General features: G+C 40.4%; 1 protein-coding gene and 1 long non-coding RNA gene across 3 annotated transcripts; both read right to left on the bottom strand.

The window, feature by feature from the left end:
• Window positions 1–29350: 29350 nt before the first annotated feature.
• On the bottom strand, window positions 29351–47197 carry LOC136884393 (toll-like receptor 2 type-2). 2 transcript variants are annotated; one of them, XM_067156531.2, is made up of 5 exons: window positions 46789–47197; window positions 39958–40286; window positions 36173–37280; window positions 31669–31822; window positions 29351–29651 (listed from the first exon to the last, which is right to left on the bottom strand). In XM_067156531.2, exons 1-5 carry the CDS (start codon window positions 46944–46946, stop codon window positions 29370–29372), a joined length of 2031 nt encoding a protein of 676 aa, XP_067012632.2. In that variant the 5' UTR covers window positions 46947–47197; the 3' UTR covers window positions 29351–29369. The 2 variants fall into 2 exon arrangements, with proteins under 2 accessions (XP_067012632.2, XP_067012631.2); XM_067156530.2 differs by having other exon boundaries at window positions 31633–31822; window positions 46789–47190.
• A 4121-nt stretch (window positions 47198–51318) lies between these two features.
• Window positions 51319–60631, bottom strand: LOC137502817 (uncharacterized). The gene is made up of 3 exons (XR_011018860.1): window positions 60490–60631; window positions 52768–52875; window positions 51319–51492 (listed from the first exon to the last, which is right to left on the bottom strand). It is a non-coding gene; the product is annotated as an uncharacterized lncRNA (long non-coding RNA).
• Between the last annotated feature and the right edge of the window lie 11458 nt (window positions 60632–72089).

Genomic DNA, 72089 nt, shown 5'->3' with positions numbered 1-72089 from the left:
TTTATAAATGCAAATTTTAACGTCTTTAAACTGTTAAGTTTGTGAGAGATAGATATACTGATTTTAAAAATTCACTCACTTTTCAGCCGTTTATCGACGGTATATCTAAAAATCCTTCCTTAGTGAGCGCCTGCACTGTAATATGATTTATATTTATGTCCAGTTGTTTTGGCTCATTATTATATATATATATATATATATATAATAATTCGGAGGGGCAGCTCTTTCGATCTGGCGCGTCTGTGAGAATGAGTCTCTCCCTATGATGAATTCCAATGTTGATGACGGCACACACACTCAGCCTCCAAGGTATAAGAATTAACCAATGAAGGTTCAAATCCCAGATCCGGCGGGAATAGAAGCAGGGTCCCATTGACGAAAGGCCATTACGCTGACCATTTAATCATGGATCCGGACTGTTTGCAGGTCAAAATCTGCAAGACTGGTATGATTTTTCTAATTCGTAAGCTGGGATAAATTGCTCAGACGGTAGAGAGTATGCCTTCTGACTTCAGTGGTGGGAAAGATCAAGTTGCTGAAGATGAATGACCGCTAAAATTCTCTAAATATAACACGTTGCTCTCAGAAGAGAGAAAGGGTAAGCCAAAAATTGTGGTATAGGAAAGATGACAGGAGTACTCTAGCAAAAGTATGTGGAAAGACTTTCGGATTTGAGTCGGGCCCCTAGAAGCTATCCATATCTACAGAGCAGTAGAACTGCTATCTATTTCAACTCGTGTTTTCCCCATTTTCTGACACATACAAATGAATAAATTCATCACAGTCGAGTGAACTCTCTAGTCCCCTTTACTATCATTCATCACGACATTCACCTCAGTGTTATGGAATTCTATCGGCAGTGAACGCCGATAAGCTGTATACATTCCCCATCCTAACACGAAACGTCACATTCATACTCCTATCTCATTTTCTATTGTTATCTCGATATTTTTCTAATATTACGTTGCACTTTATGCCGAGTGAAAATATCACCTGTCATACATTTGCAAACAAATATGACTGATATTCTTCAGATACAACAAAACGCGAATGTTTGACGGTCCCTGTTTTTTTATAGTGTGCGTCTCTTTATTTTAACTGAAATGGAGGAGATATATACATAATGGGCAACATGAAATGTTTCAGTACGATATCTCCGAAGTTTATCAATAGAACTTGGGCTTGAATATTTCATTTTTTCGTACTGAAAGTAGTCATTCAGAGTGCGTAAACAAAACACACACTATGGCAATGCAACTCTGATTGGCCTTGGCTAAATTAATTGACCGCTGCTCAGCCCGAAGGCCTGCAGATTACGAGATGACGTGTGGTCAGCGCGATGATTCCTCTCGGCATTGTTCTTAGTTTTCTAGGCCGCGTCCACTAACTCACCACCAGAGAGCTCCACGATTTTCTTTCATAAGCTGAGTCGACGAAACAGCCTCAGACCCAAGAAAATATTCCTAACTTGGTCGAGAATCGAATCCTCAGCTTCCGGGCACTGATACGCAGGCTAAGTCTAGACCGGTGTCTTTCATAAGGCCTATTAGGCAAAACATTTAATCGAGTACTAATCTTAGAAGATAACTGTAGATTTTGAATTTAAAATTTTCCTTTATTTCAAATTATATAAGGCATCTGTCAGAAACATTAAATAAGAATTGAAATGCACTGTCAAATGTGCAACGCTAAATAAAAATTTCATATCCTGTCACGTCACTTGACTTTGCTAAGCGTTCAGATATAACATCATATTGATTTACGAAAGTTGGGGCATGCCCCGTCCGCTTTTCTGACGTAAATATGTATTATGGCTGGAGGGAATGGGGCGGGGGGGGGGGTATGAAAAACTCCGTGCAACGTGACGTGACGAAATGTGTGACGGAAGTGTAACCGTAACAACCGTGCAGGCTGTGATGTAAAGTAGAGATGGATGGCCACACTATGTTACCTAGCAACCGTGCAGGCTGTGATGTAAAGTACAGTTGGATGGCCACACAGTGTTACCTATCAACCCAGCAGGCTGTGATATAAAGTACAGTTAGATGGCCACACAATGTTTCCTAGCAACCGTGCAGGCTGTGATGTAAAGTAGAGATGGATGGCCACACAATGTTTCCTAGCAACCGTGCAGGCTGTGATGTAAAGTAGAGATGGGTGGCCACACAATGTTTCCTAGCAACCGTGCAGGCTGTGATGGAAAGTAGAGATGGATGGCCACACAATGTTTCCTAGCAACCGTGCAGGCTGTGATGTAAAGTAGAGATGGGTGGCCACACAATGTTTCCTAGCAACCGTGCAGGCTGTGATGTAAAGTAGAGATGGATGGCCACACAATGTTTCCTAGCAACCGTGCAGACTGTGATGTAAAGTACAGTTGGATGGCCACACAGTGTTACCTAGCAACCGAGCAGGCTGTGATGTAAAGTACAGTTGGATGGCCAGACAGTGTTACCTAGCAACCGAGCAGGCTGTTATGTAAAGTACAGTTGGATGGCCACACAGTGTTACCTAGCAACCGTGCAGGCTGTGATGTAAAGTACAGATGGGTGGCCACACAATGTTTCCTAGCAACCGTGCAGGCTGTGATGTAAAGTAGAGATATGTGGCCACACAATGTTACCTAGCAACAATGCGGGCTATGATTTAAAGTACAGATGGATGGCCAGACACTTTTACCTGGCAACTGTGCAGGCTGTGCTTAAAGTACAAATGAATGGCCACACAGTCTTACCTAGCAACCGTGCAGGCTGTGATATAAAGTACAGATGGATGGCCACACAATGTTACCTAGCAACCGAGCAGGCTGTGATGTAAAGTACAGTTGGATGGCCACACAGTGTTACCTAGCAAGCGTGCAGGCTGTGATGTAAAGTACAGTACAGATGGATGGGCACACAATGTTACTTAGCAACCGTGAATGATGTGAAGTAAGGTACAGTTGGATGGCCACACAGTGTTACCTAGCAACCGTGCAGGCTGTGATGTAAAGTACAGTACAGATGGATGGGCACACAATGTTACTTAGCAACCGTGCATGATGTGATGTAAGGTACAGTTGGATGGCCACACAGTGTTACCTAGCAACCGCCGTTTATTGATCGTCATGAGTGCGAGATATATTTAAGATCATTTCATTTTTTAAATATATTCATTACCTCCATTTTATTATGTTAAAGACTGTATACATGGAATGCAAGGAAGAGAATCCCTAAGTTTTCCTCACATTTTCACAATGGTCATTTGTCATGGAAGCTATCACACTGGTAATATACGCACACAGCACGAATTCCGGCACCTCGGTGTCTCCGAAAACCATAAAAGTTAATAGTGGGGCGTACCGGTTGAAATGAAATCTGAACACAAGTACATTTAGATCGTTCTGTCCGAAGATCCTAAGTTTTCTGATTTAAAGTCAGTACCGTACATTGCGTCTTTAACTGCAAGCGAATCAAACATACAAACAGATAATGGGAAAAGGCCATTTTATAATCACTACGTTCCTTCAATGTGTAGAGAATCAATGAAACACTTGTCCTGATCAGCGGAACGAGCTTCTATTGGTAATCCAGTGTTAAGATGTTCTTCTACAGACAGTATTATAGAATGGATTTACTACCTTGATATGGTAATTGAAACTTTCAGATAAAACTATCGTACTTCAGGAAGAAAGATTTATTATTATTCACTTACTTTTCTAAGTGTAATGGTAATCCTCACAAATGCACAGAGTTCGAATTATCGATGTCGCCTCTTTTTTTATTTTTCGATCCGTGTTTCATTTGTCCGGGAGAATCTATACAGTTCTGTCCTCTAGATCGTTTCCTTCAAGCTGAGCAAAAAATCTAAATCCGAGAGGATAAAGCTTAAAATAAATTATCTGATTTTGATATCATTTAAGGGAATAGCGGATGTTGTTGAAGATTGTCTCTCCTAGAGTGAGCTGCCAAACAATTGAATAATACATAGGAAGGGGCGTATTGGCAGTTCGCTCTGCGGTAACAATTAAAGAGGTGGTTTAAAAGAAGTTCCTTTATGTATGTTTATTAAGTTTTGATAGCCTCTGTGGGTCAGGCTGCAGCTCGCCTGTCTCACATCACTGGGTTTCATGGTTTCAAATCCCGGTCATTCCATGTGAGATGTATTCTGGATAAAGCTGAGGCGGGTCAAGTATTTACCGGGGTATTCCGTTTTGTTCTGCCATCCTTCATTCAATCAACACTCCCCAATATCAACTCACTTCATCTGTCAGTCATTAATCGTTGCCCTGAGGAGTGCGACAGGCTTCCGCAGACGCCACAGTTCTTATCCTCATTCCTTCATTCATTCCATTCCTAACCCGGTCCAATGACTGGAAACAGGTTATAGATTTTCATTGTCATTAAGTTTTGACAGGTTCACGTCGTCTTACGCGATATTTTTAGCTCTATTTCTTGATGATATCCAGTACATTATACGAGGTAATTTGGTTAATGAATTTAATTCAGAAAAATAATTTTGCGATTGGTTTCAGTTTTAATTGTGATATGAGTAATGATCTAGTTGGAATCAATATTGTTCACTTCATAACTTTAACGTGTATTGCTCTTTGTAACTTATTCACATTATCGATTAACGAATAGGCAATTCTGGGTTGGATTGGAACAGAAGATATTTTTTATTTAAATGTAAGGTAATATAAGAAAGATTCCAATAACCACATCATCCTCACCTAATAAAAATGCAAAAGAGTTAAAGCTGGTTATGATATTCAAAATCCCGACGGAAACTGTTCAATATTTAATAAAGAAAGTACAGCCTAATTTCAATCTAAAATTTATAACGTGATTAGCCATACATCTACTGAGGCTGATGAATCCAATTCTGAGGGAAGAAGAAGAAGAATAAACCGGTTACCTTTGAAAGTACCTCGACTGAAGATTACTTCACAACAGAAACTGGAAAACTGACAAATATACAAATAATAAAACCTAATTACATCAGAAACGCAACTTTCCAGAGGGAGTTCGAGGTTTTGAAGAAATGTATTGCTGAAGAATATATCATATTGGCTGTGTATCTGTTGTCGTGTCGGGCTCCGCGTGGCCTCTACATTTTTGTTAATAAGTGGCATTGCATCTTGGAAAATATCCACAGGAAAGTATCACGATTTATTCTGGATGATTTCCGAGGAAAAAGTCGCAATCTTTGGCCTGGGAAGACTTACGAGTAAGGAGATGAGATGCTCGACTGTGTGATACGTTTCGAGCTGTGAGCGGAGAGATGGCGTGTAGTGACATTAATAGACGAAGCGGAGCTTTCAAAAGTAGGAAAACTCATAATATGGGGATAAAGTTTATATTCAAGGGAACGAATTGGGGAAAATATTCGTTTATATGAAGATAAATAAGGGATTGCAATAAATTATCACGGGAAATGTTCCATTTCCAAGCTCTTGAAAACGTTAAATGAAAGTCTAGGTAATCAATTGGTAGGGAATCTGTCACCTGGGCGATAGCGCTAAATGTAAACCTTTGATGATTACATGTTTTCCGTCATTTGTAAATATAGACCAGATGGCCCCCGTGGCTCAGTCTGCAATGTTACACAAGTTGATATTTTCCGTCCGACGTCCATAAGTCAATTATTATTATCATCCGACCCCAGCGGTTTGCAAGGCCTACGAAAAATGAAATTCTTCCACCCTTCATGACCCTTACTCTTATTTTCCGTATACCTTCGTTCTTTAAGGGAAGGATATCTTCTTTCTTCTCGCCTCACCTCACCTTCAGTGCTGTCTGTCAATACTCTTTCTTCCATCTTAAACGATACGTTGCAGTTATTGTTGAGATAACTGATGACATGTAACCCAAAAGTTAGGTGTGTACTTAATGACTGAAGTCCCGATATCTAGGCAGTAATAGGTTAGAATGCAAACTTATTAAAATGGGTAACAAATTAATGAGCCCTAATCAACGGTTATGTTATGAGCATTGCATAAATAAAGGGACAATCAGAACCCCAAGTATTTATATTCCTCTGGATAGATCACGGAAGAACGGGCCAGTAAACACTTCCTATTGTTAAGCAAATTACTTCGTATTCTAACCTATTTCTGCCTAAAAATCTGGAGACTCTTCATGACATTAAACAGAGGAAAACGATATTTATGAACTCTGAATGTTGAGAAATGAAATCTTAAATTCCGTCGGGCTTTAGAAGAAAGGCCACTTATCATAAGTGGTGATGCCGGGCTGCGTGGCTCAGACGGTTAAGGCGCTGGCCTTCTGACCCCAACTTGGCAGGTTCGATCCTGGCTCATTCCGGTGGTATTTGACGGTGCTGAAAAACGTCAGCCTCGTGTCGGTAGATTTACTGGCACGTAAAAGAACTCCTACGGGACTAAATTCGTGGCACCTGGGCGTCTCCGAAAACCGTAAAATAGTAGTTAGTGGGACGTAAAACAAATAACATTATTATTATCATAAGAGGAGATGAAACGATCGACAGGAGCCGAGCAAAAGTGAGTGGGATAGATTATATTTAAGCTTCTCTCTCATGATTGCCACAAGCTGCCACACAGATCGCGTGAAGCTGGAGAAATTTCAGGTCTGTTTCCAGCGATTTGTCGGAAACATCTCAGAACCTCAGAACCATGGACTTGGTACAGGTCAGCTCCCGCTGTGGAGCAGGGGTAGAGTGTTGTCCTTCGGATCTCAAGATAGCGGGTTCAAACCCGGCAGGGGGAAGTCGGAATTTTCAAGGGTGGAAAAAGTCTATTCCACATTCCATGTCGTACGATGTCTGCATCTATGGTGACTCATTTGATGTTTACCCCACAGTGTTCCTTAATACTCAGCCATAGACTCCGAAGAGGCATTCGGTTTTCTCTGACATGTAGTGGGTCTGGAGTAAACCGTGACATAGAATCTGGCGAGGAGACAACCAGATGGCGTCAAGTTAATATGTCTGCACACGATAGCTGAGGACATTCGATATTATTATAAAAGAGCAGTTTTCTCTTTAATTAACCCCGTACGTAAAGGCATGCTCAATTCACTTGGAAGGACGTGGTGTTCGATTCCCCGTCAGTAAAATTGAAAATTAATAAAAGAGACTTCCACTTCTGGAGGTGCTCATGGCCCCGAGGTTCACTCAGTCTACACCGAAATACTGGTTCATTTCGGGGGCAAAGAAGGTGGGACGTAGTGATAAATAACCCACTCCTGGAAAGGCTTGATGCCCTTTGCGGAGATGACTTTTCTTTGCCTTTTTGAACGCAATAATTAGCCCGCCTCGTAGCCATGATTATTGAGGGGTCAAGTCTTAATGGTCTGACGTCGTGGTAAGCTGGTTCGAGACACGTTGGTGGAAACAGATTTCACCATCAGATTGTTGCTTGTCTTGGTAGGAGAGGTGTTGGTATTCAATTTATAATCACTAAATTGTGTGCCAAAAGTCTGGGTTCAAATCCAAAACTCTCCCCAGTTCTGGTATGGAGTAAGGGCATATGACACTGTTGATGGCGATTCATCCATCATATGAGGACTTTGAGACTGTAGCAGACACCTTGGTGGTATTCGACAGGGGTACGTTCTGTGCCGGCATCAGGTTCCTCCCATTTTCAACCCCTGTACCATTACCACACACCAAGGCGCGTAGGTTGCGAATGGGACTCAGTTATAAAGACCTACATCAGGCCTCTCCAGAGGACCCACAACATCATTTATTTTTATTTTCCAAATCCGTCGAATGTCGCTCAGTTATGATCACTTCCCCTGTAACGTCAGCAACCTACAGTACATCTAACTGTCGTCATGAGGGCCTGAATGTTTAGACAGTAATAGGCCAGAGTGCAAACTAGGTTACCGATTAGGAGTTATAGAATAGCCCGTTCTTCTGTAATGTAATTCATGGGATTGACATACATTTCAGGGTTCTAAGAGGCAGGGCCCCTAATGTTTATCCAAATCTTATGCCAAAACTGTTGTCGGGCTAATATACACTGACTGACAGAGCAAATGCCACACCAAGAAGGAGTGGTCAGAACTTTATGCCAATTGCAGGGTAGACTGACGTCACTGAGGTATGCTCATGATGTGAAATGCGCCGCTGTGCTGCGCATGTAGCGAACGATAAATGGGACACGGCGTTGGCGAATGGCCCACTTCGTACCGTGATTTCTCAGCCGACAGTCATTGTAGAACGTGTTGTCGTATGCCACATGACACGTGTATAGCTAAGAATGCCAGGCCGCCGTCAACGGAGGCATTTCCAGCAGACAGACGACTTTACGGGGGGTATGGTGATCGGGCTGAGAAGGGCAGGTTGGTCGCTTCGTCAAATCGCAGTCGATACCCATAGGGATGTGTCCACGGTGCAGCGCCTGTGGCGAAGATGGTTGGCGCAGGGACATGTGGCACGTGCGAGGGGTCCAGGCGCAGCCCGAGTGACGTCAGCACGCGAGGATCGGCGCATCCGCCGCCAAGCGGTGGCAGCCCCGCACGCCACGTCAACCGCCATTCTTCAGCATGTGCAAGACACCCTGGCTGTTCCAATATCGACCAGAACAATTTCCCGTCGATTGGTTGAAGGAGGCCTGCACTCCCGGCGTCCGCTCAGAAGACTACCATTGACTCCACAGCATAGACGCGCACGCCTGGCATGGTGCCGGGCTAGAGCGACTTGGATGAGGGAATGGCGGAACGTCGTGTTCTCCGATGAGTCACGCTTCTGTTCTGTCAGTGATAGTCACCGCAGACGAGTGTGGCGTCGGCGTGGAGAAAGGTCAAATCCGGCAGTAACTGTGGAGCGCCCTACCGCTAGACAACGCGGCATCATGGTTTGGGGCGCTATTGCATATGATTCCACGTCACCTCTAGTGCGTATTCAAGGCACGTTAAATGCCCACCGCTACGTGCAGCATGTGCTGCGGCCGGTGGCACTCCCGTACCTTCAGGGGCTGCCCAATGCTCTGTTTCAGGAGGATAATGCCCGCCCACACACTGCTTGCATCTCCCAACAGGCTCTACGAGGTGTACAGATGCTTCCGTGGCCAGCGTACGCTCCGAATCTCTCACCAATCGAACACGTGTGGGATCTCATTGGACGCCGTTTGCAAACTCTGCCCCAGCCTCGTACGGACGACCAACTGTGGTAAATGGTTGACAGAGAATGGAAACCATCCCTCAGGACACCATCCGCACTCTTATTGACTCTGTACCTCGACGTGTTTCTGCGTGCATCGCCGCTCGCGGTGGTCCTACATCCTACTGAGTCGATGCCGTGCGCATTGTGTAACCTGCATATCGGTTTGAAATAAACATCAATTATTCGTCCGTGCCGTCTCTGTTTTCTCCCCAACTTTCGTCCCTTTCGAACCACTCCTTCTTGGTGTTGCATTTGCTCTGTCAGTCAGTGTATACGTGTTACTTGCTTCAGCATATTTTTAAAAACGAAATCCTGTAGCCATCAGGTTCAATGTACGGTGGATGCCACCACCGCCTTTCCTCATCTTTAGTGTTCTTTTTCGACGTCAATCAAGTATTTAAAAATGGATTGCTTGAAGGGGATTGGACTTCTTGCAGGTAAGCTTTCAGCCAGCCGAGGGTTAAATACTTCCCCTTTCTTCAAAGTTGGAAGTCGAGAGAAGGCGAATAAATGCCGATGAGATCAATTGAAACGTCAGACTGTGAGGGGATTTTAGTAAGAATAAGAAAAGGGAAATGAATTATAACTTCCGGAGCCCTCGGAAATGTGAGCGATGTAATTAGTAAAGTTGTGCCAAAGACTGAGGGCACGTACAGTACCGGCTGTTCGCGAGGAGGAACAGGTGCAGAGGTTGCTCTAAGCAAGTTGAAAGGCGAAACGGAATTACAGTGAGGTAAGCTGTGAAAAGCGAACATCTCTCTCTCTGTCTCTCTCTCTCTTTCTGCGTGTCTAGTTTGGCCTTTCTCCCTCACTGCAATGTCTATAATTCACTTCCAAGTTTGTACTTATCATTCCAGGTCGGTTGAGGATTTTTTTACTGTCTTTTCATCCAGATTAAGAGTGGTGCTTCTTCAGAAAAAAAGGAGGATAATCACTAATTGAAATATGTATCTAAAGTATTAAACAAGTGAGTTTACAATTGATATGATGAAGTATATATTTTGGAATTAACCTAGAAGTATTCTAGAAATTGTGTTTGCGATGTATATTGTTTTCATAATAAATCAAAGCATACAAAACTTCCGATGGGGACAATGTTGAGTTTCGTAAGTTTTGGAATTTTCATTCGTAATTGGAAATATTTTGTGAGTTCATTAACGATGCCATAGTTAAGGTTATCATAAAATTTGGAACATTTTGGTAACATAGCTCCAGGGGTATAACGCATTTTATAAACATACATACATACATACATTATCATTATAGACTGTTATGCCTTTCAGCGTTCAGTCTGCAAGCCTCTGAGAATTTACTAAACGTCGCCACAATCCTCGATTTGCAACTAGTGTTGTGGCCTCATTTAGTTCTATACCTCTTATCTTTAAATCGTTAGAAACCGAGTCTAACCATCGTCGTCTTGGTCTCCCTCTACTTCTCTTACCCTCCATAACAGAGTCCATTGTTCTCCTAGGTAACCTATCCTCCTCCATTCGCCTCACATGACCCCACCACCGAAGCCGGTTTATGCGTACAGCTTCATCCATCGAGTTCATTCCTAAATTAGCCTTTATCTCCCCATTCCGAGTACCCTCCTGCCATTGTTCGCACCTGTTTTTACCCGCAATCATTCTCGCTACATTCATGTCTGTTGATTCTAACTTATGAATAAGATATCGTGAGTCCACCCATCCTTCGATCCCGTAAAGCAAATTTGGTCTGAAAACAGACCTATGTGAAGATAGTTTTGTCTGGGAGCTGACTTCCTTCTTACAGAATACTGCTGATCGCAACTGCGAGCTCACTGCATTAGCTTTACTACACCTTGATTCAATCTCACTTACTATATTACCATCCTGGGAAAACACACAACCTAAATACTTGAAATTATCGACCTGTTCTAGCTTTGTATCACCAATCTGACATTCAATTCGGTTGGATTTCTTACCTACTGACATCAATTTAGTCTTCGAGAGGCTAATTTTCATACGATACTCATTGCACCTATTTTCAAGTTCCAAGATATTAGACTGCAGGCTTTCGGCACAGTCTGCCATTAAGACCAAGTCGTCAGCATACGCCAAACTGCTTACTACATTTCCACTTAACTGAATCCCTCCCTGCCATTTTATACCTTTCAGCATATGATCCATGTAAACTACAAACAGCAAAGGTGAAAGATTACAGCCTTGTCTAACTCCTGTAAGTACCCTGAACCAAGAACTCATTCTACCATCAATTCTCACTGAAGCCCAATTGTCAACATAAATGCCTTTGATTGATTTTAATAATCTACCTTTAATTCCATAGTCCCCCAGTATAGCGAACATCTTTTCCCTCGGTACCCTGTCATATGCTTTCTCTAGATCTACGAAACATAAACACAACTGCCTATTCCTCTCGTAACATTTTTCAATTACCTGGCGCATACTGAAAATCTGATCCTGACAGCCTCTCTGTGGTCTGAAACCACACTGGTTTTCATCCAACTTCCTCTCAACGACTGATCGCACCCTCCCTTCCAAGATGCCTGTGAATACTTTGCCTGGTATACTAATCAATGAGATACCTCGATAGTTGTTGCAATCCTTCCTGTTCCCTTGCTTATAGGTAGGTGCAATTACTGCTTTTGTCCAATCTGAAGGTACCTTACCAACACTCCATGCTAATTTAACTACTCTATGAAGCCATTTCATCCCTGCCTTCCCACTATACTTCACCATTTCAGGTCTAATTTCACCTATTCCTGCTGCCTTATGACAATGGAGTTTATTTACTATCCTTTCCATTTCCTCAAGCGTAATTTCACCAACATCATTTTCCTCCTCCCCATGAGCTTGACTGTTTGCAACACCACCATGATGATTTCCTTTTACACTGAGAAGATGTTCAAAATATTCCCTCCACCTCTCCAGTGATTCCCTGGGATCTGTTATGAGTTCACCTGAATTACTCAAAACACTGTTCATTTACTTTTCCCCTCCCTTCCTAAGATTCTTTATTACTGTCCAGAAAGGTTTCCCTGCTGCTTGACCTAGCCTTTCCAGGTTATTACCAAAATCTTCCCATGACTTCTTTTTGGATTCAACAACTATTTGTTTCGCTCTCTTTCTTTCATCTACGTACCAATCCCTGTCTGCCTCGGCCCTTGTTTGGAGCCATTTCTGATAAGCCTTCTTTTTACGTTTACAGGCTGCTCTCACTTCATCATTCCACCAAGATGTTCGCCTTTTCCCATCTTTACACACAGTTGTTCCTAGGCATTCCCTTGCTGTTTCTACTACAGCATCCCTGTATGCCACCCATTCACTTTCTATATCCTGAAAATGCTTACTGTCTACTGTTCGAAATTTCTCACTAATCATACCCATGTACTTCTGTCTAATTTCCTCATCCTGGAGATTTTCTACCCTTATTCGTTTGCAGACAGATTTCACTTTCTCTACCCTAGGCCTAGAGATACTTAGTTCACTACAGATCAGATAATGGTCTGTATCATCGAAAAATCCCCGAAAAACTCGTACATTCCTAAAAGATTTCCTGAATTCAAAGTCTGTTAAGATATAGTCTATTATGGATCTGGTACCCCTAGCCTCCCATGTGTAGCGGTGAATAGCCTTATGCTGGAAGAATGTATTTGTAACAGCTAAACCCATACTAGCACAGAAGTCCAGCAAACGCTTCCCATTCCCATTAGCTTCCATATCTTCCCCACATTTACCAATCACCCTTTCGTATCCTTCAGTTCTATTCCCAACTCTCGCATTGAAATCGCCCATTAGCACTATTCTATCCTTGCTGTTGACCCTGACCACGATGTCACTCAATGCTTCATAAAACTTGTCAACTTCATCCTCATCTGCACCCTCACATGGTGAATACACGGACACAATTCTTGTCCTAATTCCTCCCACTGACAAATCTACCGACATCATTCGCTCCCTTACGTGCCTAACAGAAACTATGTTGCGTGCAATGGTATTCCTGATAAAGAGCCCTACCCCAGACTCTGCCCTTCCCTTTCTAACACCCGTCAAGTACACTTTATAATCTCCTATCTCTTCCTCCTTATCTCCCCTTACCCGAATATCACTTACTCCTACCACATCCAGATGCATCCTTTTTGCTGACTCAGCAAGTTCTACCTTCTTTCTTCCATAAGCCCCATTAATATTGATAGCTCCCCATCGAATTCCATTTCGTTCGCCAAGTTGTTTCCAAGGAGTCCCTCGCCTGTCAAATGGGAGTGGGACTCCATTACTCCCATTGGTCCGAGGCTTGCTTAAAGTGTTCTGAGCTCGGTAAATTCATGAAGCAGGATGCTGCCCTACTTGCACATAGTCCAAGTGAGGATCTCTCCTCTAACGGGTTATGGACCACCGGTGAATTGTGTAGTCCTGGCCGCCTGAGCACAAGGAGGGCCACGACTCAGAATATGTCCGAGATGCCCACTCCCATTCCATAGCAACTGGTATCCCGACTCTCAGGACCACTTACTAGGCCACTCAGCTGTTGCCCATGGTTCACGAACTAGGACGTGACTACAGTAACCCACAAACATGAACCATGCATTTATAAACATAATTTAAAATTGTCCAAAACATCCCAAATGTACCATTCTTTGAGGTTTACCTTGAAAATATTTTTGCGAGAGTTCTTAGGATTATATGAATAATTGTTCGTATTATTATTTAAAAATAAATTATTGATGTTATTAGAGTATTATTTCTCTCACACTCTTGCATTCTTGTTATAAATTCTCAATTTTTTTATTTGAGTGAGGTCTGTCAGATACAAACGTTTATACATCTCACGTGGCACTATCAGAAAACCAGGTTTGAGAAAATTATCAGGAAAAATCTCTTGCACGTACAACACATTTAGTACTGGAAGTAAAATTTTGAGAAAAAACTTTGTACAAAATTACAGCAGCTGCGTCAGAACTTTCCAGCATCGGATTTTTCTCTGCCCTAGGCCCTTTTTTCCTTCAGGAACAGTTTGTAGCATTATACTCTACTTATTAAGCCCTTACATATAAAAATACGTACTGCTAGCAGTAATTCTCGATAATGGAATGTTGACAGATTAGAATAGTTTCTGCTAGGAATTGCTCGTATATTCCATTATGACAAGACACAAGTGTTAATGTACTATTTCCAGTTAATAATTATTGGTAAATCTCTGAACTCAGGATGAACAATGAAATATTCCTCAGAAACACGAACAAAAGTACAAGGCATCTGCGGTGGTCGTTCTCTTCTCTACACGATTTGTCGTTCATAACGAGAACGGGTTAATTTGACTGTTTCTAATGTTCTCCTGCGTACAGAACAACGTAAACTGTCCACATAACAGCACGCCAGGAATCGAAAGAAATTCAAAAGAGGAAATATGAAGTACAATGAAATTCTGAAGATATTCTTCGAGAAAGTGGGCGTGGCTTTTCGAAGGGATTTTTGAAATACACCAGTGGGACATTTAAATATAGCCATAAACGAAAATAATTATTTCACCATGAGCGTCAAGGAGTTGGGTAACTTTTAAGACGAAAAGCTTAATTTTTTTGTTTGGACGGTTTTCACTTTAAAACTCAGTAGGGCCTCTCCCTTAAGTACAAGGTCGATATTTTACTTACCCGTATAACATTGTTTCCTTTTCATATACACTTTACTAGTGTATGTTCCGTGCTCTCAGGGGAGAGATGGTGTAAATAAGCGTGAGTGGAGGTTTTAAAAGAAGGAGAGACCATGGTATGGAGTCATAATGCAATTAAAGAGAAAAAATAAGGCTAATATTCAGTTATAGGGGAAGGAATATTCGAATAATTTCCGATTTCTTTGAAAACAATTTAGAGAATTCTAGGTAAAATCTTCATAGGGAATATGCCAACTTGGCGCAGCCCTATATTAAGATCGTTGATGAATGATTTTGATTCATAAATTCCACAAACCGACTCCAGGCTAAACAAACGGAGCGTAAAACTAAGAAAACACACAGATATTATACCGTATTTCAATTATTAATCATTACTTTACGTAAATGCATATACTCGAAAATATCAAAGTCGATTTACAGTAAGCGTGTTTTTGTTTTTATATTGGACCCTCGTCTTACAGGTAAAGTGTTTTAGCCATGGTCACTCGAAAGTTCCTAATCTTAGATTATCAGGTTCGATTTAGCTTCGTGCTAGCAGATTTACTGGCAAGATAAATAACTCCTCCAAGACGAAATTCCGGCAACGTGGCGTCTACGAAAACTGTTAAATTACTGGAACATAAAACCAATAACATTACTATTACAGTCAGGATATTTAGCGATTTATAGATTATAATGCAAATGTATTGAAGTCAATAAGAAGTATAGCCTAGCCGGGATGACAGCTCTGCTATAAGATTTGCATAAACATAAGGGGTTTGTTCTAGTAGAACGACTGGATGTTATGTCCATTAAAGAAAATTTCACCACTGAAGGAAGTAGTGTGTTTTACTATTCACTAAATTTATTAAACTAGCATTTATTTTTCCGTTGTTAAAATTTTCATTCCATTTGATTTTCCAGACAACAGAGCTTTTCACTAGCGCGCACTCGAACACTGAGCTCGGTGGTGCGTCGAATTTCTGATCTCCAGCACGGCCTCTCACATCGCAGTGTCGTTCCGTAACAGTTCATTTGACAACTAACACCACAGACTGAGCTCCATGTACCGTCTGACGTATTCACTCCTTGCTGAAAAGACGGACCACAAATTTGCGACTGTATGTGTTCACTCGTGACTGAATCTTGACAGTTTCTTTCTTTATATATCCGGGGGAATAGTCTTCTGCTTTCCATTTCCAGATCGTTCTGGGTGCCTCGGTGCCAATCCCCATTTTCCAGCATTGTTACCTCTGGCTTGTGCCTACAATCTGTCTTCATTGTCGTATTAGGCAGCCCTCTATACATAACTGTCATGCAGACCAGAGGACGCTCAGAGTTCGATAAACATGAATGATGTATTACGGAATATCAATCCGTCCCTACCATCAGTTTTTCCTGTTTATTTTGGTTTAAATAAATAATGAAGTTCCCGTTATAACCCCAATCAAATGTGTGTTAATCTACGATTGTGGCAAAATATAGAAAGTATTAAAATACCACCGTGTTTACAGATTCAATAATCCCATAATGTGGTAAATAATAAATCTCATTGATTCCTGACCACAATGTTAATCGGTCGAGTTATTTCTCACTGAGATAAACTGATTAATATTAAGCTCTTCTCGGGTACTCACACACGATGAGAATTGCTATCAGACTGTGAGTTTGAGGAATCACGACGAAATTCAGTATCCAACTTTTTGTCATTATCCTGGAGATAATCTACCTTCTTGAGGTGAAATGACAGCGAGAAACGCATTCCACTTCTAGGTCGGAAAAATTGTGATGGAAGCCTCACACAAAATCACTTTCACATGTGCTGTAAAATCTGAGCTGGCAATGAACAAATTATGGGTGAGCACAAAAGAATGATTTCTTGACAACATCGTGGGATGTTAGTCTGGCAGGTGAAATGAAAGGTATGTTAATAAATTTAAAATATAATATTACTAGCAGAAGTACCCGTTCTTCGTACGGGTTATCAGAAACTGGCTTTAGTTACTCATACTATCGGTGTGACTGACTTCATTAGATATTTATATCACTGGTGTATTTACACGTACTTAATTACGTAGAAATTATTTGTCATGTTTGGAATTATAGTGTACCTTCTTCTCCTTTTCATCATGGGGGCCTCTAAATATTAGTTCCTAATTAGCGTCGACCTCTAAGACCTTTTGCTACCATACGTTTCATTCATTCCCACCTAGATATATCTGCTCCCTTCACAAATCTGCAGGTTTAGTGTTAGTATACTTTAGCCAGGTAGTACCACAAATATAAATATTATTGAATGTATTTGTTTGATCCGACATTTCATAACTATTAAAAATATGATAAAGGAACTACGCGACGCTTAAAAGAAACTACTATAATTATCGATAATTATAATTCTCAGGGCTTGTCACTCATGTCGCAAATGATATAATGAATCTGAGTATAAATGTTGAGAAATTTTTTCAAGTAAGGGGCGCACCATCTTGACAATTGTGTACAGTATATAGATTGTTTTCATGGTTACAATGATCGTAAAAGTGGACTAAATTATCGGCACTAATAACATCAGTGATACTACTACTCCATGATTTGATAGAAAATAGTTTAAACTATAGGTAGCAGACTCCGCAAAATGCTGAAACCTACTTCACTCCCTTTCCATCCCCGCCCAAAGGAGTGTTATGAGCGTCTTGCACAACAGTTTATTTTTTCCAGATAGTAAGTCATATGTGTATCAATTTTGGTTGGCAGCTATGCCCAAACGTACATGCATAATCTAGCTGCTGAAGAATCCTGGAGCGGACGTTGCCATGGTTACGGCCGTTCGTTTCTTTATCCGATTCCCAGAGCAGGGGTAGTGTGATTCCAATATCTCCATAACGGTTGGTATTAAAGCCTTCAAACATGGTTTTCGGGCCAGAAGGTTTTACCGAGTTTTGTTCTTTGCGTCAAGGGGCTTAAAATGAGCTTTGTCTCGTTCTTGTATGACAAATTCGATTACGCCTATATTAGCCTATTATTTTAATATTTTTATATCTCCCCCCGTCGCCCCCCCCCTCAAATTGTTTTGAAAATAAAATACAACCCATGTTACTCACTGGCAATGTAACTTTCTACAGGTGAAGTAATTTTTAAAATCGGTTCAGTAGTGTTTGAGTCTATCCGTTACAAATAAATATACAAATATTTCCTCTTTATAATATTAGTAGACAAGTATAAATTACATCCCTACAGATACGGTTTCCGTCAGGAAGGGCTTACATGTGCGACAAAGTTCGCACCCGCAACCTCACAGGTGTGGGTAAAGCGATAGAAGAAGAAGAAGATACTCAATTTTAAAAAAATCACCCGCTTTTTTATTCTTTTCACTCCCTTAAGTGGATTTGCAAAACGGGTGTGTTCATTTTTAAAGGAGATTCCAAGTTCCAATTTTAAAGTCTGTAACATCTTCTTTTTTGAGATATATGTATACTCATATAAATAATTCAACTCCTTCCTCACTTCCTTTCACACACACCCCCCCGCCCCCTTAAGTGGATTTTCTGAAAACGAATATTAGCGTTCTTTTATTTTTAAAGGAGATTTCAAATATCAATTTTCATGCCTGTAACATGTTAAGTTTTTGTGATATGGTAGATAATTTCCTGGAGCAGACGTTGCCATGGTTACGGCAGTTCATTACCTTATCTGATTCCTAGAGCAGGGGTAGTGTGGTGCCAATATCTCCGGAACGGTTAGTTTTAGGGTCTTAAAACATGGTTTTCGGGCCCGTAGGGCTTACCGAGTTTTGTTCTTTGCGTCAAGAGGATTAAATTGAGCTTTGTCTCGTCCTTATACGACAAATTCGATATTTTGCCTATATTAGCCTATTATGTTTAGATCTCTCCCCCGTGCTCCCCACCTCGAATTGTTTTGAAAATAAAATACAGCCCGTGTTACTCACTTCCAATGTAGCTTTCTATAGATAAAGAAATTTTTAAAATCGGTTCAGTAGTTTTTGAGTCTATTCGTTACAAAGGAACAAATTTTTCCTCTTTATAATATTTAGTATAGATGCAATATTATTACCGAGCGAGTTAGCTTGCGGTTAGGGGCGAGCAGTAGTGAGATTGAATTCGAGAGATACCAGTAGTGTGTTCGAGTCCCAATGTCGGCAGCCCTGAATATGGTTTTCCATGGTTTCCCATTTCCACACCAGGAAAATACTGTGCCTGGAGATGTACTTTAAGGCGGCTCCCTTCCCACTCCGAGCCCTTTGCTACCCAATCGTAAAATAAGACACATGTGTCGCTGTGAGGTAAAACCTAGTGATGAGCAATTTAACACGGGGTCTCGAGGTTACTCGAGACTAGCGCCAACACTGTTTCTCCCGAGCAATTTCAAAAGATCACGAGAGCGTTGTCCTTGCATTGTATGGCGGGCAGCCTGTTGACGAGGGCGTTCATTTCTGCAGAGGTCCATTTGACGCAGTATAATGTAATTATAAAGGATACGCTTTCTGGCATTGTATGCAGCAGAAAGTACACGAATGAGTAGGCTAAATACAGAAACTGACGACTACTGTACGTACACCTACCTGGAGACTGGGCAAAATGAACCTTGCTGTATATGCAACCACCATTACGTACGAGTGAAACGTGTAATCTATAAATGCCTGAGTTTGTTCCAATTCTTTCGACAGGTAGGTGTACATCATTATCAGACCCACATTCAATATGCATTTGACCAGTACTTGTGTTCATCGACATAACAGTGACGAAAAAATAATTCCTTAGTTTTCTAGAGTATTGGCCTCACAATTAGATACTTCGGTACATGACGGTGCAATATGTAAGTGTGTCTAATTATACGTGGCAACTTTATGACTATGTCCGAAAAATAACGTAAGTCGTGGACATGAGATTATTTTGGATCACAGTCCGTTTTGCTGTTTGTTCAAAAGAAGTAAAATACGTCAGCAGAAATACTTCAAGGGATGATCCTGCACTTAGAAAGACATAATATTACTGGTGGGGAATCACAGGGAAAACCTCCGGCCCGGTTTGCATCACAAGAAGCTACCCAGTCGACAGCAATTGCGAGGTGTCCAGGTAGGTGTACATCCGTTCATTAGTTTTTAACACATTATAGGGGCCATTCTGCTAAGAAGAAAATGGAAACCTACAACCTGTTTTCCAGTCAGTGACCGGGTCGGGGATGGAATGAAGGAAGCCACCATCTTGCGGTGAGGACAGGAATTGTATCGGCTGCGGAAGCCTGTCCCACTCCTTTGGCGAAATGATTAATGACTGACAGATGTAACGAAGTGATATTGGAGAGTGTTGCTGGAATGAATGATGACAGGGAAAACCGGAGTACCCGGAGAAAAACCTGTCCCTCCTCCTCCTTGCCCAGCACGAATCACACGTTGAGCGACCGGGATTTGAACCACGGAACCCAGTGGTGAGAGGCAGACGTGCTGCCGCCTGCACTACGGAGGCACTTATTCTGCTATGATGTCTATATCAAATAACTCGCGAGCCGTTCAAGATACTGAAATTCTGTTTTTATTTTCGTTAATGGTGTTAAGGCTCTCATAGTTAAACATGCAGTACTTTTCCAGGATTTTGCAAAATAGTATCGGCACGCAAATTCCCACATGAGAACGTCATTTCACGCAAAAACTGTCGATAATAAAATATCAAGCTTACGCTCGTACTTCCTGGGACATCACACAGATCGTAGCACAGAGGAAACCGTCTCGGGATTCTCGCGAGATTCTCGAGAGTCTGGAGCGTGAGCATTGCTCATCACTACACCTAATTATAAGAAAATAGCATTTATTAAGAAGCGAGTGTAGTATTATAATTCTTATAAGAGTATTTTCAAGTACGATTAGTGGCAAAATACGTATGGCTGTTGTTGTTCGACAGAATTAAATGTCTAAGTTTTTGCAATATTTCTCACGTTGTTCTCAACTATTGCAGCAGATGGCATGCACAGAGCAAAACTGTGGTTTGGAGATCTTAACCACAAAGCAAAGCACATTAAAAGAAGGGAAGTGAACTTCCGTGACTTTTGCGGCAATAAATTATCTGTAACCTTCAACGCTTCTGACGCAATTTCCGGTTCTTGTTAGTGATTCGAAATCAGTGCCACTATCAAAACTGAACCTTGCCCTTTTGGACTGCTGTTTTCAAGGCTTGAAATTTGTTCTGGGTACGATATAAATTGGCACCTTATGTGGTTGTAAAACCAGCATTTGGAATAAATACTTACATTACATACATTATCATTAAAGACTGTTATGCCTTTCAGCGTTCAGTCTGCAAGCCTCTGTGAATTTATTAAAAGTCGCCACAATCCTCTATTTGCAACTAGTGCCGTGGCCTCATTTAGTTCTATACCTCTTATCTTTAAATCGTTAGAAACTGAGTCTAACCATCGTGGCCTTGGTCTCCCTCTACTTCTCTTACCCTCCATAACAGAATCCATTATTCTCCGAGCTAACCTATTCTCCTCCGTCCGCCTCACATGACCCTACCACCGAAGCCAGTTTATGCGTACAGCTTCATCCATCGAGTTCATTCTTAATTTAGCCTTTATCTCCCCATTCCGAGTACCCTCCTGCCATTGTTCGCACCTGTTTTTACCCGCAATCATTCTCGCTACATTCATGTCTGTTGATTCTAACTTATGAATAAGATATCGTGAGTCCACCCATCCTTCGATCCCGTAAAGCAAATTTGGTCTGAAAACAGACCGATGTAAAGATAGTTTCGTCTGGGAGCTGATTTCAGTCGTACAGAATACCGTTTAGCGCAACTGCGACCTCACTGCGTTAGCTTTACTACACCTAGATTATATTTCACTTATAATATTACCATCCTGGGAGAACACACAACCTAAATACTTGAAATTATAGACCTGCTCTAGCTTTGTATGACTAATCTGACATTCAATTCTGTTGAATTTCTTACCTACTGACATCAATTTAGTCTTCCAGAGGCTAATTTTCATACCATACTCATTGCGCCTATTTTCAAGTTCCAGGATATTAGACTGCAGGCTTTCGGCACAATCTGCCATTAAGACCAAGTCGTCAGCAAAGTCCAGACTGCTTACTATATTTTCACCTAACTGAATCCCTCCCTGCCATTTTATACCTTTCAACAGATGATCCATGTAAACTATGAACAGCAAAGGTGAAAGATTACAGCCTTGTCTAACCCCTGTAAGTACACTGAACCAAGAACTCATTCTACCATCAATTCTCACTGAAGCCCATTTGTCAACATAAATGCCTTTGATTGATTTTAATAATCTACCTATAATATTTTAACCGATGCCAGTACTGTAATGTGTGTTATCAGGATACACTCGTATCGCATGTAATTAGTATAATATACACTGCAGGCCACTAAAATTGCTGCGTAGGCTGATCAACAAAGGCTGAGACTGATTTTTCCCCGTAGCTTCCGTGATATTTTTCTATCCGCAACATAAATATTTGAAAAGAGCGCGTTTTCATGTATAATGTCCGTAGGCGGCATTACTCTCGTATTGGTAGGTTGGTAGTAATGCTCCATTGTGTAGACACTAAGTGCATTTCGCATACCAAACAATGGAGCTGACGCGAGAAGAGCTGTTTTCGTTTATTGGCTACACTGAGGAATAACATTGCGAAGAAATGAACAGAGCTTTCTCGGACGCAGTGGCAACTTCATCATGACAATGCACGGCCTCAATTCGCAAATCAAGTCCTGTAGTTTCTAGCTCACTTCAATATTACCTGAGCACGGCATCCACCTTATAGCCCTGAACTTGTGCCCTGTGATTTTTTATTCCCATCACTAAAGGCAAAACTTAGGGGCATTCGGTTTCAGAAATCTGAAGCAGTGCTCAAGAAAAATGAGGCGATTCTCAAGGACCTGACAAAGAATGGCTTGCAGTATGTGTTCAAGGACTGACAGAGACGCTATAATAAGTTTATTGAAGTAGGAGGGAACTACTCTGAAAAAGATCAAGTAAAAATTGAAATGGAGTGAAAAAATCAGTCTCAATATTTGTTGATCAGCCCTCGTATACCAGGAAAGTAAGCAGAGAGTAGAATTATATTTAGGGAAAGGATTCTTTGACATTAAAAGGTTAGAATGTAAAAGTATTTGAACAAGGCGCAAGTATCATCTAGCCACTCTACACTTTGTTGGTGATTTGCATAAAATTGAGGGGTCCTGATAGTCCAGATCACTAATGCGAATCTCAGAGTAGAACCGTTGTGTGGGTAGAAGGCACTTTCGGGGTTCTGATAGTTCAGATCGCTAATATTTATGCAAATCTCATTGCAGAACCGTTGTGTGGGTAGAAGACGCTTTAGGGCTTCTGATGATTCAGATCGCTAATATTTATGCAAATCTCATTGCAGAACAACCGTCGTGCGGGTAGAAGACACTTTAGGGGTTCCGATAGTTCAGATCGCTAATATTTATGCAAATCTCATTGCAGAACCGTTGCATGCGTAGAAGGCACTTTCGGGGTTCTGATAGTTCAGATCGCTAATATTTATGCAAATCTCATTGCAGAACCGTTGTGTGGGTAGAAGACGCTTTAGGGCTTCTGATAATTCAGATCGCTAATATTTATGCAAATCTCATTGCAGAACAACCGTCGTGCGGGTAGAAGACACTTTCGGGGTTCTGAGAGTTCAGATCGCTAATATTTATGCAAATCTCATTGCAGAACCGTTGCACGGGTAGAAGGCACTTTCGGGGTTCTGATAGTTCAGATCGCTAATATTTATGCAAAATATCATTGCAGAACCGTTGTGTGGGTAGAAGACGCTTTAGGGCTTCTGATAATTCAGATCGCTAATATTTATGCAAATCTCATTGCAGAACAACCGTCGTGCGGGTGGAAGATACTTTAGGGGTTCTGATAGTTCAGGTCGATAATATTTATGCAAATCTCTTTGCAGAACAACCGTCGTGCGGGTAGAAGATACTTTAGGGGTTCTGATAGTTCAGGTCGATAATATTTATGCAAATCTCTTTGCAGAACAACCGTCTTGCGGGTAGAAGATACTTTAGGTGTTCTGATAGTTCAGGTCGATAATATTTATGCAAATCTCATTGCAGAAAAACCGTCGTGCGGGTAGAAGATACTTTAGGGGTTCTGATAGTTCAGGTCGATAATATTTATGCAAATCTCTTTGCAGAACCGTTGCACGCGTAGAAGGCACTTGTGGGGTTCTGATAGTTCAGATTACTAATATGTATGCAAATCTCTTTGCAGAACAACCGTCGTGCGGGTAGAAGCCACTTTAGGGGTTCTGATAGTTCAGGTCGATAATATTTATGCAAATCTCATTGCAGAACAACCGTCGTGCGGGTAGAAGGCACGTTCGGGGTTCTGATAGTTCAGATCGCTAATATGTATGCAAATTTCATTGCAGAACCGTTGTGTGGGTAAAAGACACTTGCGCTTGTTTTATGAATACGCTTGCATTTAACTTATTCGCGTCTAAAAATCACTTCCCTAAATATATTAATTTATTGTACACACACACTTGGATGGCCGGAAGGCATGATTCAATTTACAGGTAATTTTGAGGTACAGAGCATGCACAAATCAGTACCCAGAACTGCCAGCTCTGCCAATAATAACAGTAGTAAACCGGCTGGGTATCGAGTCGAACTGAGCTTGGATAAGAGTTAGGAGTATATCATTGCGCGCGGCTTCAACCCTATGCCAGAGTTCATTAATCGCAACGGCTGCCGAATTATGCCCTGTCAGTCTGTCGGCAACCCGTGACCGGATGTTCTCAGTGGATTGTAGATCTGGAAAACGTGCTGTCCTGAGTAACATTCAAACACCTTCTATGTCGAGGAAGGTCAGAGGACAGCACGGGCACCATGCGATAGTGCATTGTCCTGTTGAAGGTCAGCCCCGCAGAGGCCTCGAATATAGGGCACAGCCAAAGGCCTTAACATATTCAAAAATATGACGGTGGCTGTCCAAATTTCAGGTTTTGCGAACAAGAGGTTACCGGGATGTGTACACAATAGCATCCCCATACCCTCACTCTAGGTATTAGTCCTGTATGACATTGACGAATGCAAGCTGCTAATGTTCGTTATTCTCGCTGCCTCCACACATGGGTACGTCCATAATGATTCTGTAGGCAGAACTGGGATTCATCTAATAAGAAGTCGTGAGGCGACTTCTGTGTCTATAGTCGTCCTTCAGCGCACAACTGTAGGCGCAGCCGTCTCTGTTGCGGCATCAGGGGAAGTCGCAACAATGGTCACCGTACCGACGTTGCTACATTTGCTATCCTGGAAACGAGCCAGGTTCCTGACGAAGGGTACGTGACAGGGCTGTACAATCCAGCAAAACCGCGCGCACAAAATGTCTGGCCGGAGGCAGCTGACATTCTGGATGACCCTCAATATTCGCAGGACCCCAACCAACGTGAGCTGCAATATCACTCAACGATAAACCGCGGTCACGGTACGGCACGCACAATCCGGCCACCGTCGAATTCAGGCACGTGCTGGAAAGCATTCCTCTTTCTCACACTCACGAACTTGACACAAACAACCAACGTTCGAATACGACTTCCGACTGAGAAACCCAATATGTCTTCTTTGTAGACTCCATATAGCGTTAATCCTACCTGGTTTGTGCGCATGCGCTGAAATGCTAATTGCTGGCATGTACTAGCATGTTCTATCTTCCTTGAAAATTTGACGTTTATTGCATTCCACCTTCGTCAGGTGTGATGTATGAATAAATGAGCGAGTAGTGCCCATGAAGGACAAAGGCCTACCTCGAGAATGGTAGCTCTGTTCGATTCATCTCCAGTGGTGATCTAGTCACGTAAGATGGTTGTGTATATCATGTTTAGTCTTTAATCTCAACATTTTGCCTTCCGTCGAGTGAGATATTTAATCCACATTTCTATATTAAGTACATATTTCAACACTTATCACTAAAATTATGTAAGTTTTCTGTCTATAAATCAATTTCATAACTCTTATTTTACCGCATTTCACATTTATCCTTTTACTTGAAATACCATCCTTCCATCCCCTTCCAATCAGTTCTGGATCGCGCTGTCCTGGTCCAGTGTGGTCCTAGCAGCCGCTCTTAGTCTGCTGCGGCTTTTCTTGCCTGTTTAGAGATCTCCCTTGGTTGTCCTCTGTGCCCATCTGTCCTGGTGTAGTCTTGCTACGTGTCCTACACCATTCTACTTTGCATTTGTTGCCTGTTGCGCGAAGTTCTGTGAAGGCGTTATTTCTTGGAGTCTTTGTTTGGAAATCTGTCTCTCAGTGATAAGACCACTATTTCCCTTCGACGTACTTAGATACTCTCCTTTGACTGTTAAGTAACAAGTCTGACAGGCACAAATCAATACGGAAATGATGCATGAGTCAAGTGCTTGCAGTCTGAGTTTCCTGTAATATGGTCCAACAAAAATAATATTTATTTATTTATTTATTTATCGGAAAGAGCTCACCCCTCAGTCATCAGCACTAAGGATGGTTTTCCTTGGTTTCCCATTTTCACACCAGGCAAATGCTGGAGCTGTACCTTAATTAAGGCCACGGCCGATTCCTCCCCACTCCTAGGCCTTTCGTATCCCATCGTCCCCATAGGACTTATCTGTACCGGTCCGACGTAAAGAAAGTTGTAAAATATATCCTAGACCTTTCTTATCCTTCAGTCGCCAAAACCTTCGATGTTTTAGCTTGACTAGCAAGAAAGTGTTACAGATCGTGAAGTTGCTCTCCATTTCATTACTTTCCTGAGGATTTTGCTGTCGCTCACAGTTGTGTAACTTATTTTTTACTCTATCTGTGAATCCAGTTCTTTACTCATATCATTTATATACGTAGTAGAGTCATTAAGTTCGTGAACTGGCCGCAGGATGGTGCTGTGATAGTGTAACCTGCTCCTGCCATAACCCTTTGATCTACGTTCAACAAGCTTCTCGAAACATCGTCGCATCTACGTCTCCATATACTCTGCAATATCTACATTTCTACCGGATTATATGCTTTCTACTGTTATTATTATCTATGTATTAATGGTTTAATCATATTTGGTACTCACCCGTCTCTTCCTTACCGTGTCTCACTACATACTGACTGCCATTCTGTGTTTACATTCTACGGTCTACGTCATCTGCTACGTCACCCAAAACTTCTCGAAGTTACTGAGCTTCCTTTCTTGGCGTATATATACTGCACTGCCGTGCACGTCTCACCAGCCTGGCATCGAATTCTATTCAGTGTGTGTGTGTGTGTCGAGGGGGCCACCACTGTCCTTGTGCAGCTTACTGTATTCATGCGCAAGTCTTTTCCGTCCAACAGGAAACACCGTATCGTCGGGACACTGGGTGAGCTAACATTTCACTTCTAATTCTGCAAAGACTAAATTCGCCCTTTCAGGCACTTGTCTGTTTATTCATTCTGCTTATTGAAGGCCGTATTCTGTGCCTAATCTGTTTCGATGTTCTCTGGACTTAAAATTTTCACGTCATAAAGTGAAGATGAAAATCTTTAATTTGGACTAAGAGAGACTATCGTCGATATGATATGATATGTTCAAATCTTTTAAATAGCACAGTAGCCGGCGAAAGAACTCTCTCTAGGTATTGCGCAGCCGGATTCCTGTTTTTCTTTTATCCTTGTTATTTTTTAGCTTCCTCCTTTCCCTCCCGTCTCTCCTTCGCCTGCATTCTTAAAGTTTTGTAAAACACCCTGGAGATGTTCGTTTTTTTTAATTGTAGCCAATAATTATGGTTGTCATGCCAGAATGTTGCTTTATGAAAAGTTTATCCTTGTTATCCTAAAAGGGAATGTTATGAGTCTACGGTATGTGTAAATCGTTCAAAGTTTGTGAGAAGATTTTGGGTAGTAGTTTTCTTCCTTTGGTTTGATTGTTTAGCAATCTGTGGTCTTTAATGAAAGTGAGAAAACGCATTACTGGACTTCATCTACAGTATATTGTCTCTTGAATTTTTTCAAATCCCATGTTAATCGGTGTATGTAATTTAACAAGGTCAATTGTCTAATATATTTCATTATCCGAATTGTCGAAAGATGGTTCCTTGTTCATTTCTGATGTCTACCACGGAAAAACTCTCCTATCCCAGTGTTGCTTCCTATCACTCTGCTTGTTACTGTTTATTTTACGCAGAATCTTGGACTCATCAAACTTGTTAGGAGAGTTGGTGACATATTCTCGCCATTGCTTTGGAATCACCTTGTTTTTCAAACAGCGCCGATACGAATATACTATGCCAAAATAATTTATGTTGCACTACTGCGTTACAATAGTTCTCCGTCAGACACAGCAAGATGAATTTACCTGTTCAGTATAAGCAGAAGTATGGTCTCCGTTGTGAAGGGTAGTTGAACGTTCGCGGTGAAACTTGAGAATGTCGTAGTTCGAACAACGGGCAAATTTCAAGTTCTGACAAAAATTAGGCAAATCTGCTAGAAAAAAGTTTGAGATGATGTAGTTGAAATCACCCGAAACACCACGACGGGAACACGTCGCGAAATGCTAGGTCAAAATACAATGTGATCCTTGAAATAGCACCAGTCCACGTAAATATTGACTGTGGTACACTGGTGTATACTGTGTTGCCTACATTGTTGGCGCCAGTCCACGAACGTATTGACTGAAGTACATGAGAGTTGCTGTGTTGCCTACACCGTAGGCTCTATTACACGAACTTTTGTCTGTAGTAGTATAAGAAAACATGAAGGTACTACGATATGCCTTGAGGAATTCTCGTCTTAATGATTAGAAGCTTTAATACTTAACTCGCTATAATTCTCTGAGTTCTATTTTCTAGAAATACAGCCATCCATTCAGGAAGAGCTTCCTTACGCTATCTGGAACACAATTTTAACTACTATACATCACACTGCTCTTTAGGGAGACACTGTGCGTCAAGATGTAGGTTTTCACTTCAAAGAAAACCCTGCCCATGGTCGTCACCTCGCTTTCTCCGTCTTTAAAGCCCTGTACTACCTAAAAAGTAGGTTTCCAAAATACAGAAGTAGTGTGGTATATTGAGGTTTTACTTCTAATGTAAAATGTGACTGTTGGGAAGTGCAAATCCAGAGCAATCGCATGAGTGCCCTGTGAGGAGTCTCAAATGCAATTAGAGCAGAAGAATTGTGGAAAAGAGAAATCTGATTAAAAATTTACGGGATAATGAAGATAAAGAGCAAGAACGATAAAAATCTTGACTACCGGACCAACACCTCTGGTGATAACGACCATCGCTTTGGAGGATCCAACTTACGGCTTCAAAGGAAACCTGGTTCTAGAAAACCGAGGAAGCTCTGACAATTATTGACTTCACATTCTTAGCCAACAATCGCAAGGAATGAAATCATATATTGCACTTTGCCTGGAGTTCTCTGCCATATTCAGCAGTGAACTGAACACATAACTTGTTTCTGCTGTACGTCAGCAGTCACAGATAATGTAAAAAATATTTTACACCCCATGGGTAAATCCTGAACACTTTTTCTCTCTAGCATGAATGGGAAAAATACCATTGCATTTATAAATATAAATCTTAAGACAATTGGATTTTTGACGTAATTTTATTCATAACTCTCCATGACATCGTATAGTGATGGAGGAGGTTCCTGGGTTTGTTGAAAGATACTCGGTCCCATCGATTTCTTCAGTCTAACAAACAATTGTTCTTCCTCGCTCTTTTCACCTTGATCAGGCCACTCTAAGTAGGTCCTCGTGTCCATCAGGAACTGAAGATGCCGAGGGAGCTTTTCTCGGACCAATTTGCCCAATTGGATTAGGATCAAGAAATGTTCGTCTTCGTTGAACATCTTGTGATTGGCCATCTCAAGTTCCCAGTTGCACCACTGGAAACAAAATATGGAACATATATAGGAAACAAAATATTGATTTACACATTTATTTTTCTGACGTATTAAGTCGGGTTACACAACAGCTGATAGCTTCACTGCCTGAACATAATCTCCCTTTAACTGAACACACTTTTGTCTTTTGTATGTCAGCCTCGCAATATTTTAGGAGTAGAAAAAAATATAACGGATGATTATGAGTTTGGTATCACAATGTCTTAGGTTTGTGTAAATGATTGTATAGAAAGTATTCATAACAATTATTTCGCATGATATATTTGTTGTTTGTCATTTGCAATACTAAAGAGAGGAAAAAAAGCACTAGGAGTTATTTTCTGATCCCTGTACCACTAAAGTGTGGAGCGCACTATGAGTTTGTTTCGGGAAACTTTTACTTTATATTCAATTATTTCGGAATTTCGTGAGAGTTGTGCCTTACAATTAGAACAGGTAAAATTTATCGCTATGACATGCACGTATTTTGAAAATTGAAAATTGATTAAGTCCGTGGAGTCATGATGAAAAGGTTTCCTTGTTAGCCAGAAAAAGAGGTAACATCTTTCTCTAATTTTCATTTTGTAGACAGGTTTACTTTTGAATGGAATTACGACCAAGTAAGGAACGCAGTTGCAAAAACTCAGAGCCTTCATTGTTTGTTAATTTCGAATATGCAGAGGTTTCGAAGAATGCTTGTCGAAATGCTTTTAGTTTAATGTACCGTAGAATGAGATGAGTTCGGGCAGTCCAGAAATACTTTGAATATCATCTTATAAAGGACACACACATTGTTTGAAATGTGATTCTTTATATTATTAGGTAGATTTGATGGTAGCATTAACAATTTTCGTATACCAGGTCGCCCGCCAGCGCCACTTTCGAGTGTCCTGCATGCACTAGTGATGAGTGGGATGCCTAATAACTGATTTCCACATTGGTATTTCTGCCTGCAGGTTAGATACGTTGGAATAAGGAGAGATAACAACCAGACGACCGTTCGGTGCAAGTTCCTCAGCACTACCCGTCATATGCGCTCCCTAGTGTTTGTAAGCCTCGTTTTTCGAACGCTCAGAAGTAGGCTGGTGTTTGGTACAGTTTCTGTCACATATCGAGAATGGCTGGTGTGTTCTACAATGATGATACATCGACATCATTTTAATTTAAGGAGAACCTGATCGGAATGCAGCCGAAGTTCGCAGACAGTATGCGCACGAGTTTACATATAGCCGCCTGGCTTCTATACATGTATTTCACCGAACAAAGATGCAATTAGGAGCTTACGATTCGTTCCAGGGACGTACCACATACAAGCAAATATATATATATTTTTTGCTAGTGGCTTTACGTCGCACCGACACAGATATGTCTTATGGCGACGATGGGACAGGAAATGGCTAGGAGAGGGAAGGAACCGGCCGTGGCCTTTATTAAGGTACAGCCCCACCATTTGCCTGGTGTGAAAATGGGAAACCACGGAAAACCATTTTTAGGGCTGCCGATAGTGGGGTTCGAACCCACTATCTCCCGTATACTGGATATTGGCCGCACTTAAGCGGCTGAAGCTATCGAGCAAATTTTTGGTAGTGTGTATGTAAGTATATACATTAATGAGTTATTACACTTCATTGTGATAATCTTTGACGTATTTTTAAATGCACCCTTTCAAAGGACATGATATTTGTTTCACATCCAAAATACAACACGTTGTAGCGCCCCTTTGTAAACCAGTGATTAGGCAACCCATTCATCATTAGTGCAAGCTGGTCACCTACAAGTAGAAAGTGCGGGGCTCGGGGGCAAACTGATATGAACAAGAGCAAATTTTCTAGAAGTCATCTAACTTCTGGGTTAACCTACGACACGTACAAGAATTATTCTATTGTCCGAAGTACCGTATCTGTAAACATGCTTAAGATCTCCCTATCATTTACGTCTGTACCTTCAAAATAATTTCCATATTATGACTGATTTGAAAACTTACCTTGCTCTGAATGAAATATTGAGACAGGACGATTACCGTCTTGCGACTATGCTGAATGGATCCCACGATGTTCTCGACAATATGAGAACCCAAAGGGAAGTCCCGTTCATGAAGGCACAGTGTATAGCGCTCCTCGCCTTTTTCTAGGAATGGGGCTAGACGAGTGAGAACGAACCTTCTGTCATGCGAACTGAAAAATAAGAAAATAAAACAGTAATTAGTTTTCAACATGGTTACGGTTTTGGACTGGGGTCTATCTGAAATTAACACTATCGTAACCATAGCAACGATTGTTCGTCTATGTACACTCGGTCAGTAGCGGCATCTTCTCACTGTGCGCTTTCTTCATGTAACTAACAGCCTGAGAGAATCTCGTATCAAGTGAACCACGTTCTGCTCGTCACTGCAGAATTAAAATCCTTGAAGAGGCCGAGAAACGAATCTGGTTTTTTTTCTAGTTTCTTTAGGTCGCACCGGCACAGATAGGCCTTATAGCGACGATGGGACAGGGAAGGGCTAGGAGTGGGAAGGAAGTGGCCGTGGCCTTAATTAAGGTGCAGTCCCGGCATTTGCCTGGTGTGAAAATAGGAAACCACGGGAAACCATCTTCAGGTCTGCCGACAGTGGGATTCGAACCTACTATCTCCCGAATACTGGATACCGACCGCACTTAAGCGACTGCAGCCATCGAGCTCGGTAGAAACGAATCTAGGGCCATGGAATAAGAGACAGGCACGCTACCGCTATACCACACGGCTCTCAAATTATTAGATTAGTATAATACCTTTGAGGCCTACAATGTCTTCCATTTCCTCACATATCATGAGCCTTAACACCCTTTCGCGGATACAGCCATCCTTTTTCGATTTATCGGACCACTTTATCTCCTCTGTAAGCGAGGTTCAAGGTTGCATTACCTATACCCCTTTACATCGTAAAAGGCTACTAAGAGGGGAAGAACTACAGAATATGTACTCTATTTCCCTTTTTCGGAGCCCTAAATTATATCCCCATACTACGAAAAATATAAAATAAAGCAGTTTCCTCAATTTTCTCGAAAGTTGAAGGGCTAAAGGGCCCAGAAATACTTCAAATGATGGGTCTTCGGTAGCCCTGTCAAGCTAAAAATAAATCGAAAATTTCTTTCGGCCTAAATGCAGTTTCAGAAAAACAGATTTAAATCGCTTGTTTCTTTATTCGTTTTCTTTTCGATTCAAATCTAATAAATTTTACTTATTTACATAATTATTTCCGTAATGTGTTGTTTGGTTCACTACCATCATTCGTTTTCAGATTTTTTCAAAAATGTCCACCGAATGTAGTTGTAAGCCCTTAAGTGAATCTCTGCATTTACTCACATTAGCGATAGTAATGGTAGAATAAGGCAAACGATGATTAAGAAATTGATTGCAATTTTTAGGAATAAATAAAGAATATATTCCCATAATTTATTATATTTTATTTACCTAAAATTCGTAGCTCATATTCCTACGATGTTATCAACATTGAGTTGCTTGGCTGAAGGGCTAGAATTGTGGATTTTTATTTAATTTATGATTTATGGTTACCATATGAGACAGTAAAATCGTTTTAAATACTGGCTTTCCTAACCGGATTCACGATATAAAAGCTGCAAATTTTCCGAAGTTCCTCGCCTTATAACATAACACACATCCTGACAACTTATTTTGTTCAGACATCAAAATTGTATGCCACAGGGTCACGACGTAAATAATTAAAGTACTATTAATCTAACCCAGAGGCAGGTTGAGTGGCTTAGACGGTGGGGTGCTGGCCTTCTGAGCCCAACTTGGCAGGTTCAATCCTGGCTCAGTATTTGAAGGTGCTCAAATATGTCGGCCTAGTGCACGTTGATTTAGTAGAACGTAAAATAACTGCCACGGGACTAAATTTCGGCACCTCGGTGACTCAGAAAAATGTAGAAATCTAGTTAGTGGGGCGTATAAACCAATAATATTATTAGAAGATGGAAATGTGCTGATGAAATGAACTGCGGCAACACAGAATAAAGCGTATTACCTCTACAGAAGGAATTTATAAAATATGTTACTGAAGTTGCTTTGACTGTGATGATGCTCTATATGGCATGATATTTGTTATTACATGAAGAGGGCTCTGGCCTAGGCTAACACCGGGTTTTGATGAGGTTATTCCTGCTTTCTTGGCCTTGTGTATAGCGGAAGCAACACTTCGGTGCTATTCAGAGTCCTTTGGGTGATAAGAGTGTGCGCATATAGATCCACTAACCATTACAGTACTTACGCAGATTAGGGCTAGGTAAAGTTTTTAAATTTTATACAGAATCTCACCTAGGCCTTGCCTACACACACGTACGTGCTTTCTTCGAACACCAGGCCGGAATTCTACTCTAAAACCTTTGAGCTGACCTTGCCATGATTACGGCCGATAGTTTCTTTATACAATTCCTACATCTCACAAACGGATGGAGTTGGGTGCTTACAACGTGGTTTTCGCATTCTTCGCGTCGTGGGGCATAAAATGAGCCTTTACTCGTCTTTGTACAAAAAAATAGCTTATACTCTAATTAGCCAAACGGCCTAAATCTATGGAATGGAGAGGCATGTCCAAATTTATTGTGGACAATGTTATCCGCACGCTTCTGACAGGTAAGGATGAGAGATTTGGTTCATATTGGTACAAATGTATAGATTTGTATAAGGATCAAACATCCAGACATTCTGCTTTAGATATAGATTCAATGCGGAAAACATAGAGTACTATGAGTACATTCACTTTTAAGCGACTATACAACGTCCCAAGCTACAACTGATTAGTTATTGACAAGCTTTTGCTATCGATGGGGATATACAGGGTGGTTAAATGTACATCTCGTAACGCCAGAGTTAAATTTCTCGGATAAAGAGAAGGAAAACATTGCATATTAACATGAGTCCGAAAATACATACTTTCGGAGATATCAAACTACGATGTGTGTTGTTGCGGGCTAGCCTGATGTACTAATGTACATACCTAACAAGAAGTGCTTGTGCTCGTCTTTGCATGGAGTTACGAACACACTCAAATATGTCTTGTGTTTTACGTATTGTTTGAATGGACCTTACAATTCTACCTTGAAACGTTGCTTCATTCTCCATTGTAGTCGAGCATCCTGCAAAGTCTTTGCGTAACACCCCACAGAGAATTGCAACGGGCTAAGATCAGGTGATCATGGAGGCCAAGAACGTACGCATTTTCGGACCCGTGTTTAAATATACGTTTTCCTTCTCTATATATCTTCTAGCTAGACATAAATGGTATCCGCAACATGCAAAATCATTGGTGGAACAGGCGAGCCACAGTCAAGATTGGATGAACAAGACCTTGAGACATAAGAATAAAAAAAGGACTACGACAAGGTTGGATACTTTTACCACTCCTGTTCAACTGCTACGCCGATCATGTCATCAAAAACGTCTTGCATGTTACTGATCTAGATGTGAAAGCAAATTGAGTCGTCATAAAAATATGCAGATTACACCTTAATTATATACGACAGCGTTGAATTATCGGTGGATTATATGTGGTCTAAAACTCAATACCATACAAACCAAGTTCATAGTATTTAGCAGAAAAACCATTTCATTAAATAATCAGAACATTGGACGAATAAGTCAGTTAACATACCTTGGGAGCACCAAAACTGGTGGACCCTGAGAAGGAGATCAAACGCCATACTGTAATTTCCAGATCATCCTTCCAAAAGATGAGATCATAATCCAAACCTGAAAGTAAGTCGAAAGCTCTTTAGATGTTACACCTGGCCAACACTGCTTTATGGAGTAGAGAAATGGCCTGTCAAAGCTTTTCCTCCTTGAACACGTTTCAGGCCTTTGAAACGTGATTACAAAGAAGAATGATGGACAGTGTTTATTACCAAATAATGAAGTGTTAGGAGAACTAGAACTGAGCATGAGTTGGCAAACATCATCAAATCCAGGTAAACAACTTATTTAGGTCGTGTTCTATGAGGTAGAAAGTACGGGCTTCTACACCTAATATTACAAAGAAAGTGGAGCTGGCAGAACACCGATGCCATGGCTCCAAAACATGAAAGACTGGACTTGCATCAACAACACTGAACAACTCTTCAAGTTAGCTGTAGAAAGGGTTGCTTCTTTCAGGGTGATCGCCAACAACTAGGGACGGGATATTGCACTTGAAGAAGAGAAGGAGAAAATAATAATAATAATAGTAAGAAGAAGAAGAAAACGTTAATGGGGAATCAAAACCTGAACCTACACCACGTAATTTTCAAAAACATTTTATAAGAATATTGGCGAATCGACGGAGATTGGAAATATTCACAAGAGTCAGAAAAACATTCTCTCCAAACCTTAACATTGCTCGCTTCTAACACTCAATCAACACCCACGTGGCGTGTTCTACACCCAAGGAATCAACGGCCATCAGTTCACACAAAACCCATATATATTTTATAAAAATTGTTTGCAGAGTTTCGCGAAACTTGTATTACTGTATAGCCACACTCAGTACATACCTGTAACAAATGAAGGCATCGAAGGCGTATTTGCCGTAAGCCGTCTGGGAGAAATTTCTTGACCTCTTCCTGATTTTGTATAGATGCATAATGTAGGTGAGTGGGGATCGAAAATGATAAATGATCGCACCTGTTGAAGCCACCACCATGAACAAAAATCCAACAGGAATTGCCAAAGAAATCCACCAATTTTGTCTCTTAGTGATGCATGGACTTTCGTCAAATTGCACTGCAACAATTGGGTAACCCTTATTGTTTATTGGGGATGAACAAAGCAGAGGATTATTAGTTCCCAAGTTGGTTACATTCGTCGAGGATTCATTAAGCCACTTCTGAAAGGGAATCATGCGGCAGTCAACACAGTCGAATTCGTTGCCACCCAGATCGAGTTGCTGCAGACCTGATACGGATTGAATCATAACTTCGGAAAAGCCGATGATATTATTCCTTGAAAGGTCCACATTTTTCACCCACATATTATTGAATCCTAATTGATTGTGTGAAGATTCCAGAGTAGATAACTTCTCAATGGAAAACACATATTTATCTTTCCATTTTTCAATTTTGTTTCTGGAAATGTTGAGAAACTTTACAGTTGTTGAAGTGGCACCGAGATTCTCTATATAGGACAATGAATTCTGCGATAAATTCAGAATCTCTAGTGAACAGCCGTGGATTTTCGGCCAGTTACTTATATTATTTTGAGAAGCTTGCAATACAGTCAAATGTTGTAAATGGATGAAGGTATCTTCTTCCAAATACGTCAAAGAATTACGGGAAAGGTCTAATTCTTGTAACTCGGGAAAGTTGATATCTTCCTTCTTCAAACTGGCAATTCGACATTTTCTTAAGTAAAGTTTCTTGAGTCTCGGAAAAACTGGCAATTTCCTCGATAATGAATATAACCAGTTACCACTGAAGTCTAAAGTTTCGATAAATTTCAAAGTTGACAGAATTTCAGTTGATATTGTGAAGTCGCAATTCCTGGTGGTTTTGGAAATCCGCAGTGTGCGCAGACGAGGAAGTCTTCGTAGGACGGGAGGCGTTTCGTCCAGTAAACTTTCTACGATAATCAAAGTCTTCATTTCAGGTGTGCCGATAAAGCTATCTGAAATGAATAAAGCAATATTAGTATGCAAATTGTTACATGTACTTAACGCAAGTTAAACATCAAATATACTCTGATTAATTTCTATCACTCCTGTATTTCCTTTTCAAATGGATAGGAGAGTTCAAACGCCAAAGATTGATGATGAAATTATACATATGAGTCTGTGCAGTATTTGAAACAGTGATCGTGAACAAGTGCTTGAAGAACTCCATTAAAGTAACAAAAAATGTTATCATATAATGTGGTGAATAACAGGACAGAAAAGGAAGTCCAAAACATTGCTATTTCTACGGAAAACGTATGTTAATCTTGTCTAGGGATCGGCTTTTAAGACAGTGATAGGTCAGAATGCAAACTAATTTGCCTAGTGGGAAGCATCGGCAAGCCCGTAGTTCCGACGTGTACCTAGAGTAACATAAATTCTAGGAGTTCTAATAAGCCATACCCCTAACGCCTATGCAAACCTCATAGCAGGATCGTTGTGGGGGTGGAGTATACTTGTTACCCGCCTCTGTAAGATTGCATTCTAACCTATTTCTGCCTAAAAATCCTGACTCTAGACATGACACAACCAATTCGGAAATAAAACCAAATTAAAATCTGTATAACAATTCACAGGTCCAGCCCTTCAGACAAGCAACATCCTGGGGATACGAATTTTAGGTAAATGAAATATAATTAATATATTCTCTATTCATTTATACAAATACATTCCTTTCCTTATTCATCATTATCCGGTCAAATAGATTAGCAATTTGCCTTTGTCTGCCACTACGAGTGCTAATGTAAGTCAATGCAGAGTTTCACTCAAGGCCTTATAAATACGTTCGGTATGTAAATAAGTTAATTTTTCTAGGATCTGAATCAAATAAAATATAGGTAAAGAAACAAGCGATTTTAGGCTGTATTTCTGGAACTGCATTTAGGCCGAAAGTGATTTTTGAAATTTGTTTTCATAGTTTGATAGAGCTATCCAGGAGTTACAATTTGGAACCTTTACGAGCCTTTCAGCCTTTCATATTTCGGCACAATTGAGGAAATATCTTAATATTGCGTTCTTCGCAGTATGGGGGACCCGTACATTTTCTAACTTTCGAAATGGCATCACGTTTCGTGAAATTTTACACACATTTTCTCAGAGAAGTCTGTCAAATGACAAAATATGTTACGTTTCAGAATATAGAGTTGAAGCTGATTATATAATCATATAATTATATAATGTCAGCTAGTTCATTGCGTATTTATAATTACTCACAAACGCTCCACTCCAACGTGTGCCGGATAATAAAGAGTGACACTCCATCAGCCTTATAAATATAATCTCTACTCTTTTGGTATTACTTACGGCAAGAAGCCGAACATTCTCTGCCCAGAACTATCATCTCTTATTATCCATTTTACGCTTATCTTACTTTCCCTTTCTTCTTCTAGAAGTGCCATACCCCAATGGACGTTGGCGGTCTGTCTGGTCCAGACTTCCCTACTAACAGCTGCTCTAAATAAGCCAGCTGATGAACAATTGGCCCACTCGTGCAGGTTTCCCAGTCACGGAACGTGGAGCCGCAAGTGCTTCTTCATCCTTTTATTTTTACTTGAAATGCACACCCGCTAAATGGCCTAAATATACCCGCCAGAGGGAGACGTTTCCCTGCAGCGTAAGAAATGGAAACTTTCGTACATACAGGGTGGGTCAGTTTAATATATCATAGCAAATATCTCGAAAACTACACATAGGATCAAAACAAATGGATAATAAGTTGTTTGAGCAGGGGACATCCAATGATATCAAACTCCACCCGCTACCCACACCTCCTGGGGGTGGGGGAGCGGGGAGAAAGAAATCTTAAATAGGAACCCCCATTTTTTATTGGAGATTTGGATTCCCCAGAAACATTTACCCCAATTTGACGTATGATAAAAGTCATTTTGACTGACAGATGGCGCTGTACTCGACAAAAATTAAATTGATTAAAAATAATCAAAAAATGGTATATTACGATAAACACACATGATATCAGAAAAATAAAAGTAAATGTAAACGATATTTACAAAATTGATATCCTGGGTACCGTTATTCACCGACGCACCCAATCCCCACTTATGGGAGTTGAAATTATTTTAAAAATCTTAATGGGAAACGATTTTTTTAAAATAAAATCTTGGTTTTCCAGTACCGGGGTGGAGTTTGATATTATTGGATGTCCCCTGCTGAAACAAACAACTTTTATAACCCACTTTTTGATCCGATGTGTAGTTTTCGAGATAGTTGTTAACGTCTACGACTAAAGTAATGAAAAATCTTTGAATCTGAAATTTAGAGATCGGATGTAATTAGTAATGTATTTAAGGTAGTGACAGAAAAATTAATTGTATCAAAAACATGCATGCATCAAATAATTTGGATTACAAGAAATGATTGCTCTCTTCCCATTTTTCGGAGATGCCGAGGTGGCGGAATTTTGTTCCGAAGAAGTTATTCTACTTTCCGCTAAATATACTGACAGGAGGTTGACGAATGTGCGCACCTTCAAATACCACCGGACAGAGCCAGGAGGGAACCTAGCAAGTTTGAATCAGAAAGCCAGCGATTCAGCCGTCTGGGCTACTCAGCCGGGCTAAAAGAATAAGAAGCATAATAAGATGTGTGATAGAATATTGTATACATAAGACTTACCTTCATGGAAGGATGAGATGTCATTCCCGTCGAGTATTAACGTGGTAAGAAAAGGCATATCCCTGATGAGGATTGTATCATTACCGTCAACTTCTTTACTCCACATGTTCGTGACGTTCAACAACCGCAGACTGGTATTCTGCAGAGCCTCCAGCCACGCTATATTTATACCACCATATCCACCTATGATAGTTAGTCCCTGAAACCATCCCAGCTCTATTCCATAGAATGGGGAGTAGAAGTTCCAGAACTTCTCCCACGTCGGTTCACCTTGTCTGTCGAAAATCTGCAGTTGAAGGATATCACTCAACATGCTGATGTTGCACGATCTGAAAGCGAAATATAGGATATCTGATGCACGTTGAATTGAGAAATCCACAAGAAATAGGTAAGACTTTTATATGAACCAGGTGGCCTGCAAGTGCCGTACTTTCTACTTGGAAGTGTCCCGCATGCGCTAATGATGATTGGGAAGCCTAATACCTGATTTCACAGGGGTTTTGCTGCCTGCAGGTTATTTATATCAGAATACAAAAAGATAACCGTACGGCAGCTCGCTGCTTGTTTCTCAGTGCTACCAGTCTAATGCGTGACTTTGCGTCAGTAGGACTTGTTTTCGAAAATCCAGCACTAGGGTATTTGATACAGTGGCAATACAGTTGCTGTCAACTTAAGGCTGGGGGCCCATATCGTTCCATTAGCCGACAGATGTGGACTTGTCGAAATTCAGGAATATTATAGATAAGGTTAAAAACTGGTATATGTACTGAGCGGCCAAAAGTCATGGGAATCGGTGTCCCATTAGGAAATGTGCCGTATGACCCCGGAGCGTTGCGGGTTGCTGCGGCGCAGCTGACCAGTCTTTCACAGACACCAGTATCGTAAAGATGGCAACACCTCGCGAGTTAACCGGCTTTGAACGTGGAGTGATCATTGGTCAGCAGTATCGAGGGTGGATCTTCAGTATCGCAGAGACAATGCTACCACCCGCGTAAACCACCGCACGGGAAGACCACAGGTGCTTAACGTACGGACTTTACGTGGCCTCCGCAGAGCCATACTGGAACCTCGACGAGCTACTGTGAGTGAGATCACTGCCCAGTTGAAAGTTGGGAGTCAAGAACGCATTCCTACCTGGACTGTAAGGAGGCAAGTACACCGCACAGTTGTCACCAGCAGACGAAAAACTCATGTTCCTTTGCTGACACCACGACACAGAGCTCAACGACGTTCATGGGTCCACGAACCTTGGCAATGGACCATGAAACAGTGGTGGCGTGTGGTATTATCCCATGAATCCCGGTTCCAGTTGTATCGAGCTGATGGGCGCGTGACAGTGTGGCGTATGCCCCATGAAGCTATTGATCCTGAGTGTCAACAAGGCAGGATGTGTCTCAGTTCTGGTCTGGGAGGAGTTCACTTGGTCGCAATGAGGTCCCATTGTCCATTGTCTGGCTGCCGGGAGTGCTGACAGGTGCAAGTTATGTGGACGTTTCTTCAGACCATCTGCATCCCTTTCTGGCATACCGCTGTGTGGTGGCACGCAGGTGGTTGGAGGAGCACTCCGGTGAAATTACGACCATGGATTGGCCCTCAAAATCCCCCGATCTTAATCCAATGTAGCTTTTATTGGATTCTGTCGATGCTGATGTACGCTGCATGAACAATTGTGGGTAGCAGTGCAAGACGCGTGAGTCCAGGATTCCAACACCTTGTAGAGTCGGAGGAGCAAGTCGTCATTAACGTCGCATTCATTGTCTTCCCATGACTTTTGGCCATTCAGTGTATATCACTAAATATACTATCCACTTACAGGCAAGTTACAATGAAGCTGTACCGGGCGAGTTGGCCGTGCGGTTAGGGACGCGCAGCTGTGAGCTTGCATCCGGGAGATAGTGGATTCGAACCCCACTGTCAGCAGCCCTGAAGATAGTTTTCCATGGTTTCCCATTTTCACACCAAGCAAATGATGGGGCTGTACCTTAATTAAGACCACGCCCGCTTCCTTCCCACTCCTAGGCCTTTCCTATCCCATCGTCGCCATAAGACCTATCTGTGTCGGTGCGACGTAAAACATAGCAAAATTTACAATGAAACTGTTCTAACGTAAGGTAGTCAATATTTGAGATAAGCACTACAAAAACTGAATTACCAAAAATGTGTCCGTAGTTTATGAAAAGTACAATAAATTTTATATATTTTTCATTTCTAATCTTACCAAACATGTTCCCGATGTGAATTACTTAAGGTCATTTATGAAGAACATTTTCTTGGTAGTCTTTTTAACATAGTATTTATGTTAAACGCTTTATTGCTCGTTTGTGACCCATTATCATGTCCCTCACTGCCTTCATAGCCTTTAATATTGCCTCCTTATCCTACTGCTTGCGTTTTCCCATCTGAAAATAATAACAAACTTCACAAATAACACAGAAAATGAAGGGGGGACGAAATTACGAACACTCACTGACTTATGATAATAACTCACGCCAACCACCTCACTGTAGCGATTACACGCTATAAACCACACCAATGACTGAAATCCAATCCAGTATTTCATACACATATCAGTGATCACTGTGGGAAGAACAGGCTCTTAATTCGAACGGTGCTCTGACTCAGTTCAGCATGAAAAATTAATCCTCCTTGTACATGGAAACTAAACGTGGTGGATACAACCGTCATAAGACAACGGGCTAAGGCTTAAGTGAAACTATGCATTGACTCGTATTAGCGCTCGTATTCGTATAAAAAGGCATTATGTTAATTTACTCGACCGGATAACAATGATTAAGAAAATTATTGTCGTGTTTAGGAATAAGTAAAGAATGTATATTATCATATTTTATTAGATTTCATTTTCGTAAAAATCGTAGCTCATATCCCCAGGATGATTTCAACATTGAGTTGCCTACCTGAAGGACAAACAGGGGTGCTAGTGGTGTCTTACCCCACAGTAGTCTTTCCTGATGGTAAATCATACTTGTATCAAGTTTGGTTGAGAACTCTGCTGGAACATTCACACATTCATCCGTAATTTCCGGTATTATTGACATTTTCTTTTCATCCATTCTAACGTCCATTCCAGCTGCGGATGAACATCGACTTACACGGCATCCAGAGTGTCACATTTCGTCTTAGCGTCCCCGAAAACTATGGATTCGATGCTATTATCGGTCGTTTTCGATCATTTTTACATTTCACCCCTCCCATAGTGGTTCTAGGGGTACTGTACCATACTTGTAGCAAGATTGGTTGAAAGCTAGGCTGGAATATACTGACATACATCCATAATCTCGGTAATGTTTGGACATTTCCTTCACATCTCCTATGCGGATGGGGGCTGCTTTTTTAGTATTTGCTCTACGTCGCACCAACACAGATAAGGCTCATGGCGATGATGGGACAGGAAATTCCTAGGAGTGGGGAGGAAGCGGCCATGGCCTTAAATATGGTGTAGTCCAAGCATTTGCCTGGTGTAAAAATGGGAAACCACGGAAAAATATTTTCAGGTTTCGAACCCACTATCTTCCGGATAAAAGGTCACAGTTGCGCACCTCTAACAGCACGGCCAACTCACCTGGTGAATTTTACTTAAATGGCATCCAGAGTGCCACTGTTCATGTCACAGACCTAAAAAACTGTGGATTCGACACTCTTTTCGATTATTTTTATATGCCATTCTCTATCCACTCCCACCCCTGGCTTATCCCCCGCCCCGCAGTGTTTGTATCCAGACAGTAAGTCATAAGTGTACCAAGTTAGGTTATATTTCCTCCAATGGTCTAGGAGGAGATGTGGAAAGGTACCTCATAAAACATGGCGGCGTGTTCCTATCGTCCCATATATAGCCACGGCCATAAAACTCCTAGGATGAAGGCTACTTAAAACATGGCGGCGTGTTCCCATCCTCCCATATATAGCCACGGTCATGAAACTCCTAGCAAGAAAGCCATTTCTTATAACTTGGCGGCGTGTTCCCATCCTCCCACGGTCATGAAACTCCTAGCAAGAAAGCAACTTCTTAAAACATGGCGGCGTGTTCCCATCCTCCCATATATAGCCACGGTCATGAAACTCCTAACAAGAAAGCTATTTCTTAAAACATGGCGGCGTGTTCCCATCCTCCCATATATAGCCACGGTCATGAAACTCCTAGCAAGAAAGCTATTTCTTATAACATGGCGGCGTGTTCCCATCCTCCCATATATAGCCACGGTCATGAAACTCCTAGCAAGAAAACTACTTCCTATAACATGGCGGCGTGTTCCCATCCTCCCATATATAGTCACGGTCATGAACCTCCTAGCAAGAAAGCTAATTTTTTTAAACATGGCGGAGTGCTCCTATTCTCATATATACAGCATTTCGTACCGGGCTGTCGTAATACAGAGTAAGTCGCTGTCACCTAGCGACAATCTGTCGATCAAGGTCAATTCAAATCTTGGTGCGGCTTTGTAATTAATTTAAATTACATAAAATTACTAATCGTTCAAACCACTTCCTAAACCCTCTCAAGAGCATTAAGAACAAACCAGTGAATCCGTTCTGCTCCGCGGCATTCATTAAAATTAGATATTCCTGTCGTAGTCATATTGTGTTATGCGCGCCGTCTGTTTGGAAAAATTCTATTCATGTACACGATTATTTATCGTGTAGTTCTTCATGTAAAGCTTGGCACACCGAGCTCGATAACTGCAGTCACTTAAGTGCGGCCAGTATCCAGTATTCGAGAGATAGTTGGTTCGAACCCAATTGTCGGCAGCCCTGAAGATGATTTTCCGTGGTTTCCCATTTTTAATGGAGCTGTATCTGAATAAAGGCCACGGCCTCTTTATTCCCACTCCTAACCTTCCCCATGCCACCGTCACCACAAGACCCATCTGTGTCGGCGCGACGTCAAGAAAATGGCAAAAATGCTTGTTACTGTGTCGCAGGAGGTAATGGTACTTTTAATCGCAGTTTTATATAGAACTGTAGTCTTGAGAGCTCGTAGTGTAGCTATGTTTTTCCTCCCATGCGTGTTCCCAGATGATGTGTTGGGCGTATGTCATGATGGACTCACAAGGGGGGCATTCCCTACTCGTCACCACGGATTTCGCTCAAATTTATGGAACATGTAGGGCTTGGCTAGAAATGAAAGTACCCGAAGTGGGAATTGCAGATGGCCAAGCGTATAGAAAAAAAATGTTGACGCGGCTCTCGCACCGTATAAGCCACTTACGTTAGTGCGCACGCCGAGCAGTAGTTGGCGTAGCGGTAAGAGGTCGGGCTGGTAATGCGAAGGTCGTGGGCTCGACTCCCTGTGTGGAGAATGTTTTTCTCAATTTTTATATTATTCATTTATTTTAATTTATTTATATGCAAAAGGCCTATACGACGTCGTTCTTTTAATGAGCGCACACTTGTAGAAAATTAGAGTTGCGAACTTTCCCGACGTGTTCAAACAGACATTCTTCTTTTTTCTCCTTTATTGGCTATCTCCCCTCCTTGGGGAATGTGCCATAAACGTGAATAGTCGTTTCGCTGTAAGATTAGCCTTCACGTGACAAGTGAAGTTTGCTTCTGGCGGCTGTACACAAACAATAGATTGTTGGCGCAGGTAGAAAAGTCTGACAATGAAATCCTAATTTTTTTTACCTTTTCTATGCTTTTTGGGTGTAAATAAATAAATAAAATGAATTATTCACCTCTTTGCTTAATTGGAAAATGAATAATATAAAAGTTGACAGAAAAAAATAGTCTCCACATAGGGAGTCGAACCTACGACCATCGAATTAACAGTCCGACTTCTTACCGCTACGCTAACTATTGCTTGGCGTGCGCGCTAAGATAAGTAGCGTATACGGTGCGAGAGCCACGTCAACATTTTTATTTTTATTTTTATTTTCTATACGCTTAGCCAACAGCCGTAGCCGTGTTGAAACACCGGATTCCGTGAGATCTCCGAAGTTAAGCAACATTGGGCGTGGTCAGGAGTTGGATGGGTTGCCACGCGCTGTTGGTGGGGGGTAAGGGAATGGAGGAGCGGAAAGGAACTGGCCACCCTACCGCACGTAAACTCCGGCTCAGGAACACCTCTGCGGAGGTTCGGACCTGCCTTCGGGCAGAATAACCCTTACCTTATCTATACGCTTGGCCATGTGGAGTTCCCACTTCGGGTACTTTCATTTCTAGCCAAGCCCAGCATGTTCTATACATTTGAGCGAAATCAGTGGTGACGAGTAGGGAATGCGCCCTTGTCAGTTTGTACATAGACTTTTTCTCATGCAAGTTATTAACAACGCTCTGCCATCTGTTGAATATAATTGGAAGTTGGGAAATGTTAGAGGATCAAAGAGTATCTAGCAGAGAATAGTATTCTTTTGCGATCAGAGGAAGTTATCAGGTGGTAATCAAACATGGCCGCATGCAATGACACCACTAAGGATGAAATTCATATGTATCAGAATATAAGTGTTAGTCGCTTAGCAACCTGCAAAGTACAGACTGTATTGCGGGTCAGGGAAAGCCTTCGCCTGCAAATTATTGGAGTGATCCTTTAATGATTTGATGTTATGATTATTCGAAGTTGGCTCAACTTACAGACCCATCAATGTCTCATGATTCACCGGCAGGTGATTCCAGAGAAAATAAAATAAATATGAAACAAATTGGTCCAGTAGAACGGACGGAAGGATTTCCCAAATCCGTTTTTAGTAAACGCTTGTAATATATAGACTGTGACATTTTCACCGAAGTTGGTCCAGTAGTCTTTGAGTCCATTCGAGTAGAACAAACAAATATTGATTTTTATGCATTAAGATTATTTAATTGTATCTGAACACTTACCCGTCAGTTTCCCATTCATGTCGATCAGCTTTCAGAACACCAACATTCACAGAAGAATTGAAATTCGCACTGTACGTCATTATCATGGCCGCTTGGGGATTTTCATAACTTGTCTGCACAGAAGTGAATTTTTCCAATCCCATACAGGTGGAGAACATATTCCTGTCAATTCCAGCAATTTGTGGCACCTCTTCAGTCAGGATCTTAAATCTGGCATCTATTAGGTAACCAGAAAAACCTGCGCAGAATGAAAACACGTTACCCTTCAATACAACAAGTGTTCTCCTACACAACAATAATATTTTTTTTAAATGTTTTAGCTCCTTAGGCTTTTCAATCGTGAAATTACCAGCGTTTCGCCCCAATGTAGCAGTAGGCTCATTTGGATTGCTACACCTTTCCAGGACGCTGGCGCTAGGGCAAGTCTCTTATGTAGGACAATGCAGTGACGGTGCAATGGGGGAAGCATGTGCCTCCACTTGTATAAAGCCTGCCTTGTGTGTGTCCTCCGCAACGCAAGCTCTGCGCCTACAAGCTCCGCAACCCGCCGTAGCTCCGACGTTTCTAGCAGCTACGAGGTGTCTTCTGTCTATGGCCTTTATATCAAATATTAATTTCCCAGAAGAAACCAAAATTTAATTTCAATTCAATTTTAATTTCCAAGTTACTTAATTTACATAATACCCTATAATTCATCTTCAATATGTCCGTATGAAAGAAACAGAAAACCACAGCCGTAACTAACTCCCGAGGACATGCAGATCACTCTATATGAATGTTGTACTGACGATGGCTTCCTCCCCGGTAAAATATTCCAGAGTTAAAATAGTCGCCCATTCGGTCGGAGCGTGAAATTTCTGAAATTTGATACGTTGTGGTAGGTCAGAGAATCTGAAAAGGGAGATGGATAGACTGAAGTTAGATATAGTTGGTATAAGTGAAGTACGTTGGCAAAATGTTTGGTTGAGCGACTGCAGAATTATCAACACAAAATCAGACTGGGGAAATGCAGAAGTCTGTGTAATATTGAATACGAAAATATGGCAGGGGGTAAGCTTCTACAATCAGCAGAGTGAAAGGATTATTGTTATCACGATAGCCACCAAACCAATGCCCAACACAATAGTGCAGGTCTATGTACCTACTAGTTCGGCAGATGATGAAGAAATCGAAAGAATGTATGAAGATATATAATATGTAATACATTATGTAAAAGTTGACTACAATCTAATTGTGATGGGACACTGGAATGCACTGGTAGGACAAGAACGAGAAGGTAATACAGTAGGTGAATTAGGAGTTGGACAAAGGAATGAAAGAGGAAGTTGACTGATTGAATTCTGCACTGACCATATTTTTGTCCTTGCTAATACTTGGTTCAAACACCACAAACAACGGCTGTATACGTGGACGAGACCTGGAGACACTGGAAGGTATCGAATAGATTTCATTATGATTAGTCAGAGATTTAGAAACCAGGTTTTGGATTGCAAAACTTTCCCTGGAGCAGACGTGGACTCTGACGATAATTTGATGGTCATGAAATGCTACTTGAAGATGAAGACATTGAAGGAAGGCTGGAATGAAAGGAGATGGGATCTAGACAAGTTGAAAGGAAAGATTGTGAGGGATATTTCAAGGAAAATGTTGCACAAGGACAAAATGAAAAGGCTGAAGGAATCACAACAGAGGAAGAATGGACATTCGTGAAGAATGAGGCCGATAGGGCTGCTGAAAAGTGTTAGGAAGTAAGGAATGAACAAGTAAGAATCAATGGATAATTCAGGAGATGAATGCCGGAAATACAAGAATGCAAAAATTGAGGTGGGCAGAGAAGAATACAGGGGATTAAAGAATGAAGTAGGTAGAAAGTACAGGACGGCTAAGGAAGAATGGCTGAAGGAGAAGTGCAAGGATGTTGAAAGTTGTATGGTCGTAGGAAAGGTAGGTGACTCAGTAAATATTTCGTCTTCATTGCTGTACCTGGTGTGCTCCCTGCCGGCAGACGGAACATAGACTGGCCAGCCTAATTTGAAACCGAAGATATTATTATTATTACTAACAAATACATTGAAGTTGGTAAATATCCCGGTGGCAATGATTACTTACCGTAGTGTGATAATAAGGTAAAGTTAAAACATAATTAAACAACAACAAGAACAACAAGAGTACATCAAATAATTCCATGGAAAGAAAATATTACATAAATACTACTAGTTCAGCATACTAAATTCAGCATCGTCATATACAAAGGGCACTAGTAAAGTTTTGCAATACGCAAAAACGGTTGGCTTGACACCCCTGTTATGGTGAAGGATGAAAAGAGTGGTGAAAACCGGTCTCAAAGACAGCAAGACGCGACCTTCACACCAGCTGTTACCAAGCAGTGGGATTGAAAGCAAGTTGAGATGTCAGTATGATCTAAAGGTGAGTATCGAGCAATCTGCTACAATTTTGCTCTTGGATTAACTTTTGACCAGTGCCTGGAGAAAATGGCCCCTGTGCTGGGGAAAGACTGTTCACACTGGACAACAATTTTCCGCTGGTACGAAGAGTTCCAGAGGGGAAATTTTGAGCTCGAAGGCTATCCTCATTCTGGGCGACCGTCTAAATCCGTGACGGAGGGAAACATTGAAGCTGTGAGGAAAATGTTGCAGCAAGAGAGGCGGTTGACATATCAGCAGGTAGAAGAGACCCTCCACATCCCTGCACCAGATATTCATTCATTTCTACACGACCACTCGTGTAGAGTGCCCCATTCACTTTCAGAGGAACAAAGGGCACATCGAGTGAAATAGTGCCGAAAAATGCTAAAACAGTTTTAAAATGGGACTTCGCGTAACGTTAATAGCATCGTTACAGGTGACGAAACTTGGCTTTATTATTACGATGTCCCAACAAAACCCCAGAACAAGGTGTGGCTGTTTGTAGATGAGGGTACTTTTGTGACTGTGCGAAAGTCAAGGTCAGTGAAAAAAAGGATGATTGCAGTATTCTTTACTAAACGGGGCACCCTGACTCGGGTTGTGCTAGAAACACAAAGGACAGTTACTGCAACGTGGTACAGTGAGACTTGGCTGCCTCAGGTCATCCAGGCTGTCATGCAGCTCCGTCCAATGTCAGGGCTCAACACTTGGCTCTTGCATTACGACAATGCTCCAGCACATCGTGCTAATGTAACAATGGATGTTCTTGCCAGATCATGGTTTTCTGTGCTTGATCACCCTCTACACAGTCCTGATCTTGCCCGATGTGACTTCGCACTCTTCCCAGAAGTGAAGATGAAGCTGAAAGGGCGGCGTTTTTCATCCGACGAGGAGCTTCTGGCAGCATAGGATCAAGAGTGTGAAAATGTAATCGAAGAAAAGTGCGAGAGTTGGTTCCGTGACTGGTTTCGACGTATGGAGAAGTGTATTGAGCGTGGTGGAAATTATTTTGAAAAAGTCTAAAGCGTTCACTCACATTGCAAAACTTTCCTAGTGCCCTTTGTACAACTTGGTATTAGCTTTAATAATTCAGAATATTGTTGCTCTGAGAGTGGCTCCAAATCCACCAGAACTGCCTGTGTTCAGCTGGACATGTCTCGTCGGTCAATTCAGAGAATACTGCAGTCTATGCTTGACATTTTTTTACAAAGAAAATGACAACAGTTCTTAAACTAACTGTGAGTTCAGTTGGTTGTGTGGGCCCACGCTGCACAAACAGTGGTTAAGTTATGAGACGTACCTTTATCATTGTTTATAATTATCATTATCCGTGTTGAGTTCGCTGTTTCGTATGAAAAAAGGACTTCTTTAATCTACCTCATTAGAAGTAGTATTGGTTTCGGTCAAGATCTGACCATTAATTGATAAGAAAATCAGCTATGTTGGTATCGGTATGGAAAGGAATGTGACAGTAGCAGGTTATCTAAATTTATCAAATGCCAATTGGGAAAGTAATGCGAACGGCAGGAAGACAACAAATGGTAAAGTTAATATGGGAAGGGCAGCTGATTCAGAATATCTTTCCATTTTATTTGGCTATGGGAGAGCATACGGTTGAAAATAATTAATTTAGAGACATTTCGAAGAGCGTGGAATGAATACAATCGGCCCAAAAGGGAAATTTTTGAATGTTTTTGAATGTTCAGAAATGTATCTTTCTCACAAAGTGTATAAAGTAGCGTTTAGTCTTTTAAGGAAGAAAACTTGAAGATCTTATATTTATTTAGGTATTCTCATTCAACATCATCAGAATATTAGCATTTATGTACTGATAATTTTCATAATATTCCACTAATGTTTTTTAATCATTGCTATTGTGAATTATCATACAATACTTCTCTAAATTATGGTTTAAAGAAAAGATAGTGTTATATTGTTTTATACTTTGATTGGACTTCACTGATAAAGGGAATGCATAATGTTCGTGAAACATGTATGAATGAATATATCTTCAATTATTAAAATAATTAAAGGTGGATCCAACACAAACTATTTTAATTTTTATGTAGATAATCATTATAATACCTACTTTATACTCACCCATAATAAATCCTCTGCATTGTACATACTTATTTTCAGGATTATACTTAGGTTTACAGTTGAAGATGCTAGAGATATCTCGGAGTTCACTTCTACTTATGTCTGAGCATGTGAGTGACGGGAGAATTTCACCACCATACACACTTGCTGGCAGGGCCATTCCCAGTAAAAATGTAACCTGTAAGGAAAAGAAAACAGCACACATTAATGTAATTTATATTACTAGTTCCATGAAAATGATCTAGGTTGCCACAGGAACAAAGCATGACAAAGGCAAATAGTAAAGTTACGCAATTGCTGTTAAAATATACGAAAATAGTTCAGGGTGGGAAAAATGATACTGTCCAGCAAAATGCTCGAAAGACTGACGCGGAATTGGACCTTGTTAATGAATAGGAGAACTGCCCATCGCAGAAAATTCTGGACACCATGATTTTGACTGTTTGATGTGGCAGTGGTTTTTGTTTAAGGGTAAATAAAGTGAAAAAATGATTCTGTGTCGACACTGGTCAGAGGCTCAAATGGTCGAGCAAATTTTACAAACTGAGGGTATCGGCAATTGCGAAAAATCCTGTAAAATCCTCTCCAGGGATTATACACATAACCCCTAAGAATGGCTCGAGTGTACGTGACGGCGACAGACAAATACAATAATGGTATCCCTGTCCATCACTAACTCTCTCAAAACTTGCTGATTTATAATAATTTCTAGGCGTAATGAGTTCTATCACGTATGTTCTCTTCCTGCCGTTAGTATCAATGTTGCCAGGGTAATAAGCAAATTTTCATGGTTTTCCTAGTGACCATAGGTATATGGTCCTCATCCATGGCTAAATGGTTAGTGTGCTGGCCTATGGTCACAGGGGTCCCAGGTTCAATTCCCGGCAAGATCGGGAAATTTAACCAACATTGGTTAATTTCTCTGGTGCGGGGGATGTGTGCATATGTCGTCTTCATTATCATTTCGTCCTCATCACTATGCGCAGGTCGCCTACGAGCGTCAAATCGAAAGACCTGCACCTGGTGAGTCGAACATGTCCACGGACACTGCCGGCTCTAAAAGCAATACTCCATTTCATTTCACAGGAATATGTTTTGTAGCTGGAAACAACACAATAAAGAGAGAGAGGAACCGACATCTTGAAAACTCTGCAGGCACAAATTCAGCAAAACATGAAGGTTATAAAAATGTGTTTGGGCTCCGAAGAGGCTTGGTGCAGGTTTTTTGAGTTGATACATTATATGCGGAATTAACCAATGAAGGATAAAATTCCCGAACCAGCCAGGGAATCGAACGAAGAACACTTTGGTCCAAAGGCCAGCACACTAACCGTTTAGCTTTAGCTTTGGAGCCGGACATGAAGGTTATAGGCATGTCAACTATTTTGAAAACAATGAGAGTAATTAAAAACAACGGATAATATATTGTAAAGAAAAATGACTTTCAACGTACCGTAAGAATATCCATCTGGTTCTTCAGTGGAACTATACGCCGGGAGATTCCATTAATTCATAATCGGGGTCCATCATTGGTTACAAATACCTCTCTCGTGACCATGACCTATCAAATCAAATCAAATCAAATCAAATCAAATCAAATCAAATCAAATCAAATCAAATCAAATCAAATCAAATCAAATCAAATCAAATCAAATCAAATCAAATCAAATCAAATCAAATCAAATCAAATCAAATCAAATCAAATCAAATCAAATCAAATCAAATCAAATCAAATCAAATCAAATCAAATCAAATCAAATCAAATCAAATCAAATCAAATCAAATCAAATCAAATCAAATCAAATCAAATCAAATCAAATCAAATCAAATCAAATCAAATCAAATCAAATCAAATCAAATCAAATCAAATCAAATCAAATCAAATCAAATCAAATCAAATCAAATCAAATCAAATCAAATCAAATCAAATCAAATCAAATCAAATCAAATCAAATCAAATCAAATCAAATCAAATCAAATCAAATCAAATCAAATCAAATCAAATCAAATCAAATCAAATCAAATCAAATCAAATCAAATCAAATCAAATCAAATCAAATCAAATCAAATCAAATCAAATCAAATCAAATCAAATCAAATCAAATCAAATCAAATCAAATCAAATCAAAGTAAAAATATTTAGCAGACACGACAGACAAGTGCAATGAACATCATCCGTGAAAAATATGCTCTAATTAGAAAGAAACCACGAGTCTGCGTTGCATGTGAGTTATACTCTTATGTGTGGAACACCAATATGTTTGTGTTACCTATGAGTGCTGCCATTATGTGTAACATACCATGAGCCTACGTTACTTGTGATTAATGCCACCATGCGAGGAACACCATGGTTCCGCTTTACCAGTGATTAGTACGATTATGAGGGGCCAGTGACCTGGATTTTGGAACCCTTTAAAGAACACAAGCATCATCTTTGAAAATAAGGAATTGTGAATTGGATCCACTGATTGTTTTGGATTCATGGTCATGATTCATTATCATTCTTTTCAGATTCAAATCATTGGATGTATTCTGATGTTTTAATTATCGTTACATTTCGTTGTACCTCGTATCATTAGGGACCTATGGTCTAGTTGTTACCCCCATTTAAACAAAAACAAATCAACATAATCACCATCATCATCGAAAAGAAAGAATAATTTTCAACGAGAATGAGAATGGGGAAAGCGAAAATATTTAGTCGGCCGAGCACAAAATACAGTGTGTGTCAATAAGAATGTCCTCTTAAGGGCATCATTATTCTTAAGTCTACTGATGGGATCGTAAGCCTGGGATAATAGATGTGAACATAAAAGACAGAGAAACATTGAGAGATGGCGTACACAAACGGAAGACGAGCCGAGATGTCAAGAAATTGACGACTTGGTCTGAAGAATACGGACATTGAGAACATAAAAACGGCTGGTGGCCAAGAAAATGTAACTTCAACTAAACGCTTCATGTGATCTATGTAGCACTCCATTCGTATAATAATAATAATAATAATAATAATAATAATAATAATAATAATAATAATAATAACAATACCGAGCAATGCAGTGCGGGTTGGGTCACGTACCAATAAGCTTGCATTCGGGAGATATTGGGTTCGAACCCCACTGTCGACAGTCCTGAAGATGGTTTTCCGTGGTTTCCAATTTCCACACCAGGCAATTGCTGGGGCTGTACTTTAATTAAAGCCATGGTTGTTTTCAACGCTCCCCTAGCATTTTTCTATCCCATCATCGCCATAAGACCTACCTGTATCAGTGCGACGTAATGCAGATTGTAAAATGAAAATCGTCGACCTGTTTCCAGTCATTTAACGGGGTCAGGAATGGGATGAATGAAACCCCCATCTTGCGGCGAGGATAGGAATTGTGCCGGCTGCCGAAGTCTGTCGCACTCCTCAGGGGCAATGATTAATGACTGACAAATGAAAGGAAATTATATTGGAGAGCGTTGCTGGAATGAAAGATGACGGGGAAAAGCAGAGTATCCTGTGGGAAACCTGTTCCATCTCCGCTTTGTACAGCACAAATCTCACATGGAGTGACCGGATTTTGAAGTACGTAACCCAGCGGTGAGGGGCCAGCGCCTAAATCAGATTGTAAAAACAGGTTTTAGATAATGCTATACATTAATATTTCAGGAACGAGTTTAGGGGCGAAAATTCTGCGTTCTTGCCCAATTACCACAGATATGGACTGTGTATATGTGGCTAAGAGAGTACGTGTGGCATGTCAGGTATGTTTAATGGGTGACTAATGTCTTGTCATAGCTGATGTCATAGTGTGTAAGACAGAGGCAGGGAATTAAGTCTGAATTTTCATTAATGCTCTTGCGGCGATGTATATAATTTTTAGAAATTCACTTGGAGTGTACAATAAATCCTCAGTTGATTGATATGTATATGTTTTCAAATACAGCAGTTGGTAATTTGTGTTTAAAAAATCATAAACAGAGTCGCCAACACGCAATTTTTGATAATTGACTGAAGTAACAAGAAACCCCATTGTATGTTATTGACAGACCCGGGATTTTTAGGCAGTAATAGGTTAGAATGCAAACAAATTTGTTTATCGGTAAGCGACATCTAGCTCGTTCTTCCGTAACCAGACAAGAGTAACATACATTCTAGGTGTTCTGGTGTACCGTACCCCTAAAGTTTATGCAACTCTCATAACATAATTGTTGTCTAGGGTAGACTAACCTGTTACCCGCTTCAGTAAGTTTGCATTGCCTAAAAAAAGGGACTCTAGTTACTGAATACTGTTGGTATTGTCTTATGCACGTTCCTTTGCCGCTTTTTCAAATTTTCAAGCTTTTATAGTTCGAAGAAAAGGTTAGTCGATATGCTGTGTTCGAATTAAAATGTCGTGTCGTGTAAATATGTAACTTTGCGGTGTATCATTCATGTAGGGTGCATATTTAATGAAAAGGAATATTGTTACTTGTTTAGTTTTTCGCAAGTGTATTTTCTACAAGAAATAGACAAGAATTTAAACACCAGTGCATTGTCAGTATTACCTCACAATAATTGAATTCGTTTTAATGAATGTTATTCCTGACACACATCTCAGGGACACTATTCACTCTATAAGGCTGTGGTTTGGTGTGCTTTGAAGAGAAATATCTGTGTTATTAGGTGGTCACCCTGTTTGAACTGGAATCGCAAGATGCAGTATTCTTTTGACGGAGGATTTTAAAGCTTCTATTCTTCAGTAGGTGAGCTTTACCGCAACGTAAACTTTTAAATGCAATTTTCTCAAAATCACTTTATCCGAAACAAATGTTCCCTTACCTCAGAAACTACTGCGTGTTTATTATACACTTGTGATAGTACGGATCTACTTTGCTTGACATTTATTGAATAGTTAATAATGAAATATAATGAAATTCTTTTTTAAACGTAGATTTACGTTACTCGACAACGGTTACATGGAATGGAAGTGTTTAAGACGCTTTTTATGTTTAGACAGAACGCGTATATCGCTCCCTGTTGCCAAGAAAAATAATCAAACTCTAAAACGTAGATTTGCCGGAATAGCGCTTCAAAATACGGCAAAATTTGTGCTTAATATGTGACGTCACACACATGAAAAAAAAATGAAAATCCACAGCCTATTTCCAGTCATTTGACCGGGTCAGGAATGGAATGAATGAAGACCCCATCTAGCGGCGAAGATAGGAATTGTGCCGGCTGCCGAAGCCTGTCGCACTCCTCTGGGGTAATGATAAATGACTGACAAATGAAATGAGATGTTAAAGTAGAGTGTTGCTGGAATAAAAGATGACAGGAAAAACCGGAGTACCCGGAGATAAAACCTGTCCTGCCTCCACTTTGTCCAGCACAAATCTCACATGGAGTGACCGCGATTTGAACCACGGTATCCAGCGGTGAGAGGCCGGTGCGCTGCCGCCTGAGCCACGGAGGCACCTCACACACATACTCCGTTATTTAACGTGACGCTGTATTGACTTGCGCGGTTCGAACTCTTGAATATGTCTCTTGTTTCTGATATCGCACACCCATACTACAGCAACTTATTAGCCACGTTCTGTTTAATAAAGTGTATATTTGTCTCGTATTTCCAATAAGTATGTCTACGAAAACAATCAACACCTTGCGGCCGTTACAACAGCGACAGCCTACCGCCAATTCCTTTAACCCTCAAACACACGCGCCGGAGTGAAATCCACCCCCGCAGAGTTGGATACTTTGACGCAGTGCGCAATTTGTTTTTCGGCTGTTTTCTCTTTTAGGTACCTTCCTAGCACCACCCCCTCCAAACGCTCAGCCGAGTGCAGGCAGTTCTCGCGCAGTTGTCGAGGAGGGTACACCTTCAAAGTTGGACTGGTGTGAAATACACCCCGCGCGTGTGCTTGCGTAACACCTTTTCTGTTTCAGTGCATTGTTGAGATATGTGTCCCTATTAATTTCAACACAGCTGTGTTAGACATATTGTATGAGTTTCATTTTCATTTTGTATCTCATAGGGAGAAACTTATCGGACAAGAAAATGGATAATTTCTCAACGGAAGAGGACAGAATAAGACGTTTGATTCCGTTGACAGTGATGAAGATTCTCTTGGCAGGGACTTCAGCGACGGCGAGGAGGATAATTTTAAATGTTGCTGCCATAAAGAAGAATGCTCGGCTGGAAAATACTTTATCTAGAAGGGCGTTCGTGAAAGAGCTAGGTATGCAACTCACCAGGCCGCATGTAGCATCCGGAGTATCTCTAAATGGCCTGTCCCTATAATTAAAAATTTCTGTGAAGCGCATTAGTGGAGTTGAAGGGGAACAACAACAGAAAAGGCAAAAGAGAACAAAGAATGTCCACGGCAAAGAGACAGGGAAACACAGACATCATGCTGCAACTGCAACAAGCTTATCTGTAAGGAACACAACTTCACTTATTGCGAAAGGTGCGCTCCCGTTAAAAGGCAAGTGCCCCCCTCCTACTTCCCCCGGAACTTCCTAGTGAATTATGTGTGTGCAACAGCTGATTGGTACTGTATATTTTTAGTGTTAACTACGTGTTTCAGACAGTTAACCTTATATTTTGCATTCCATTTGTTGTATGTCCGGCGCTCCCGCCTCGCTCCGTCAGCCAGCTGCACGCGCGCCTGTGTATCATTCTGCTAGCTTCGACGCGCAGCCCTCAGTGCGCGTGCCTGACCATCGAGTGTACTATAAATAGGAGCTCCCTGCCTGCTCAATTGCCCACTCGCCCCGGTGTCCAGCTCCAGAATACACCCTACGTCGAGCACGGAGGCTACTCCTCTTGAAAATGTGCTTCGACCAGGTGGACTGAATTTCTGGCAGTACGAGGTTTCACCTCTGGTCACCGCTCCCTTACCTGTTTCCACTGCCTATGTCCCGTAATTCTTTTACAAGCCATTTTCATTCCCTAAGTTATGCAAGCTCCCTTAGTTTCGCTAGGTGGAATTTCTTCAATCAATTGAACTTGCTTTTTAGGAATTCAGGCACTTCAACAAACAAGGACTCTCAAAGACATTTATGTTAGTGTGCCAGATAGTTCTCGACTATCAACGTGTCAATTCACAAAGACTATCTTTTCAAGATAGAAGTGTATATAAAGACTGTAAACCTGTACATATTGTATAAAGACAGACTTTTCTCAAGATTCAATATTCCTTTTTGCTTCAAAATAAATTTCAGTTATTTGTGTAAATATCATAAAGTGAAGCAATAAAAGTTGTGATTTGTAAATTTCAACCTTGGTTACAACACCATTCTTTGTACGACTCACTATTTTCTCTGTGTTGAAGGAGTTTTACAAGCCACATTTTGTGCTGATATTTATAAACATTTCCTTGAATAAGTGTGTGTTGAAACTACAGTGTTCATGATATATTACTCCTTCTGCTTAACATAAACAAAATAAACTATGTTCTCAAATAATTTAGCAGTTTTTTCTGTAATTAGTGTAAACATAGGAAAATCCGTCTGGAAATGCTTCTTACTGATGTCCATTGATCAATTGTGTAATAAGGTAGTGATTTAAGATTAGCCAAAGAGTTGTTTATACCAATAAATTACTGAAATCCAAATCACTATCCTAATCTTTTAAATATGTTGTTTTAAATGCTGGGGTGTTTAAGACCCCACGCGTGTGATTGGGGCCTAAAACTTGGGGCGTGTGCTTAACCCGCCAATGCACGGGATGGGTCTGTGAGACCCATGCGCTGGTATTTCCAACATTTTCTGATAGACGGTGATAGCTGCATACTTCCGGCTTCTGCTACCTTCCTTTTATCACCGGTGTAGTATTCCTGCGGACGAACATGGAAGTGATTGCTTTAGTACGTGAACAGTGGTGAGTCAAAGTACTCTGTGGGCCTGTGAGACCCAACCCGTACAGTCGTGTAAGTTTTTTTATCATAAGCATTTTAGTCTTTCCATATTAACCGTGTACATAAAGAAGATTATAGGGTGATTATTACTTAGCGTCTTGTCCAAATTCGTGGTTTAGCTAGCCTGGCTGTCTTTCACCTTAGTTCCTTGGGTTTTAAGTACAGAGGTGAGACTGAAAATGGGTTGATCTAGGGTAATGAGTTCGTTTCTTCGTAGGTCTAAGAAAAACGAGTGTTATGATGTCAGCAATCCACGTAATATGGAACGAGTTGCCGCATTATTGGAGGAACCATTATCAGATGATGAAATTTACTGTGGTTTTCCTCTCGTCGGTGCACAACGACGATAAAACTGAGGAAAGTATAGAAGGAAAGAGGAAGCCTGTAATAGTCACATTCTATAATTCAGGTAAGGGTGGTGTAGGCTGTGTAGACGTAAGGACGGCTCGAAACACCATAAGTTGGACAATGGTCGTCTTCTATGCGTTGCTGAATATTACAGGCTTTAACGAATATTTGATATTCATAGCCAACAACACTAACTCTCCAGACGCAAGGAACAGAATAATTTTTTTGAAGAAACTCTTGTTTCTTCTAACTGGAGAACAAATAAGAGAAAGAGCTGTCTCAAGATATCTTCCTAAGAGCATTCGCGATACTGCAAGAAGGATATCTGGCTTGACGGCAGAAGCAGGGCGTGAAAATACAGAAAATGAAAGAGGACGTCGTGCATACTGTAAAAGACCCGCCACTCGTGCTGTTTGTGCAGAAAGTAAATGTATCTTGAACCCTCCGTATTTGTGTGCAGTGAATGTAAAGCTAAAATTTGAATGTTCCAGTGAACATTCTGGATCGTGAAGTTTAGGTTATGACGATTTCATAAATTTTGACTTGATAAGTTCTGAATTTTGTGATCAAATAAAATATTGTGTGTAAATTTGCAGTGGTTAGAGAATTGCTTTGTAAAATGTTAAGTAAGTGTTAATCATCAAAGGTTCTGTGACGGCAATGTGTTTATGATGTTCTCGGAATAGGAGGGAATGAATACTGAAAATAAAAATATATTAGCATACTATAAAAAAGAAATATGATGATGGGTCTGTGAGACCCAACCCGTTTACTCATGTAACTTTTTGTGACCCGTGCATTGGCGGGTGAAGGGTTAATACCAATTTAGGCACAGACTAGCGAGTTTAAACGAACCGGTAAGAAACAGGAAGTATTTCAAGGTAACACACACAAAAGAATTTACGAATAAGATATTAAACTTCCAACTTTTGTGCGTACTTACGTGGCGGAGTGTCCATTGACAATGATGCATATCCGCCTCTGTATTGAGGAAGTGGTTTATTCGCGGAAGGATGTTACGTGTCTGATAAGAGTCGGGCAAGCCACAGTTAGGCTTGCTGTGATAAGCCACGCTGTTGTCTTCTTGGGAGACTTATACTGTACTGAGCTAGCGGTGAAGAAGCAGGAAAACTGGTCGGCTGAGTCATCGTGCAGTGCTGCCAGCTGCTAAATGCCAATGTCGCGCTCAGAGAACGCTTAGACCGGACGAGATAGTTTGTGTATATTCTCGTTCTAGCGGGCGAGTAGGTCATGCGGTTCGGGTCGCACAGCTATTAGCTTGCATCCGAGAGAGAGTGGGTTCGAATCCCACCGTCTGCAGTCTGAAGATGGTTTTCCGCGTTTTCCCATTTTCACACCAGGCAAATGCTTGGGTTGTACCTTAATTAAGGCCACGGACGGTTCCTTTCCACTCCTCGGCCTTTACCCATCCCATCGCCGCCATTTTTGGCAGCACGCTGGTCTCTCACCGTTGGATTACGTGGTTCAAATCCCGCTCACTCCATGTCAGGTTTGTGCTCGATAAAGCCGAGGCGGGGCAGGTTTTTCTCCGGGTACTCCGGTTTTGCTCTGTCATCTTTCATTCCAACAACATTCTCCAATATCACATGCCGGGCTGAGTGGCTCAGACTGTTGAGGCGCTGGCCTTATGACCCCTACTTGGCAGGTTCGATCCTGGCTCAGTCCGGTGGTATTTGAAGGCGCTGAGATAAGTCAGTGGACTTACTGGCTCGTAAAATAACTCGTGCAGGACTAAATTCCGGCACTTCGGCGTCTTCGAAAACCGTATAAGTAGTAGTTGGTGGAGCGTAAAGCAAATAACATTATTTAATATAATTTAATTTCATCCGTCAGTCATTAATCATTGCACTAGAGGAGTGGGACAGGCGTCGGCAGCCGGCACAATTCGTATCCTCGCCGCTAGGTGGGGGCTTCATTCATGCCATTCCTGACCCGATGAAATGACTGGATTTCCATTGTCTCTCATGTCTCTTCCCCTTTGTTACCTCTTCCCCAATTTATTCGTGCCGGCTCTTCTGATTTGTTATCCTATGCAGAGTCATCGTCTTTGGGGTCGTGGGGAAGGCGTTTTCTGCCCCCCCCCCCACAATTGATCTTACGGCGGCAGAGTGCCATTTTTCGCCTCCAAAATTTCTCCTCCTAGATGTTAAGTCCCCTTAAAACTAAGAGTGTAATAGTCTTCCGAGACTGCTATGGCGTTAAATCTGGAGAAGGTGATGGATGGTTTTGTATCAAGAAATGAGAATAGAAAGCGGGAATTCCTTCAGAGAGCTGCATTTCCCAGTGGAGACTGGTGGTAGAGCGTTACAAATTTCGTATCATGAAATGAATAATAGTACATTTATTCAGAAATTTAATTATGAAGCAAGTTCAATTTTTTACTTGTGATTATTATTGATAGCTTCGTGAATAAAAAATTCCTTTAAAGAATTTATTTATGAATTAAGTTCAATTTTTCTGTTTATTTATGAATACTACTGAAAACTCCGTACGCAGACTGGGTCAAAAATGTATTTGAGGACAAAGCTGCGTTAATGTTCTGATTTTGTCTTCGTTTGTGGATATGATTATAATTGAAATAAAAATCTTCCGGGTTATTATGCCGTGGTCCACTCCTCCCATTCCTTCCAAACCTTTCGACTACTGCTGAGGTAGACGTCTTCTGTGGCATCGTCTACGTACTAACTCCTGTATCCCGCTGGCGACTGCGGTGGTTGCTTGGGAGGCAGCTGCATTTGAACGTGTGAGTAAATATTATTATTAATAATATTATAATTGTTAATATTATTAATATTATATAGAAATGTTTGCATTAAAAGTTGTTCCTCACTTCACATGCCTGTGTTTGTTAATCATGCACCATCACCCCCATTAATTACCGGAAGTCGGCAAGCTTGAATTTCGTAAGACTTAGTTACATTTCCTGACACCATTCCGCTTCTCTGATTGAGGTCTGTAGTCAGGGGTGTAACCGGGGAGAGGAGGGCAGCGGTGATTAGCAGTCCGAGGGGTGGCCGACGCCAACACCCCGCCACCATACACACACTTTTGGAGAAAACATCACATTCTTATTCCATTTTCGCCGGATAAAGATATACATTATTAAAACAATCACACTGTAAAATCCCTGATGTCTTATTAGCTAATTCTCTCCTTTATTTGTCTTTAATTACTAACAAAATTATTAGGGAAAATGCGCAAGAAATATCGTTTGTCCCGGTTAAGCGATTTGTATAGCGCCACAGCAAGTAGTGGACACTTTGCATGTGCTGTGAGGAAGGGTAGCATGGACACTGAGGTATGAATCACACGCTTGCCGCGCGCGTTTCTGTTAGTTTGGCAGTCTCTTTAGTGTCTGTTAGTGTGCAGTCAAATATTAAATGATTTTTATATTCTATAATCCCACCCTAATTCTATTTAATTGCAATACCAAACCAAATCTCCTTGTGCAACATCCCGAAGGACCATGGCCTACCAAGCGACCGCTGCTCTACTCAAAGGTCTGCAGATTACGAGGTGTCGTGTGGTCACCTTTCCATGAGCAAGATGTTTCTCAAGACTAGTTCCATCACAGCGAAGAATTTTCTAATCTAAAACGTAGAAAGGAGAGCTATTGATCCACATTACCCGATGCGAATCTTAAAAAAAAACATTCGAAGATTATGTGAAAATCTGAGTACAGAATATTTTTTGACAGATTCTGAATATACACATCTAATTCTAAAGGCTAAGCCTTGTCGCCACTGCCATAGATCTCTATCTTGAGCCAGTCTTTTCAACACAGTGTAGGATTTGCAGTTCATCCTCAGAAGCAGGTTCTGGAAATAGCACACTCTGGGTCTTCCTCTTCCTCTTTTCCTTGCAATTCTTCCTTCAGCAATGTTGCAAAGGAACTGCTCATGCCGCAGAATGTGTCCATTTAAATTTTATTTTCCGTTTTTCAATTTGTTTGTCTCTAAGGACTTCGGTATTGCTCTTCATTTCAGTCCAAATTATCCTCTGCATTCTTCTCCAGATCCACATTTCAATTACCTCTGTTCGTCTGTTTTCCCCACTCTCCTAATGTCCAGCTTTCACACCGTACACAAGCATGCTCCATACAAAGGTTTTTGCAAAGGCCTTCAGAGTTAGAATATCTATACTGTATGTTTGTTGGGCAGCAGATGCTTTATTTAAACTTTGCCATTGTTATTCGTTTCGTGACTTCTGATATGCTCCGATTATCACACTTGATTAAGGTTCATAGGTAGGAAAACTGTTTTACTTGTTAAATTATATCAGGGCCGATTTTGGTGTGCGTTTTTGGTGTTTTCTTGAATTTATACATTGTTATGCTTTTTGTTTTCCTTGTATTAATTTTGAGGTTCCATTTGCCTAAAGTTTCTGCTAATATGTTGATCATGCTCTGCATACTTTTGCCTGTTTCTGATGGTATACCAAAGTTTCTGGGTAGTTGAAGTCAAATAGTTACGAGAGAACATCACGGCAATCCGCTGATAAGGAGAGGTGAGCACCCTCGTGTCTCAGAAACCCACCAAACAACTTGACAGAAATGTAATCATGACGTAGCAGGTTCCTCAAGAAGTATAACAACTAGTAATGTTGATATTATTATGGAGCGGTGATGGCTATGTCATTGGAAGACGTGAAACGTAAATGCAGTTAATAGCAGATAACGTGACCTAACCTTGAGCAGTTTGTAGCGTCATCAGACGAAGCTCTACAAGGTCGCCCAGACGGTGGCTTCATTGCAGCGAGCAAGATATTAAAGTTACTTTAATATCATGATTTCTTTTTCATTTGGCTATTTGTTTCACGTTGCACCGACACAGACAGCGGCGATGGGGTAAGAGAGAGAAATGACTGGGAAGGAAGCGGCCATGGTCTTAATTACGTTCGTAAAGAAAAGGAAAACCATAGCAATATGATGGTGCTAATGATATGTTCCAGATGTTTACAGAAAACTAGTCACTGGTTATGACTTATAATACGTACGGGGAGCCCATCCCTCTGTGGCGCCAGGGAAGTATAAAAAGTGACATACAACGTCCAATCCACATGCTCAATGTTAGCAGGTGATGGAAAAACCAAGTCAATGGGAGATCAATGGAGGGGTTGATATGTAAGATGACTTAAAAAATAATAATTGGATTTCTACCCATTAGTCTCATTTCTTGATACAGAGTCAGAGGCGAGATGAGATGACATGAATTTTTAGGTAGATAGATATGGTTTATTTTAACTGACAAAGTTACTTAACCAGTGAAATACATGAATAACATACATTTAAAATATTAACATTTTGAATAAATAAAAAAGAGTCTGAAAATAATTACTGTGATACTATGCTATCCTACTGTACATAAAATATAGTGTTTTACGACCGGATGCCCTTCCTGACTAGAACCTAATTTGAGGAGCTAATGAAGATAAAATGAAAGATCGTGAATGAAATTGTGTAAAGAGATGGAAGCAATCGTCTGTGACCTATAAATAGTAACTGTCCCAGCATTTGCATGGAAGTGAAAATCTAAAACCACACAACAGCCGATGGTGGGGTTAGAACATGCGAGTCTCCCGAATCCTCTCGTTAAGATGATGATGATGATTATCATCATCTCAGTTTTCTTCCAGGTCTTTTTCTCACTTATTCGGGATCAGCATTTCATGCGAATGAGGTCTATTTTTATGACCGGATGCCCTTCCTGTCAATAATACTACGTGAAGAGATGTTTTCAAATTATCACATTTCTGTGGTCATTGGTTGTGTGGCGTTTTGAGTATAACTGAAGGTGAAAATTAAGACGAAATATTCAATTAGTCGCCGAACTAGAGGAATTTAGCCAGACGTTGTTGAAATCAACCGCTCGGCCGAGAATCGAACTCGGGTTACTCTGTATGGTAGGTCCACTCTGCTGGCCATTCGGCCCACGAACCGGACATAAACACTCACTTATTATTATTATTATTATTATTATTATTATTATTATTATTATTATTATTATTATTATTATTATTTAAAAACAAGCACGTGGTGCTATTCCCCAATAACACCTTGGCCGGCCAAGTTGACTGCTGCCTATCCGGTTGGCATGCAGATACAGGAGTACCAAGCGTGATGTCGTCCTCCACTGTATTCCTTTTCTTTCTTGACCGGGTCCGCTGCTCCTCGTATTAGACGACTTCTCACCCGGCTGAGCGAACCCCGTTTGAATCCTAAGTATAGAATTTAAGTATTTGGACTGGTCTGAATTGAATCCAGGCTCTGTGGGCAAGAGGCAGGTGCGGTTTCCTTACATCACAGCATTAGTGAATATTATTTTCGTCTGGAGGCTGTTGGATCACTCAGTGCTTTTATGATTCTCCTTTCTGGTGTTCCATATGACTTTTATTTCTTCTCCGTGAGTTCTCCTTCTTTTTTCAGTCCTTTTGGTTCCTGGTCTCCTTGGAACTTCATTCTCAGGCTGTACTGCCATCTGGTTCCTTTCTTACGGAACATATTTCTTTCTAATATTTCTGATGTCTCCAGGTCTTTGTTGACTTCTTGGATCCATAGTAGACTCCTCAGTTTCTACTGTATGCCACGATCTTGTTGTTGGGAGTCTTTGAACGTCTCCATAAAATTTCAATTTCGTCTCCTAATACCTTTTGCCGGGTTTTACAGTTTTTCTGTTGCTTTACGCGATTTTAATCTGTATCCGTCTTCAGTTTTTTCTGTTCTGATTCCCTTTTCTATTGATTACCAGCGTTTCGCTCGCGAATAGAACTTGAGGATTGACCACGGTATTGTAGTGCCTGATATTTGCGTTTGTGAACAAACATTTTTTTTTGCAAACGTCGCATGTTCTCCAGTTCGCTCTCTGGAGGTTCAATGAGCGAAGTTTCTGTGCTTCGTTTTTAAACCCTGTTGATTCTGCAATTTCACCAAGGTATTTTATGTGTGGAACTGTTTTTAGCTGCCCGTATTTTGTGTTTAGTTTTTGTATTATTATTTCTTTAGGATCGCTTCAACCCCTTATGGGTTAACATTACACAACTTCTTTTACTGTTGATGTTCTTTCTTTTTACGCCAATACTTCTTCACTCTCTGGCTCGCTTTTGCTCGTTCCTCATCGGAGAACACATTTTTTTTGTTCTCCTGGGTTTCTCTAAGAACAGATCTGCCATTTCCGCAATTTTCTTTCTGAACGCTCTTCTGTTTGTAATATGTCCCTCCTCAATGCCACATTTTTAAAAATTCTGATTATCTTCCTTCAGCCATGGTACTTGGGTATTTCTTCTTTCCTGGAAGGTGAGGATCTTATTTACTAGGCTTCCCGGTCCCACTCTTCTAATATGTCCGTAGAAAGTCAGTCGCCTTTTTCTTATGGAGGTTGAAATGTTCAAGCATTTTCCATACAGCTTTTGATTTGATCTAAAACGGAAGGTAAAATAGTTTCCTGTTGCTTTTTTGGGTCCCAGAATCTTCCTCAGAAACTTACGATCTTTGTTTTATATTTCGGTAATCCCCTTTCTGGCATTCAGGTTTCACTACTGTATAGCAGGGGTACTTGGACTTATAATTTTCCTGCCATAGTCTGAATGCAGTCTCCATCTTCTTTGACCTTTCTTTGATAGTTTGCTTTTCGTTGCTGTTAGAATTCAGAATCACCACTAGATATTTGAAATTGTGGACTCTCTTTATGTCACCATACTTGGTCTTCATTGTCCATGTTGTTTCTTTGGGATATACGTTCATGTACTTAGATTTCTCAAGAAATATTTGCAGTTCTGCATTTTCTGCTATTTATTATTATTATTATTATTATTATTATTATTATTATTATTATTATTATTATTATTATTATTATTATTATTATTATTATTATTATTATAACCCAGGATTTTTAGGCAGTAGTATGTTAGAATGCAAACTTACTGAAGCAAGTAACGGGTATAGTCTAAACTGCACAACGGCTATGCAATGAGATTTCCATTAACATTAGGGGCACGGTACCTGTATCAGAACCCCTAGAATTTGTGGTACTCTTGCTACATTGTGGACGAGCGGGTAGAATACCACTTATTAAAGCTAAATTGATTTTCATTCTAACTTATTACTCCCTGAAAATACGGCCTCTAATTTTGAGAGTTTGAGAGGAAGGATATTCATGGGATTCACTGAACAGATCTCTGTAGACAGGAGCTATCTTGGATTTAGCATGTTTTCTATAAATTGCACCCACGAATGTAAGCTGATAACTACGTGACACAAAACTACACAGCCATTTGCTTGGTCGTTAATTACTTAGTTAACAGATGGTACAGTGAGATCTTCCTGCCTGTTCTACATTAATTGGCAGGAACTGAATCTGGGGCACTGATATCTTATCATGTGTGTCTGTCTCCGCTGAACTGAACAACGCTGCGCGAGCCTTCAGGAAGTGACCTGGGAACTTGTGAAACATCAGTAAATCAGTCACGAATCATCTATAATTAGGGCTAGTTGACAGAATTCCTATCGCTTATTTATCCAGTTTTCTGTTAAGTGATTTAAGTGTTTTCAAGTTATCGCTTAGTAAATTATTGTAATCGTTAAGTTTAGAGCCCGGATTTTTATGCATTAATAGGTTAGAATGCAAACTTACCGAAGCGAGTAGCAAGTATAGTCTACCTTCACAACGACTATGTTATGGGGTTTGCATAGACATTAGGGGTACGACCAATCTGAACCCCTATAATTTATGTTACTCTTGCTACATTATGAAAGAGCGGGTGGCCGACACTGCCTACTAACCGAACTTGTTTGCAACCTAACCTGTTACTGCAAAAAAAAAAAAAAACAAAAAAAAAACGGGCTCACTAATATCTTTTCCTATAAACGAGACTGAAGCACTTGCACGCCATGTCGGTTCTTGTGCAAGAGGAGAACTTCTGAGGAACAACAGGCAATACAGAATCCGGACAAATATCGCTACTGCTCTTTGCGAGCAAGAAGTTCCACTTATTGCCATCGGCCGTGAGCTAAACAATGCAGCCGCTCGCTCAGTCAGAGGATAAAATATATTATTATTATTATTATTATTATTATTATTATTATTATTATTATTATTATTATTATTATTATTATTATCCATCGTTAGGGCCAGTATGGGCCGCGAGATTTCAACAGTTTACCGTTTCACGGGACCATCAGATTTTCATTCTTTCGGAGTATGTTTTCTTCCATACAACAGAATGGATATGCTTCAGTTCATTTGGGAGTTCTTCATGGTGAACCTGTCTAAGTTAGTGTCTGAATGGTGCTCGGAGTTGAATATCTGTTTTTGAGATTCCACCAACCAAGGAGGAATCTTTTTGAGACTTCTGAAGTAGAATAACAAACGTTTACAGATTCTTTCAGCTGGCAATCTGAAGAGGTGAGAGTAAAAATGTTATCCTTCTTTTCCGGATTACGCTTGATATGTTTTCAGTGTGGGTGTATATTTCTAAGTTGCTCCGAAGTCTGTTAGTACCATCTTCGACACTGGGACCAAGAATTTTTTCGGATAATCCTTCTTTCCTTAATTGCCAGGTTTATTATAGTTGTAGCTCACTTTACTTGATTTTGTGGTTACTGTTTTATGTGGAAAACCAACTAACCAGATGACTGCTCTTAACACAATTCAGAAGAGAGCAAGGAAATACAAAAATGATATGAGTAAAAGAACCAAAAAGGAAATAGCAAACATTATTCCATTTAAGATTTTTGCTATATCGTTAGAAAAATGTTTAATTCAATGGAGATTTTCAGTGGCGCAAGGTGGTGTAGAGACAGCGTGCTTGCCTCTTATCAGGAGGCTCCGGGTTCGATTCCCGGCCAGGTCATTGAATTGTACCTGCATCTGAGGGTTGGCTCGAGGATCACTTAGCATACATGATTACAATTCAGGAGCTATCTGACTGTGAGATAGCGGCCCTGGCGTAGAAAGCCAAGAATAATGGACGAAAAGATTCATCGTGTTGACCACACGACACCTCGTAATCTACAGGCCTTCGGGATGAGCAGCGACGCTTGGCAGGCGATTACCGTTTATTATTATTATTATTATTATTATTTATTTATTTATTTATTTATTTGTTTGTTTGTTTGCTTGTTTATTTATTTATTTATTTATTTATTTATTTATTTATTTATTTATTTATTTATTTATTTATTTATTTATTTATTTATTTATTTATTTATCTATTTATTTATTTATTTATTTATTTATTTATTTATTTATTTATTTATTTATTTATTTATTTATTTATTTATTTATTTATTTATTTATTTATTTATTTATTTATTTATTTATTTATTTATTTATTTATTTATTTATTTATTTATTTATTTATTTATTTATTTATTTATTTATTTATTTATTTATTTATTTATTTATTTATTTATTTATTTATTTATTTATTTATTTATTTATTTATTTATTTATTTATTTATTTATTTATTTATTTATTTATTTATTTATTTATTTATTTATTTATTTATTTATTTATTTATTTATTTATTTATTTATTTATTTATTTATTTATTTATTTATTTATTTATTTATTTATTTATTTATTTATTTATTTATTTATTTATTTATTTATTTATTTATTTATTTATTTATTTATTTATTTATTTATTTATTTATTTATTTATTTATTTATTTATTTATTTATTTATTTATTTATTTATTTATTTATTTATTTATTTATTTATTTATTTATTTATTTATTTATTTATTTATTTATTTATTTATTTATTTATTTATTTATTTATTTATTGCAAATCATACAGATTATATGGATCGTGTAGTGATAAACGGCAAGAATTATGTACATTAGTTGCTTCACAGACACAATAATTACATTAGGTATTCATATATTCACACTCCTAATGTGATTCATTCACTCGACGACACTTTCTCTCACTCTCACTCCCGTCCATCTACACACAGAGATTTACATCTCTTTACATGTTTTGTAAACTGCGTTAGAGGCAAGGCTTTTATTTTAGGTGGTAGCTTATTCCACAGACATGCGGAGCGCCTGTAGTAATTGGATTGGTAGGAGGTGGTAGATGGGGTTGTGTTTGGTTTGGTTTGAAGGATTAGAAAAGAATCAGTCGTGGTATTAATTAAGGTACATCCCCAGCAATTTCCTGGAAGGAACATGGGAAACAATATGTTCAGATTTGCTGACGGAAGGATTAGAACACACCATCCCCCTAATGCAAGTTCACAGCTACGTGTCCCCAGCCGTGCATATAAATTTATTTAGGATGAGTTTTTTGGAAGTGAACGCACGATATATCAAATCTTATCATTAGTGTCAAGGTAATTTGCTCAAGTATGAACAGCAATTATTACAAGGTGCAAGTATGAGCTAGCCGTTCAACAGTTATCCAGGAGAGTTGAATAACTTTTAGGGGTTATATATTTATTGAACGAATCAACGACTTCCCGCAATTACGGGTTGCCACAGTGGACAAAGTAAAGCATGTCAGGATAGAGAATGTTTTTATCACATAGAAATTTAGCGATGATAGGGATTTTTTCAAATTATGGAGGTCCGAACAGGTGAGTTTTCAGGATGTGTACAGATCCACGTATGGTGGTAGTAACTATTCTTTCAATGCTGTTCATAGGCAGATCAAACTTCTTCCAGAATTCTACGAACAAGGCAGGTATTGTGCCACGAGTACCAATCATTAGGCCGATAATCTCTACTTCATTCAGCTGGTATATATTTTTATAGAACGGAATGGTGGGCGCGTAAATGTTCTGCTTTTCAAGATGAACTTCGGTAGACTGGCCGACATGGTGCTCGAATCGGATGGTCGGATCGATAATGAAGCCTTTCTTGTCGTTATCTTTAAAGGCAAGTATGTCAATTCGTCTTGTGCTCCCTGTCGTAGACAAACCGTGGACTTCTTCATATACATGGAAGTTTTTGCTACGGAGGTCTTCTGCAATCAGTAATCTTATCTTGTGGTGACGTGAGTTTCTCAGTACTTCGCCGTAGGGTCAAGAACCCAGAACGTGAGCCAGTGTTTCTTTCTCTCTGTCGCATCTGCGACAGAGGTTTCCGTCCTGAGTTCTGCCCGGGATAGTTCGTACTGCAGAAACATTCGATGTCATCTTGATTGCCTCTCGCCACTCGCTACAAGAAAGTCCCTGGTGATGCCTAGTCCAATTAATGGCCGGAGTGTACTCTTTATACAACTCTACACCGATCCCCTTCTGAGGCAAAGAGCAACAAGTTGCCATTTCACGACTTCTTAGTTCTTGGCGGATTTTTCTTGAATTTGGAAGGTCAATGCCTTTATTGGAGAATCGGTTAATACCTGTGATATTGAGGGCCTGTAGACAATGCATCGTTTCGGATGTCAGATATTTATGCAAATCTCACAGCAGAACTGCTGTGCGGGTAGAGGACACTTGCGCCTTGTTAAATGTGTTTGCATTCTAAGCTGTTAGTACCTAAAAGTCTTTTTCTTAATTATCACAAACTCTGCGGGTC

This window comes from Anabrus simplex, chromosome 12 (assembly GCF_040414725.1).
Source record: "Anabrus simplex isolate iqAnaSimp1 chromosome 12, ASM4041472v1, whole genome shotgun sequence".
In the NCBI taxonomy this organism is placed as follows: Eukaryota; Metazoa; Arthropoda; class Insecta; order Orthoptera; family Tettigoniidae; genus Anabrus; species Anabrus simplex.
The sequence above is the reverse complement of the archived record's forward strand: the minus strand, read 5'-3'. Positions and strand labels throughout refer to the sequence as shown.

Coding starts and splice junctions, on each gene's coding strand:
- LOC136884393 (XM_067156530.2), bottom strand. CDS start 46,946: ATGTTCTCCACCTGTATGGGATTGGAAAAATTCACTTCTGTGCAGACA. Junction 40,287..46,788: donor CATGAATGGGAAACTGACGG/GTAAGTGTTCAG, acceptor TTTCGCTTTCAG/ATCGTGCAACATCAGCATGT. Junction 29,652..31,632: donor AATATTTCATTCAGAGCAAG/GTAAGTTTTCAA, acceptor TTTTGTTTCCAG/TGGTGCAACTGGGAACTTGA.